The 72,089-nt window shown below is 42.5% G+C and overlaps 1 protein-coding gene across 3 annotated transcripts; it reads right to left on the bottom strand.

The window, feature by feature from the left end:
* Positions 1–21,023: 21,023 nt before the first annotated feature.
* On the bottom strand, positions 21,024–47,820 carry VEGFA (vascular endothelial growth factor A). 3 transcript variants are annotated; one of them, XM_032216349.1, is made up of 8 exons: positions 46,743–47,819; positions 40,562–40,613; positions 34,073–34,269; positions 32,185–32,261; positions 30,899–30,931; positions 28,058–28,129; positions 26,823–26,954; positions 21,024–24,639 (listed from the first exon to the last, which is right to left on the bottom strand). In XM_032216349.1, the coding sequence occupies exons 1-8, from the start codon at positions 46,806–46,808 to the stop codon at positions 24,618–24,620; spliced, it is 651 nt and encodes a 216-aa protein (XP_032072240.1). In that variant the 5' UTR covers positions 46,809–47,819; the 3' UTR covers positions 21,024–24,617. The 3 variants fall into 3 exon arrangements, with proteins under 3 accessions (XP_032072240.1, XP_032072241.1, XP_032072242.1); XM_032216350.1 differs by lacking the exon at positions 28,058–28,129; XM_032216351.1 differs by lacking the exons at positions 26,823–26,954; positions 28,058–28,129 and having other exon boundaries at positions 46,743–47,820.
* Positions 47,821–72,089: the final 24,269 nt, after the last annotated feature.

Below are 72,089 nucleotides of genomic sequence, written 5' to 3'. Positions count from 1 at the left end.
AGCTCAGATGCCTCCCATTTCCTTGATCCTTGCCTACATGTTTTTATACCTTGATTGGAGTTGATCAGTGGTAAATTAAATTGACTAGACATGATTTGGAAAGCCACATATCTACGTATAGAAGGCCTCACAGCTGACAATGCATACTGTAGCAGAGCAAAAACTATGAGGTCAGAGGAACTGCCTGCAGTGCTCAGAGACAGAAGTGCTGCAAGGCATAGATCTTAGGAAGACTACAATAAAAATTTATTGCACTAAAGGCTCCTAAGAGCACAGTGGCCTCCATAATTCTAAAACAGAAGACCACGACTCTTCCAAGAGCTAATTGCCTAGTCAAACTGAGCAGGACGGAATGGCAGAAAATTCCCCAATCCAGAGCTTGTTGCATCATACCCAAAAAGACTCGAGGCTGTAATTGATGCCAAAGATGCTTCAACAAAGTACTGAGTGAAAGGTCTGAACACTTATGCCAATGTGATATTTCAGTTTTTTCTTTCTAATAAATTTAAAGACATTCTAAAATTCTGTTTTGTCATTTGTCATTAATTCTGTTTTGTCATTTAAAATTCATTTTGTCATTATGGTGTACTGAGCATAGATCAATGAGAAGCAAGGAATTTCAACACCAGGCTGCAGCATAACAAAATTGACAAAAGTGAAGGGGGGGTCTGAATACTTTCTGAATGCACTGTACCTGGCAGGCCTTCAAATTGTGGCTGACCCATTATTCTCACTAGTAAAGCAGGAGAGGTTTTTTCTGATTGTTTGGCAGGTAGGTAAGGTTGATTTCCTTCACAATCTGCTTCTCCTGAAATCAGAGATTTGACAGAGAGTTTGCCCCATATTCTGGGATGGAGGGATGGAGAAGCACAGTGTTGACCCGCTGATGCCTGTCAACCCACCCCCAAAATAGCTGTTATGTGATGGAAGGATAAGCGCAGTTTGCAAAAACCCAGGTTTAAGAAGAGATTGGATAACCATGTTGTCTGAAATTGTATAGGGTTTCCTGCTTGAGCAGTAGGTAATTCTGTTATTCTGAAAAGACTGAAGTCTCCCACAGCCAAAGAGTGGCCAGATATTGAATGAGAAGGAACCTGCTTATGGCAACCTGAAGTAGCCAGTGGAAACTAATGATGACAAGCTCTATAAGCATCATCAAGTTTATCCTCCATAAAAGATTCTAGATCTTACCCATGGCAAACAGTTAAAACTGAGGAGTTGAAACTGCCTCAGCTGCGGCTGGCAATAGACAAAGGAAATGTCAGAACATTGAAACATAGTTAATGGGACATCTTTGGGTGGCAGTTAGAGAGCTTAATGGTGAGCCCAAAGGGAAAGCAGAAAGGAAGCTCTTTTAAATTGCTGGTTTTTACTTGATCGGCAGAATTGGAGAAAAGCCATAGGAAAGTCAGAAAGAGTCATATCAACATAACCTTGTTGATGTGCTTGAATGGTACAGAAGCTTTAAGAAAGGATCTGCGTTCTCCAAGAAGCAACAATAGCTCTTAGTTCTTAAAAGTAACAATCTTATTAATCAAAATGGCAAAGATTACATTTACCATGGACATAGTGCTTGATTCTGTCTCTAGAATTGGCAATGAGTCTCATCTAATTCTCATTAACATAGTATATACCTTAAAAAGACTGTTCTATTCCCACACCTCTCCTTTAAAAAAAAAATCACATTCCACTATTTTTTATCACAAGATCAGCTCAGTAGGTCTACCCAGTAGGTTCTGTCTATTCTGTTTCTATTTGATTTGTGTGAAGTCACATCAGCTTCTCTCTAACAACAATACAATTCCAAATACAGGTCATTTTTCATCCCTACTGATCTTAATTAGACACTGTACAATAGCCATAATTGAAAATGGACAGGAGTAAAGCCCAGAACAGTGATGTTTTTATGTAATGTTCAACAAAATTCTAAAATTATCTGAAAGGGTGAAGATTCAACCATTTAACATTTGCAATATCACCTATATTTGAAGTTCTTTCTGAAATTCTGCAATATGTCATGCAAAAATACAGAATGCACAAGATTTATTTAAGGAAAGATTTGGGCATCTTGATATCAAGGCTGTGGACTCACTGATTATTTCCTTCTTCTCTGGATTAAGCATCCCTTTATACATTTCATTTATACAACCCATATGCTGACTTTGTAAACTGCTTAGAGAGGGTTGCAAAGCACTGTAAAGCAGTATATAAGTCTAAGTGCTATTGCTATTATATGATGTTACCTCAAGTGTTTTCAGACTTTACGAGTATCATAACCCTCTAACCTAATAAATACATTTATATCTTTCCCCATTAATAAAACAATGCTTTCATCAAAGTTAAGATTGGGCAAGAAATACACATAGCACTTCCTAAAAAAGATATTTTTCATATATTTTTCTTAACTTTAAATTACTTAACTTGACTTAAACTTATCAACACTAATAGTAAATTAGAAGTAATAATAGATAGTAGATTAATAAACTTCATTAACATGTTCACTTCTATAGTTACAGCACTGCTATAAACTGAAGACTAATTTTGACAAATCGCTTGACCCACAAGTTCAGCTGTCTCTAACCTTGGTTTGAACTTTAGCCTCTGCTTTATTCGCAGAAATCTGTTGTGGCAATATTGACACACATGCAAAACTCAAGAGTTCCAGTCATTTCAATCACACTTCCGTGATGGCCATTATGTCTTCTTTTTTAACCACCAGCAATCTTCCCATGGACACTAATGAGTAGGCTTGCCCTGTGTAAAACTGAAGTGAGTGTCATCATTTCTCTTGGTTGGCCTGCATGACTTGGTTACCTTTTTTAAAATTGTCACTTTCCACTAGGTCAATTCCTTGGAGGCCACAACTCCTCAGTTTAAGAACTCCTCTGTCAACTGATGATCAACATGGTAAAAGTAAAATGAGCTCCAAGCCAGGCCAAGACCATCTATCTTTCCATATCCCCACTGCAAAGACAGAAATGCCATAACACTGGGAAAGATTCATGTTTGAACTGCAGAGCTATTGCCAATGAGAGGAGACAAATTAATGGCCTTGTTCAGTATAAGAAACATTTCTAGCTTTTTGCTCAGAAAATGGAATAGGCTTTTAACAAATCATATGAATTTTTCAAATTCCTGAAGTAGATGACGTTGCCCACCCTCCATCCCTACAATACTCAGTACATTCTTAAAATTGTATTGTGATTTGATGTTGGAATGGGACATTGGTGTAATGAAGTGCAGATGAAAGAATGGATAAGAATATTGTGGTAACTTGCAACCGCATGTGTAGTTATATAGTTACTTTTTCCTGTGCTGTGTGTGCAGATCACAATCACATCCTACATTAAATCTTTGCCATCAAGGTCAGAAGTCCTGCAAAAGGACTTGCCTTCATTTTTGTTGTCCCTCCGTGATTTTTTTAAATCCAGGAAAGCACTTAAGCTGATTCGTTGAAGTCAATTTAGGCTGATTTTATGGTATTCCTTTCTTTCTAGAGATCCATTTTAATGTATAATGTTTTGATTATATTTTGTTTTGCTTCTATGGTTGCTAATAAATATAAACCAACTTGAATGTCCATCACAGAATTTTGTAGTCTTTGATTATAGTTAAAATATAGGTATGGTAGTGTAGTTAGTGTAGCTAGTGTTAGTGTAGTTAAAATAACCGTTTGTCTGATTTCATACAACACACCACATTCTTATTAGTAGAGGGAAAGTCCTATGGTTATAGAACCAGGTGTGCTTGAATAAACTATATTATATTAAACTATATATGGCCTAATAAATTTCATGGTTCAGCAAACATGGTAAGACATGTGTGTTGGGTCCACATGCTGGATTACAAATTAGCCACCATATGGTAACCTAGCTTAGAGGTTTGTGTGTATCTCCCTATCATTTATTATCATCTTTATCAATCAAAATATTTTTGTCCAATCTGGAGACTTCAGATGAGTTGCCCAAATCCTCTAATTCCCAGACCAGTTATGACCACATACCACAACTCATCTTATTTGCTCTATGTGAGGTTTTGCTAATAGGAACCATGTAGACAAAGATCAATCATGTTCTTATTGAAGGAGTTCAATGCTGAGAGGCACATTCAGAGTAGGTAGTATAACATCAACCCAAGAAAACAGTACTTGCATTCAGAATCCAGGGAGCACAGAATATCTCAGGGGACCCCAGCAAACAACGATGCCGAAGTGACAGTACCATGCATTGATCATCATCGATCCACAGATATTTTGTGCTTGCATGTACAGGTCCTTGACTTAAAGAGTTCATTTAGTGACTGTTCAAAGTTACAACCACAGTGAAAAAGTGATTTATGACCATTTTTCACACTTACGACCATTGCTGCATCCCCATGGTCACATGATCAAAGTTCACATGCTTGGCAACTGGTTCATATTTATGATGGTTGTGATGCCATCTTTTGACAAGCAAAGTCAATGTGGAATCCAGATTCACTTAACTGTTGCTAACTTAACAACAGCAATGATTCACTTAACAACTATGGCAAGAAAAGTTGTAAAATGGGGCAAAACTCACTTAACAAATGTCTCACTTAGCAACATAATTTTGGACTAACTTGTGGTCATAAGTTGACCACAACTTATGTTGCAGTTTTTACATCATGATGTCACCACCCAAATTGGTAATGCATGGTTAAGAGAAGCAACAATATCTGGATATACAGGAAGAATAGGATAGGATAGGATAGGATAGGATAGGATAGGATAGGATAGGATAGGATAGGATAGGATAGGAGAGAAGAGAAGAGAAGACAACTTGTAGGCCTTCTAGTCCAACCCCCTGCTCAGGCAGAAAATCCTACACAATTTCAGATAAATGGTTGTCCAATCTTTTCTTAAATATTTCCAGTGTTGGAGAATTCACAACTTCTGGAGGCAAGTTGTTCCACTGATTAATTGTTCTAACTGACTGGAAATTTTTTCTTAGTTCTAGGTTGCTTCTCTCCTAGATCTGAGCAGCAGTGGATCTGAAAACAAAGATCAATAACTGCCATTACTGTCCTCAGGCTGACGCTTCTATACAGAAGTTCCAAGCATTCACCTGAGAGTGGATAAATGCTAATTATGGCAAAAGTCTAATCCAGAACAATCATTTACTCCTGACTAAACTGAGAAGAGTACACCAAGGTGTCCTTTCCAATAAATTTCTATATCTCTGGACAGTCTCATTTTCAATCTAATAGCAGTAAGGCTCCTCTGGACTTGGAAGCTATTTAGTTGTTTAAAGTCTCAGTCGAGAGAGGAGGTTCCATGGCTGTAGGAGTGGACTAAAACCCATGCTGATGTTGAACAGTTTGGGTTGAAGTATCTCTTAACTTCACCTTCTTTCTTTGACGAGTACTGATGTGAGACATCTTTATAGAACAGAAAGTCTTGCAGAGATGTAAAGATGTTTTTCCATGATACTGATCAACATCAATCTGGTAGAACTTAGATATCCCATTTCCTTCAAGATGAAGGATACTTAAAAGTGTCTAATAGTCATGTAACTTTGCCCTGAGCTGTGGTGGCACAGTGGTTAGAATGCAGTATTGCAGACTAAGTCACTGTTCACTGCCAGAAGTTCGAATTTGACTGACTCAAGTTGACTCAGCCTTCCATCCTTCCAAGAATAAGTAAAATGAGGACCCAGATTGATTTGGGGGCAATAGGCTGATATCTGTTAACCGCTTAGAGGGGGCTGTAAAGCACTATGAGCGGTATATAAGTCTAAGTGCTATTGCTATAAGACTAACTTTATATCTTACAAAGAGACAAGCGTAGTGAAGAGATAAATTGGATGCATAATATCTCGCATCTAGTAGAGTGAAAAAACAGATTACATATTCACAGAAGGAACGACAAAGCAAGGTGTGTATCAAACCAGCTGCAAAATGTGCCTCTGAATTTAGCCTTTGTTCTGCGCACTAGAGCGCTGTGTCCTAATATTATAAATACCAAGGCTGACAAGGGCTTTAGTAATAGTGTGAGAGGTGTTTATTGCTCAGCAACAGTTAGTAGCTCAAGGTTATTGATATTACATGCCAAGGTCTGAAGACTTTGTTGTTATGGAGTCAGTTCGCTCATTTATTACTTTGTTCATTTGTGAAGAGAATCAGATTTTCTTTTCTTTGGACTAAAGTGTGAAGACAGGTGCCAGTCACTGTTGCAAATCTATACAAGAAAGATCACCAGGTGGGTTCATAAACCATGTGACTCTCTTCATGGTGAATTTTGGAATGCTTGATTTAAAAAAATACTAACAAGGAGTGTTAAGGTGATTGCAACTACTGTATAGGGGATGCACAGTATAACACACCAAACTATACAGTAGCCAACCATGTTTTAATTGGGTTGTGCAAACTCAGGCCAGGTACCTAGGTAGTTTACAGCTGCTTGATGTAAATTCATAAAATTGATTAATTGAATAGAATACATGAGACATAATTTACAGTATAGGAAGGATCAGAAGTGAGGGGTTCGCATTGCCCTGTTCTCTTAGGTGTACAAGTAGCAATAGTTGGTTAGTCCATAAAGGATATGAACTGTGAGCCATATTCTCTCCTGCAGTGGGCAGGAAACAGGAAGCAAAATTGGGTGGAGTCAATATTAAAGTGGGCTGGCCAGAGTCACCTCATACTCTTCACATATATCCTTACCCAGCCTATTCTATCCATACCCTCATTTCTTTAGTTCTCTCTCCTATTTACCTTTGCTTTCTTTATGCCTCCTTTATTTAACCCATTGTTTCTCCAGGCTCTTATGAAAAATTTTAACAAGTCTCTACTGAGTGACAAAGGATCACCTTCCCAAATCCTTTGCCAGAAGAATTTGAAGTTCAGCAGACATGGAATTGTAGTTTCTTCATTAAGTAAACTAGCATTCCTTGTACAGGCTTCTTCAATGTACCACCTCCCACTCAAGACAGCCACTGTGCCTTAAGTGGGGCACTGCTCCTAAGGGGTTATCTACAGGAAGCAACAGAGCAAAATCCTGTAGGCTCTAACTTTCCTTTCCTTTGGACTGCCATGTTTTGGCCAATGAGCAGCTAGTTTTGTTGTTGTTAGTTGCGAAGTTGTGTATGACCCATCACGACCTCATGGACAATGTCCTCCAGGCCTATTCTTTTGGTTACTTTACATGGGGTTTTTCATGGCAAAGATATGGAGAGGGTTGCTATTTCCTTCTCCAGTGGATCACGGTTTGTCAGAGCTCTCTGCTATGACCTGTCTGTCTTGGTGGCCCTACTTGGCATAGCTCATAGCTTCATTGAGCTACGCAAGCCCCTTCGCCACGACAAGGCAGTAATCCATGAAGGGGATTTATTACAAGCCATGTATTATTAGTTATCTTACTGAAAGCACGTGTGCACCAGAGGGATCCTCTCCACCAATAATGGGAGTTAGGTGATTTCTACATGGTAATTTCTGTTTTGGCAGTTTACCCCAGAAATCTGACTTTCATGGAAGCTAGGAAGAATACAAGTAGTCCTTGACTCACAACATCCCATGGTCACATGATAAAAAATTCAAATGCTTAGCAACTGACTCATATTTATGATGGCTGCAGTGTCCCGGGGTCATGTTGATCTCCTTTTGCGACTTTCTGACAAGGAAAGTGTCAGGCCTGCAGTCATATTTCTTTTAGGATCTTTGGCCTGCCACACACTCTCTCTCTTTCTTTACTATGCTGCTTCATTAGTGGGGGAATTGGGAGGGGGATAGTAAGGAGTAGAATGTGTTGCTGTTAAATAAAACATTCCTTTCTAGAAGCCCAAGGTCATTCATTGTCTCCCACCTCTGCACCTGACCAGAACTAGATGGTGGAAATGCCAGCGTGGCAGAGGAAGATTGGACCATGTGATGGACTTGTGGGTATGGGGAAAAAGATCATGAACTTTCAACTGGGTGGAAACCCAGGAAGCTTTCAGATTTGGGTTTCCACAGGATGTACCAACATGTTGTCTTATTAAATTGGAACTTGATGAAAGTTATGTCTTGAACTCTGATTTAATTCTGGATGATATTTGGAACGCTGAGAGAATGTCAGTGAGGAAGCAAGTTCACTTAACACCATGTTACTAACCTAACAACTGCAGCGATTTGCTTAACATACATGGCAAGAAAGATATAAAATGGCGTAAAACCGACTTAATAAATGTTTCACTTAGCAACAGAAATTTTGGGGCTGAATTATGGTCGTAAGTTAGGACTGTCTCAATTGCAAGAATAATTGTGATTCAAACCGAAGTAGTAAAAATCTAAGTATCAGAAATAGGTTACGTATAATTTCTTTGTACCCATTATTACATTTTAAACCAAAATTTAGTCAAAAAGTCAGTCAATGATTACAGTGTACAGTATTTGTTTCACTAAAAAATACTGGCAACCTGGAGCATATTTATTTCTTGCTGAACAATTGACTAGAAACTGCTTATACATTCTTCTCTTATCTCCTTAACTGAAACAGGCAAAGATTGGCCTGTTTTTTAAAAAAAAATTAAAAAGTAAAGCCAAGAGTGATTAAAATCGGTCTCTATTGTAAATGTGTAGCCTAAAATATCCACACACCCTTCAAAGGAATCTCAGTTACCTTCTTTCTCTACTGGCATTCAAACCTATATTCCTTGTAGGGGCAAGAATTTATTTCTATTATTTATCACATTTGTAAAGCCGCCCATCTCGCATGAAAATGACTCTGGGTGGCATACATAATTTATGGTAAGATGGAAACATTGCTTTATCCATCCAGCAATGAGTCTTTTCTTTGGGGCCGATTGTGGTCAGAGCTGGATGGAATTGTAAGTGCATCTTAGTCATCTTTTCTGGAACCATATTTACCAAAAGGGTGGGGAATTCGTTTCAGTTACACCACAATCAGTAAATAAATTTCTCTTTCTGGAAGTGATAGACTTTCATCACATTTTCTTCTCTTGCTTCAGAGGAAGTCCTGCTTGCTCCACAGTGCCAGGTGTATATCTTGTTCTGCAATCTGCTCTCTGGCATTGAAATATCTTGCATCCAACCTGTTGTCACAATGCAATTTGCTAAAGTGCTGAATCCCAAGTTAGAGTTTTGTTCTAGTTTTGGTTCATAGGCAATTGCAAAAAGAAAAGAAAAGAAAAAAATCATCGGTGTCCTCAATTCTAAATACAGAAGAAATTTAAAATGGTGTCTCTGTGCTTAATTTTTTCTCCTTCCATCTATCCTTTTATTCTGTGTGTATTCATTATATACAGTTCCCCTTCCCTCTCCCATTTTATTTCCACTTGTAGGCATGTACATCATGTGTGAAAGTTATTTTACTTAGAGTAACTATAGGATGAGCAGAGAAGTCTCTGTTAAATTTCACAAGAAATAATTATTAGGAAGGTTGCATCAGTGACTTGAGCCCCTGCAGCCAAATGATTATAGAACCTGAATGCTTCCTCATTCTTCCACGATATAACTGATAATGTCCCAGTTTGGTTTTTTAAAAGGCAACGAAAAGGGTTTTATGTTATATAAAAGCCAAGGACCCAAAGAATTGTTTGTCCTCCTGCACTACCAACTAGACTAGTGTTTTTTGAACATGGCAATTTTAAGATGTGTGGATGAGCAACTACGCATGCGCTGGAAGATGGCTGCCGAGCTTTCTCGCTCCGGCTTGGGTTGCTGAAAACTTGCATGGGAGACGGTGGAATCCTGGTCCAGGAAGGTGGTTCCGGACGCGAAAGGAGTAAGAACTCCCCAGGATACCCGAGCCAGCAGTGGACTGAGGAGACTTGCCTCCCCAGAGCTGTTAGGCTCGGAAGACGCGGGCGACGCGGGGTGATTGAAAAAGACCGAAAAAAGACCGAAAAAGGCCTTGGGACTGGGCGGAGGCGGAGGCTGCCGGCACTTTAGATGCGGCTGGGGGAAGCTGCCGATATCGGTGTGGCCTTTCTGTGCGACTTGAAGACGCTTGAAGACGCTGCTACCGGGAGGAGCTCGGAGTTGAGCGCGGAGTTGAGCTAGGAAGAACTGGACAGTCGCAGGTGGCCTTCGGTGGTGTCGAACGCCCTCCCCCCTTCTTGCACGAACGGCAGCTCGATTGCCGGCACCATTGGACGCCTCCCCCCCCCTCCACACATGGGCAACGGTTTCGGAGTCTGTCGGCGTTGTCAGGCGCCCCCCCCCCTCACACAGACCACAGCCTCTCAGCGTGCTATAAGCTGGGACGACGGTGGCAGCTGCTTCAGACAACTGCAGCTTGAATTGGTGGGGGTGAGTGGGAGGTGGTGCTAGCGGATGGCCAGCGCTCTTCTCCATTGTGAGAGACTTAGATCAAGATGTGGGCTTATTAGACCAGCACCCCATTAAAGAGGGAGTGGTTGAACTGTTTACACCTATCGGACTGAGTTAAGTGGTTGGTCTTCGGCCACCTTAATTCTCCAGCCTCTTTCCTCCTTGCTTTTGGTGCACCCCTCCTCTCTGCTCGCTGTTGCGGGTGGCATATGTACAATGGCGGCATCTCTTGTGACCTTTTGGAAATTGCAATACCTTCTCTCTACGCCCACCCGGTTGCCCGGCCTGTGGGATCCTTTGAGGACCGTTTCGGACTACCATTACCATCCTACCATCAGATGGAAAATCTATAAGAGGGCACATTGGACCCTTGGACTTTGGACTTCCACTGCTATCCCACGGCTGGTATACAGCTACCTGAACTTCATTTTTAACGACTGCGTAATCTCTCTCTTTTCCTTCTTTTTCTTTTCTCTCTTTTTTTTCCTTCTTTTGTATGGGATATATATGAGATATGCGTGTGATTGAGTGAATGATCCCACTTTTACTGCCCAATATTGTTGTATTTTTTCTGTGTTTTAATCTCTACGTGGGGACTGCCTGGGTGAGTGAATGAGTATGTCTGATTCGGAGGACCTGCCGGGGAATGCGGGGAGCACTGGGGTGGTTGGGGGGACCAGAGACACGGGAGAGGGCCGGAGCATTATGGTCGTAACAGGGAGGGGCAGATATGGCGGGGACTTTAGGGCTGGCCATTACCGGGGAAGGAGGGTTCGCTACTTTACAGAGATCCCTCCTTCCGGCCCTATGAGTTCCACTCCGAGGCCAGATGGCGCGAGTAACCAGGACCTTGGTCTCAGGCTGCTGTCGCTAAATGCCAGGTCTGTGGTTCACAAGGCTCCTCTCGTCCGGGACTTAATTTTATATGAGAGGGCAGACCTGGCATGTATTACTGAAACCTGGCTGGGCCTGGAGGGAGGAGTCCCCCTCGTAGAGATGTGCCCAGAAGGATTTCAGGTGCTGCACCAGCTGAGAGCCCAGGGAAGGGGTGGGGGTGTGGCTATCATTATCCGGGAGTCGTTAGCACCTCATAGGATCCCTGCTCCTGAGCTTGTCGGGTGTGAGTCTCTGCTGGTAAAGTTGGACCTCAAGGGTCAAGTGGGCCTGCTGTTAACGTACCTGCCTCCCAACAGCGTTGCAGCATCCCTCCCCTCGCTCCTCGAGTCGGTAGCCGAGCTGGCAATTGAGTTCCCTAGACTTATGATCTTGGGGGACTTTAATTTGCCTTTGCTCGGTGAACACTCTGATGGGGCGCAGGAGTTCATGGCTTCCATGACGGCCATGGGCTTGATCCAGGTAATTCGGGGCCCAACCCACTCAGCGGGTCACATGCTCGACCTCGTATTTCTCTCGGAGCAGTGGACTTGTGATCTTGGTCTGAGGGGTAATGAGATCATACCCCTGTCATGGTCAGACCACTGCCTACTGAGGCTCGACTTTCGGAGACCAAACCCCCACTGTAGGGAGGAGGAACTGACCAGGTGGTTCCGCCCCAGGCGACTTATGGAGCCTCTGAGGTTCCAGACGGAGCTTGGGGTTATTCCTGATACTCTCGCCCACAGTCCGGTGGAGACTCTGGTTGCTGCCTGGCACTCGGCAGCATCGGAGACCCTTGACCGGATTGCGCCACTATGGCCCCTCCGAGGAGGCGGATCCCGGAGGCCTCCTTGGTTCACCGAGGAGCTCCAGGAGATGAAGTGCCGGAGGAGACGCCTAGAGCACCTATGGAGGTCCGATAAATCCGAATCGAACCGAGCAATCCTAACAACCAGCACCAAGGAGTACATCAGGGCACTTAGGGCAGCAAAAAGATCTCACATTGCCACCTTGGTTGCGTCCGCTGAGTCCCGCCCAGCCGCCCTGTTTAGGATAACCCGTTCCCTCCTAAATAGGAGGGATACGGGGGAACCCTTGCAGGGTAGAGCTGAGGATTATGCCCAATTCTTAGCAGACAAAATTGCTCGGTTTCGGTCGGATTTGGACTCCATCCCTGCAGTTCCAGCCGAGGCACAAGAGGATGAATTGGTAGACCACCTCTGGGTTGAGTTTCAGGATGTTGCCCCTGGGGATGTGGACAAGGCCATGAGAGCTGTGAGTGCCTCCACCTGTGTACTGGACCCGTGTCCCTCATGGCTGGTTGCTAACAGCAGTGAGGTGACACGAGGCTGGATCCAGGCGGTTGTTACCGCCTCTCTTCGGGAGGGGCACTTCCCCGCCGCACTTAAAGCGGCCGTGGTGAGACCCCTCCTGAAGAAGCCATCTTTGGATCCAGCTGTCCTTAACAACTACCGTCCAGTCTCCAACCTCCCATTTGTTGGGAAGGTTGTCGAGAAGGTGGTGGCCTTCCAGCTTCAGCGGTCCTTGGAGGAAGCAAACTATCTCGACCCCTTCCAGTCAGGCTTCAGACCCGGTTACAGCACAGAAACCGCTTTGGTCGCATTGACCGATGATCTTTGGAGAGCCAGAGATGGAGGCCATGCCTCCATCCTGGTTCTCCTCGACCTCTCGGCGGCTTTCGATACCATCGACCATGGTATCCTTCTGCGACGACTGCGGGAGGTGGGGGTAGGAGGCACTGTGTTACGGTGGTTCTCCTCCTACCTCTCGGACAGGTCGCAGTCGGTGTTGGTGGGGGGCAGAGATCGACCCCTAGGCCCCTAACATATGGGGTGCCGCAGGGTTCGGTCTTATCCCCCCTACTATTTAACATCTACATGAAACCGCTGGGTGAGATCATTCGGAGGCACGGGATAAGATACCATCAATACGCGGACGATACTCAATTGTATCTGTCCGCCCCGTGCCAACTCAATGAAGCGGTGGACGTGATGAACCGAGGTCTTGAGGCCGTTATGGACTGGATGAGGGTTAACAAGCTTGTACTCAACCCGGAGAAGACCGAGTGGCTGTTGTGCTTTCCTCCCAATAATTCGATCAGTGTTCCATCGCTCAGGCTGGGGGGTCAAACTTTATACCCCTCAGAGAGGGTTCGCAACTTGGGAGTCCTCCTGGACCCACAGCTGACTTCTGACCACCATTTGACGGCTGTGACCAGGGGGGCATTTGCCCAGGTTCGCCTGGTGCGCCAGTTGCGACCCTACCTGAACCGGGAGGCCCTCACAACAGTCACTCAGGCCCTTGTGACCTCTAGGCTGGAATACTGCAATGTGCTCTACATGGGGCTGCCCTTGAAGAACATCCGACGACTTCAGCTAGTCCAGAACGCAGCCGCGCAAGTGACATAACACCTATCCTCCGCGAGCTGCGCTGGCTACCTGTTGATCTCCGGGTGCGCTTCAAGGTGCTACTTATCACTCATAAAGCCCTTCATGGTAGTGGGTCTGCGTACTTGAGAGACCGCCTCCTGCCAATTACCTCCCTGCGACCAATTAGATCACATAGATTAGGCCTCCTCCGAGTTCCATCTGCCAGTCAGTGCCGACTGGCAACTACACGGAGGAGAGCCTTTTCAGTAGTAGCTCCGACCCTTTGGAACGATCTCCCCATGGAGATTCGTACCCTCACCACCGTCTAGACCTTCCGCACAGCTCTTAAGACCTGGCTAGCCCGTCAGGCCTGGGGACAAAGATAACTGTCCCCACCCGAATGATGAATGAATGTTGCTTACTATTTTACTTCTATGTATTGTTGTGTCTATTGTCTGTATACCCCCCCCCCTTATTTTATGTAAGCCGCCCTGAGTCCCCTCAGGGAAAAGGGCGGCCTATAAGCATTAATAAATACCAAATACCAAATTTAAGTTCCAGGATTTCCCAGCCAGCATTCCAGAAATTGAAGTCCACACTCTTAAACAAGCAGGCCTACATGTTTTTGATCTGAGTGCAAAACAGAGGAAGACAAGAGCAGTCAAGGGGGATTGTGCAGTTCCTGTTCTACTTTAGATCATCTATCAGGGTGGCCAAAGCATTTAAGGTCTGAATGGCTTAAAAAAATACAATTGGAAACTATCTCATCCAAGAGATACTGATTTTACACAACTATCACCCACTCAAGCACTTTGCCCAAGAAAATAATATTAGCAACCAGCCGTAGTTGTTGCAATTTTCTGAGCCTAGGGAGGAGTTTTACAGGAGTAGTCTTACAACCACCTCCTTTAAGATGTCTAGGGACACCTCTCTCTCTCTTATTTCTTATAAAAAGGCTATTTGTCATCTTCTGAATCTAGTTATCCCATCGTTGCCTCTTTTTTGTTTGGCAGGCTACATCATTTGAGATATTTATGCATATGAATCACTGAGTATATCCACAGATTGAAGCACTGGCCACAGTGAATATGAATGTTTCCATTTGTAAAATGCTCAATGACTGACAACTACCAGAAGTATATTGGGCCTTTCTGTACATCACCTGCTAGATCAAGTTGAAGATGTTTTGACTACATTGTCGCCAATGCTGGAAAATAATGTTGAGAAGAAAATGGGAGGTGTACAGGAAATAGAAAGGAAGATACAAAACTATGGCACTCGGCTCAACTGGGTGAAGGAGCTTCATCCAGACTAGAAATATTCCAAAGTTGCAGAGGGAACTTTGGACTAGAGTTCTGCAGGAATACCCCAAGTAACTCCAAGTAACATGGACAATGAAGAAAGATTTGCACTGTTTCTAGTACAAAGTAGTGCAATGTTTGTCCTCCAGTTTGAACCCAAAGCATACCTATTAGAACTGCAAGCTTGTATACTTACTGCACAGCCACGTTTGGTATAGTGCAGAGATGGCGAACCTTTTCGGCACCAAGTGCCCAAACTGGAATGTGCATGCCCATGGGGTGCTAGAAACCCAAAGACCAGCTGGCCAAACCAGAAGAGCAGCTGCGGATGGTGTGCGTGCCCACAGAGAGGCCTCTGTATGCTACCTCTGGCACACATGCCATAGGTTTACCATCATGGATATAGTGGTTAAGGCATCAAGTCTTGCCTTAGGCAAAAAGCCAGCTGGAGGACTTTGAGCAAATCATTCTGTCTCAGCCCTAAAAAGATGTCATAATTTGTAAGCCACTCAGGATGGCTTACAAATTATGACATCTTAAAGGGGAGATGGACAGCATAAAAAATAAATAAATAAATAAAAATAAATGGCAAATCACTTCCAAGAAACCTTGTCAAGAAAACTGCAGAGATTTGTCCAGGCAATTTTTAAGAATTGGATATGATTGAATAGAAGAAAAAAATATTTTTACTGGAGGGAAATAAAAACGAGTCAAAGTTTTGATCTTTTTACATGGCAACACCCCAAGGAAGGTGATAAATTTTTGAATAGGAAAGGTGAAGCTCCTCAGGAAGAGCAGAGAAAGGAAATGAATGCCAAAATTTACAAAGACAAGTGGAAAAAAGACACATGGGAAGCATGCAATCCAGGGAAGCAAAAGGATCAGGAGCAGAGGTGGGTTGCTGCCAGTTCAGCCCAGTTGGTTGAACCAGTAGTGGTGGTGGCAGGAGGCTCCGCCCACCCACCCAGATGCTTCTGCGCATGCGCAGAAGTGTTGCACGCGAGTGCATGCCACAAGCGAAATGGTAGTAAAACCGGTTAGCCACCCACCGCTGATCAGGAGGTAGGCTAGTGAAGCTCAGCAACTGATATAAGGCTTAATGGAATGAGAGAGAAGATACTCGGATCTCCTTGATTCAAGAAACTGAAAAGCCATTTTGAGAAAGAAAAGACATTTCCCTCATGAGAGGAATGTTGTGGCCTTTCCCTAATGAGAGGAACTGAGGCCACGTTTTCAGACCTGATATATACTATGGGAGATTTGTTTTCTCTTAGGTACACTTAATGAGAAGGAAAGGACTCACTAGAACCTAATGATGGGACGATTGAGGGCAAAAGAAGGGGATGACAGAGATTGAGGTGGCTAGATGGAGTAGGGGTGAGCTTAAATGGACTCCAGAGGATAGTAGAGGTAAAGGAAGGCTGGAGGTACGTTGTCCAGGGTGTCACGATGGTGTCGGGACATGACTTCGCAAACTAACAACAACACAAGGTACCCATATAAGATGTGACGGTACACTACCTTTTCAAACTCACCAGCTATTGTGACTTCCTATTGATTCATGTGGAAATGACTGACCTGCTGGAAAATATTTTAAACAAGTTGTTTGATTATGAGGCCATGAATAGAAAAATATAGAAAACTGAGAGTGCAAATTGTTTTAATCACTGAGAAGGATGGGCCTAAGAAGAGAGCCCATAATCCTGGAAATGAAGAACTGAGTATTTATGGTACCACAAAGACAGTTTAGAGTTCCTCTACTATGGACTGCACAAAGGACTCCTGACAAAAGATAGGTTACCTCACATGCCAACTGTTGGCAGGAACTTTCCCAATCTTATCAACTTCGTTAAACTTGAACCAAAGGGTGGAGGGGCAGGAAAAGCCAAGAATCAAATACACCATCAAGGACTGAAGCTGACAATGCATCAGATAAGGGAAAAACATGAGAATGGAAAGCAACATAGAGATTTCCAAGAAAGACCAATAGCAAAACCAAGCAGGGAGAATTTGAAATCTTAACAGTGGAAGGCAAATATAATGTTGCGGGCATAAATGAAAGTTTATTACACATTATTAGAAAACAGTCCTAGAGTCTATAACTTATTTAATAGGAGTAGCTTCAATATAAGGAAGGTTTGGACAGAAATTCATGAACTGAACATGGGAAGTTCAGTTGAAATATAAGAACAAAAGTAACAAGTGACATCACTGTAAAGGTTACAGGAGGCTGTCTGGAAAGGTAGAAAATATAGACAGAACAAATACATCCAAATCAGATTACCAAGCTTTTAAGGGTATATGCAAATAATGACATTGACAGATTTCAACTCTTCTAACACTATCTGGAAATCTAACTGCAGTCAGAGGTCTAACAAATTCCTGTCCTATGTTTCTGACAACTTCATTTGTCAGAAGGTATAAGAAATAACAATGGCACCTGCTGTCTTGTATTTCATTCTTACCCATAAAGAGGAATGTGCTGAAGAAGTAAACCTTGGGAAAAAGTTATTATATTGCACATGAGTTTATAATATCAAAATGAAGAGGAACAGAGAGGAGTCAGTCGTGTATTTAGAATTGGATGATTGGGTTTGGATGAAATTGGATGAGAGGTCACCAGATATTGGCTTGAAATCATATTTAGAATGACATAAAGAGAAAAAAATAAAGTGAAAAAGTAGGATTGAGACTATATTTCAGGAAAACAACGGTAGTGGACAATAGCTGCAGAAAGGACAGAGGGTGTTTACAATCACAAGGAGGAATTGAATTATTCAATATTTGTTTTCCTGTAAATCAAAAATTGTTTCACGATAGTAGTGGAAATCACCCTGAAATCAAATGCAGAATAGATCTGAGGGAAGGAGTGTTTAAAGTGGATGCTTCAAGGATGGGATCAGCATTGTAGTTCTCCTCTGTGGGCCAGCTGGGGCGGGGGGGGGGTGGACAGCAGGATGGATGCCTTTCGCTGCACCTTGCCAGTCACTACTACTATTACTACTACTACCACTATCACTACTACTACTACTACTACTACTACTACTACTACTACTACTGTTGAGACTTTGGAAAAAGTTCAAAGAAGAGAAACTAAGATGATCAAAGGCTTGGAGGACTAAACCATATGAAGAATGGCTGCAGGTTTGGTTGGCTAGTCTAAAGAAATAATTAGGGGTTACATGATAGCAGTAGGTCCAGTATTTGAGGGGCTGCCACAAAGAAGAGGGGGTCAAATTATTCTCCATAGCACCAGAGGACAGGACAAGAAACAATGGTTTGGAAACTAATCAAAGAGAGAAGCAATCAGGAATTAAGGAGAAACTTCCTAACAGGAGGACAATTAACCAGCGGAACAGCTTGCCTTCAGAAGTTGAGGGTGCTTCATCACTGGAGGTTTTTAAGAAGAGACTACAGTCACTTGTCTGAAATGGTATAGGTTCTCCTGCTTGAGCAGGGGCTGGCCTAGAAGACCTCCAATATCCTTTCCAGTTCTATTCTATTCTACTCTAAAAAGAGATATTGATATAAATACAAAAAGCAGGCTAATTAGAGCAATAATCTTCCCTATAATGATGTATGGGAGTGAGAGTTAGGCACTAAGAAGGGCTGAGAAGAATTGGTGTCTTTGAACTATGGGCTGGTGTAAATTATTGGGTATACCATGGACAACTAGGGTTTCTGTTGTTTCTATTCTGCTTCTTCAAAGTCCCATTTTCACTTCCATAAAATATCACAGGGAAAACCTCATCATCATTTCTGTTTTCTGCTAGAAAAAGCTATTTCAAACTCTGGTCATTAAATCTTAGTTTCAGAGTAACATGACAATTCAACATGCACAGAAACTTACCTGATTTGTGTCAGTGTTCACTTTAGTCATTGCAGGACTGATATTTCCAGTATTCTTGGTCAGCCTGATCAATAGTGAGAAATGCCAAGAACCATAATTCTGACTTTTAGTTTTTTATCAGTTTTTTTTTTACCAGATGCATTGTAGGTTGAGAGCTTTCAGATGAATACAGTCCCTCCACTGGGTTCATTTCTAAGTTTTAATTTGTTGAGGGCAAAACAGCTGAATGGGAGAATATGACATGTGACTGATAAGTTACTCCTGGAAAAACATGGCATTTGTCCCCGCATGATCAAGAAGACACCTTAGGATCAGATTGTAAGCACATGTACAAACATATGCATCACTTCCCAGAAGATATGCATCTATCTATCTAGCTATCTATCATCTATCTATCTATCTATCTATCTATCTATCTATCTATCTATCTATCTATCTATCATCTATCACCTCATTTTATATGCCATCCGTATTGCTATCCAAAGAGATGTTGAGATGTGGGTAGCTCGATATTCAACCTTTAGACCAGTGATGGCTAACCTTTCTGGACCAGTGCCCAAATCACGGTGTGGCACACACCCAACCCCCCCCAAATGCAATGCATGCACGCCCCTTGCACATGCACCACCCCCCACATGTGCATGCATCCCCACTGCAACAGGCCCCACTCCTGTGCATGTGCATGCAACCCCACCCCACATGTGCCCCCCTCCCCCCCATGCACGGGCAGAGGACCCAAAGACCAGCTGGCCATCGGGAAGCATGTGCGCATGCGCAGGGGAACTGAACTAGGATGACAGCTCACATGCCCACAGAGGCTGCTGCATGCCACCTCTGGCATGCGTGCCATAGGTTCACCATCACAGCCTTAGACTAATACTGACAGGGGGTGAGGGCACAACATATGTTTGCATCGTCTTGCAAAGCCACAGAAAAAGGTTCCCAATCATCATCCAGATAAAGAAATCCTATCTAGTAGAATTATTTGCCTATGACATGAAGCAATTGTCTTATGAAAGGACATGCACTTTTATTTACGCTGATGTCTGTTTCCTCTATGATTCAGCGTCATTCCTGTCTGGAAAGAATTCTATTCCTTTTGTGAAAATATTTTCCATCTGCAGCTTGGTGTGTATCTTATGGAAGGTCCAACATTGTACCAATGAATCTAGCTCCTGCCCTGAGAGGAGATGTTTGATTCCCTTAACATTCCAGCGCACGCGCACACGCACACACACACACACACACAAGCCAACTCTGCTCTACAGCACCTCAAACCTCCAAGTGCAGATTAGAAGCACAAATACAGGTATGGTACTGGAGATGCATTTCCAGAGTTAAACCAAAGACAAAGTTGCATGAAGTCCATCCGTTAATTTAGTTGTAGGGCTTTCTTTTGAATGCCCAATGAGTAGTATCAGCCTATTAAGCTGATACTACTCACACACATGAATGTACTCTACATAGAAAGCATGGTGTTATAACAAGTTACATCTATACAGTGCATTCTCTATATGATAAAGAAGGTTTTTTGGGGGGAGGGGTTGCCGAAAAACAACCTGTTTTCATCTTGCCTTAAGAACATCCTCCTTTGTGATATATATATGGATGGGTTCCTGAGCATGTTTGGGGATTTATTGTTCCACCCTACAGCCAATTAGCAAAACCAAGCATCAAACAGAAAAATAATATGCAAAGCGTAGAGGGAAAGAGGAAAAAAAAAAGAAAACAAGTGTGAATTAAATTCTTTATTACAAAAAAAGGAAAAAACAAAAAAAACATAGATGGCGTTTTTTTAAAGATATTTTTGTCTAAAAATAATATTTCTTATGGAATCTTGAGATTAGCCAGTGTGGCTAGTGATTTTTTTTTAGCCACAGTACAGAAAAACAGTAGCACCAATAAATAAAATGATAGTAAAATTTTCTATAATCTGGGGCAGAAGAAAAGTTTACATATATATAAAAATGTAGTGTCTTAATTAATCACACATATACATAAACATATATATATACACACACACACTTTACATATGTATAGCCAAATATACAGAGTATACATATATATATATATATGTAGATGTATATAACTTTGCTTAAGAAGGAATGTGTAGGGATGAGTGTTAAGTATTAATTAAATAACTGATCATGCTATTCACGTTCTCAACAATTGGGGAAGATTGGTTGAACACAGAAGAGTTTAAAATTTATACATAACAGTACAAAAAAAAGAGGTACGACTTATAAATAGTAAAATTAAATATCAAACAAAGAATACTGAAAAATACCTAGTTTAAATTATTATTACTTTTAATTTCTAATTTTAAAGGGATATTAAACAAGTATATAGAACGTCACCTCACACAGCATGAATATATACATTCAGTTATACGAGTGTGCACATGGGCACATGTATCCACACAGACACACACGCATACAAACTGAATGCACACCATATTTCTATCAGCTAGAGGGGGGTTGTATAGTGGTTAATAAACACTCTTCGAAGGCTGATTTAAGGCCAGTTTTTCCTTGCTTTTCTGTAAACAGACAAGCATTGGGCAGGATTCTGACATGGACCAAGTATAGTACAAAAAAGAAAATAACAACAATCAGAGACTGAGAAACAGGCACACACAGCAGTCCAATGAAGGCAATGAGATGCAACTTTCCAGGTACACAGAACAGTGCTCTACATTTGCAGACTCAGCTACGCAATCAATCTCCAACAATGGATTGATGAATGTTCTGACAATGACCAAACAGATGGCCAGATCCAATCAACATTACATGTCTTGGGGAAAGAGAGGGACTGGAAGGGGAAGGCGGGGACGTACAAGGGTAAGGTGGTAAGGAAAGGATTTGCTTGGATTCCGTCCCCTTCAAACATATACAGATAGTCATCCTCTTCAGAGTTGATTCACTCACTTCATAGCAACCAGAAACCTATGGAAGCATCACATACACCCCATGTAGCAATAGCCTTCTCATGGCAGCAATGCTGATCTGGATGGAATGCTGCCTGGTGACAGCCCAACAAAGTTCCATGCAGTAAGAAAAATGGGGAATCCTGTCCTTGCAGATTCAGTGATGTCCGACAGCCTCATTCTCCTAACGTATTTGATCTGGGACTGCAGAGTGTTTAACAAAGAACGGTACCCAGAGGCCGTCAACCAGCATCATTTTGCATTTCCCAGCAAAGCAAGCTGAAGCCATGTCCATCTTTGGACAAGTCAAATTGCTTCAGACATTCATAAGAGTGTATTGCTGCCTTTAAAAATCTGCCTTATCACCTTCTGTCCAAATACCTATTAAATGCCTGGTAACTGAGATGCTTTGGTGTTTCAAGTGTTTATATGCAAGGCACTGAAAATTGTAGCCCAAGAACAATTACTGATTGCTTAAACTGAATCTCAACGAATCAGATTGGCTGGTCCAAGTCCCATATTCTAAGGCAGTGTTTCTCCATCCTGACAACTTTAAAGAGGTGTGACTTCAACTGCCAGGATCTGCCATGGCTGAGGAATCCTGAGAGTTAAAAGTCCAGATATTTGAAGTTGCCAATTTGAGAAACATTGTTCAAAGGACGTCTTCAAACCAGAGTTAAATGGATCTTGTCAATTGCCTGGTATTAGAGCTTTGTCTACTGTCTCTGAAAGTTATGTATATACTGGCTTGGTTACAGTCAGTTTTTTTTAAAACTTGTTTTGGACCTATATGCAAAAAGAAAACAATTCACTCCTCCCTCTTTCATCAGATTTAAACTGGCTTAGATTTTGGTGATGAATCAAAATCCAAGCAGGTTAAAATGCTATTAACTCTGGGACTTAGATCAGACTCTGTGTGCACCTGAACCTAAAAATCTTTTTGCATAGAAAGCACTTAAGGCTATCAATTAGGTTCCAAAACTGCTATGGGAATAACCCAGCACCAAGCATTCAAAAAACTAGCAAAAAAAGCTTGAGATAGCCTTCCCCAATCTGCTACCTTCCAGAACAATTCCCACTTTTCTCAGCCCTATTTGCCTTGCTGATTCGGAATATTGGCTCTGAGTCTAACAGTTATGGAAGAGCTTGGATTGAGGGAGGCTAACCAAAAGCTTACATGGCTGGTCTATACAGGTCAATGGGGAAACTGGTAAAACAATCATAATTTGTAAGGTCTACAGTGGGCACTCCAAAAGAAAAGGTCAAAGTCAAGGTGAATTATCTAATTTGGGCATAGGTATGGCTTTAAGGACAGAGGGAAGCATGGTGGTTTTGTCTTCCTTCTACATCTGCTTCATAGCAGTGTTTTTTAGTTATTTCAGCTCCTGCAGTGAATAAATGGACAACACATTTAGAATCATCCCAAAATCACATTGCTCCTTTCATCCCCATATTTCCTGGAACTGAACTGTAGAATCTTCTTAAATAGGGAAGTCATGAAGGTTGTTTTAGAATGTCACACAAGGGCCCTCTTTAATTCAAAAGTTCTTCTGCCCACACTGGGAGCAGAATAACTCTGGAATTCAATGTAGAGTCCCACTGACCTTTCATACAAGTCATATCCGAATGGCTGGGACGAATTATTCAGATATTATTGATAATGGGGAGGATCTATGCTATTTTTTTTAGTGGTGGTAATAGGTCCTACAGCACAAGTCCAGCAAAGAATACTATGTCTTAATATATTGATGGTACAAGACTGAGAATAACAAATTTACAATGCTAAAGAGTAAGCTCTCACCAGCTTTTCCCTCGAAGGCCCAAAATGTAACAAGCCAATTTAAACTTATTAGGCACAAAAAAGAGAAGAAAAACCCTATACAGTTGTATGTACCCCCTCATTCACACACACTCACGCATCCTGCCTATTGCGCATATATACTTAAATTAATATCCCTTTCCAGAGATGTTCCAGAAGTATCTTCAGTGGCAGCTCTGTGCATGATGGTTGACAGTGCTGGTTCAACTGCCCGGCTCTCTGTAAGTCCCCCTTCTTTCCTCCGTCTCCTTCTGCCAATATGACATCCATTATTTAAGTAGCCAACAGGGATGGCAGGATTCCAGGGATGCCTCCTTGAGCTGACAAGTCCAAACTCAGCCGCTTCCCATCAGTAAGGCCAAAACACGTTATCTGTGGCAAAATGTTCCTGCAGCAAGTCAATACAAAATATACACTGACGACCCCATTGAAGCCAGTAGATTGTGAGCCAGACTCAGAAGAGATTTCCGAGAAGGAAGGGGAAGGGAATTTGATTGAACCATCAGTTCCAGCATTTAAGAGTTATTTCCTTGACCTTTGACCCACAGTATTCCAAGGTGCCATTTTGGGAATCCCCTGCCATCTCTTCTCGTACAAATGTTTCGCTCCCACACGGGAGTGGGGCAGGAGAGTGGGGAGAGGAAGTGAGACCAGCAGGCTTTAGAGGGTCAGGAAGAGTATGAAGAATATATTGAGCAGTATTGACTGGAGTCCAGTCGTGGTTTCTTTCTTATGTCCCAAATAGCCCACTTGTGTCCACAGCAGTTGAGTATATCCAGTGAAGACACCAATAATGTTAGCAATGTTTTAGAAATTCAGTATATATACATATACACATACATATTCATATACATATACATATACTTCATGTGTATTGGGAGTCCCAAGCATATATCACTCCACTCTCCCTGGCTCTATATCTTAGCAGCATGAGAAGGAAAGTTTTTTTTTTCTGTAAAACCAGTTCAAAACCAAAAGGTGAATCCTGCGCAGGTCGTCAGGGAATGTTCCTTCCAGAGTCCATCGTCCATACTCAAAAGTGCTGTGCGCTGCTGATCCTTCATTTTTAGTGTTCATTTGGATTAGTGTTTGTTTTCCGTTTCTGACCAGGTGAGATGTCAGGCTCCAGAACCAAGGCTGCGCCCGCACTCCCTTTCTTCTCTGCTGCTCACCGCCTCGGTTTTTCACATCTGTGGAGGAGAGGAAAGAAGGGAGGAGAGGTTACGTCACTGTATGCAGGATTCTCCTACATTAACATGGCATTAACAGGTGAGAAGGAGCCTCTTGGGTTAAAAGATTAGCGAACGTGTTTTGCCACAGAATAAATCAAAATCCTATACAGGGACCAACAGCAAAGAAAAAGAAAAGGCATTTACTCCAGTTTTCTCTCCGCAAACAATAATTCTATTAAGAATACTAGGTAAAGGAAAAAGGTTCCCCTCACACATATGTGCTAGTTGTTCCCGACTCTAGGGGGCAGTGTTCATCTCCGTTCAAAGCCAAAGAGCTCCATGGTCATGTGGCCGGCATGACTAAATGCCTAAGGTGCACAGAACACTGTTACCTTCCCACCAAAGGTGGTTCCTATTTTCTACTTGCATTTTTACATGCTTTCGAACTGCTTGTTCGTTGGCAAAAGCTGGGACAAGTAACAGCTCACTCCGTTACGCAGCGCTAGGGATTCGAACCGCCAAACTGCCAACCTTTCTGATTGACAAGCTCAGCGTCTTAGCCACTGAGCCATCGCGTCCCTATTAAGAATACTACTTCATCTCCAAAGTTGGTTTCTAAATCCTGGCATACCTCTCACTCATACCTGCACAGAAACAATCTACCTTGTTTCGCCACACTAAACTCTTCTGTTGTGTATTTTAAAGAGGTGCAGTCAAAGCAAACCGGGGTGCCCCGTGCCAGCAAAAAGGGAGAGAAAACAAGAGCTTAATTCCGCTGCTGGCAGAGGTGGAGATTAGTGCTTTAGCACAGCAGCAACCATAGCAGCTGTGTAGAAGTCAGGAAGTGAAGAATCAGCTGTGCCCTTTGAGGTCCAGATTTCCTCCCTGCAGTGAAGAGTTCATCTGGAGCAGCCGAGCAGCTGCCAAAACCAAAACAATCCAACCTATCCTCTGGCACGACTCAAGGGGCAACATGTATGCTGGCCTTGGTTCTACGCTGGGGCAATTTCTTAATTAGCCATTCCTCCCACCCACCCCCTTCTTCCCCTGGGACTAGCATGGCACTTACTATTTCAAACGTCTCATTGGTTAATTTGAGGGGAACTATAAAGGTCAAGGTTAGACAACTGTCTGGTTTCTCTCCAGGGGCTACTTCTGCACGGTGAACTGTAACTCAAGAAGAGCTGGCTCTCTTCTTGCTGCGGCACTAGGCATCCACACTCAGATTACAGACCTTCACATCTTTCCTCTACCCACGCAGCCATGTCTCAAGTCTCTTGCCCAGGCAGAGAACTCAGCTTCATGAGATATAATGTATAAGCCCAACGCCATCAGCCTGGCTCTAGGTGAGCGTTTCTGATGGAACAGGAAAGGTAGAACCTCATCCACTCTTTTCAGAGTCACAGCCAACGTGTTATGCCTTTTCAGAACCAGACTTAGGGATGGTGGGCTGAGATTTGCAGCCACAAAGCAGGTAACTCAGATGACAGCATGCCATCCGCATGACACCAGGTAGGTTATCCATCTGGGACAGAAAGATATCCTGGTTTTTACTTGGACCACTTGAGCTCTAGCCAGACACTTCATTCTTCTGAATACATAGAAATAATATAGTAGAGAAGGAAAGGGCTAATCACACACTCTTCTATAAAAACACACACATTCTAGAGTAAAAGAGAAGTGCAGGAAAGAATGCATGTCTGGATTTATGACTCAGTCCCAGGTAGATTTAATCAGATCTGCTACAGAGCTTAAAAAGACGGATTGGGACAAGTTATTTGCTTTGAGGGGCAGGGAAAGATTGGCGATCTTGTTAAACAGCCAGTTGCATTAAACAAGGATTTGCTTAAAGGTCTTTGAAGATTTCTCCTGGGCGCTAGCAATGTGGGAGGAGCCACCTTTTCTCTAAGAGATGTATTCTAGATTATCTATCATCCCCCTACTGACTGACAGTACAGTTCAACTCTGCCAGAACAAGGGAAATTTTAAACTTTAGGCAGATTACACCATCTCTTTCCCTCTTGCCCAACTGGCCAAGCAGAAGAAAAGGAGGACCCTAGACTCCTGGCACCAGTAGCCAGTAGAAGCTTATCCCTTTCTCTCTTTCTCTCTCTCTCTCTAGATGTGTGTTGAATGAATATGTCTGAGAGAGTAGTATGTGGGATTTGTTTTCTGTTTTCCATTTTCTTCAGGACACAAACCTGCAAGTGCGCTCGTTTAACTCAAGCTGCTTCGACTTGCAACGTGAGTCTGTGAATTTGCAGGAACATTTACAGGTCAAGGGATCTTGTTTGTACAAGTGCTTTCTCCTTTCTGAGCAAGGTTCACAGTGACTGCAAAAAGGCAAAAGGAAAGAGGTCTAAGCTACAGCGCTTTAGCGGGAAGAAATGTACACATGCAACACCCTACACATTGAAGCAACCCTCGCCCCCACCCCTTGCCCCCCCTTCCCAACACTGCACGCCTAGAGCACTGCTGGGAGAGGAGAGAAGACACCCCCAAAGGCATTCCAACACTTACTTGCAATAGCTTTTTAAAAGGCAGAAATGGGCTCTCTGCAACGGCCTAATCCACAAATCCTGCATTAGTCCAATTTGCAGTGGAAAGGAGAGCCTCCTTATTGTTAACTGAGGTCTCTGAGGCAATAGCCAAATAATAATAATAATAGTCAAGGGCAACTCTTTCTACAGAGAAGCCCCTGTCTTTAAAAAAGAGAGAGAGAAAACAGACTTCAGAACCCAGCTGCTCCTATTCAAGTTGTGTCGTTTTCCATACGGATTGAATCAAAACAGCAGCTCTTGAAATCCCTCACCCGCCATCACCCGACCACCTAAGAATTACTGGAAAGGCAGGATTTGGTGAATTGAGGTGTAGAAAAGGCAGAGAAAGAGTAAAGGCACCCAATTCTGGCAGAGAGAAAGAAAGAGAGAACACTCCCCAAATTTTCCCAGAATCCTCTAGCTCCCCTCTGGTAATGGTTAGTACTTGCCATCAGTCTCCATACACACACACACAGGCAAACATGCATGAAAGACAAGTATGAAGCTCTCGCTGCCACACCAACCAGGATTGTAAGTGACAGCCAAGAGGAAATTAAGGAAGTGGGTTGGGGGAAATCATGTAAGAGCGCTTTAGGGGGAAAGCAAGAGTGAAAATAAAGAGAAATTTGCCTATCCTTTTAGGTCACTGTGTCTTTCAAAGACCAGAATAATCCCAAGCAAGAAAAAACAAAAGGATCACAGCTTCTATGCGCTCCCCAATGTCCCCAAACATATAGTGCCACCACAAGAACAAGTGATTTTGGAGATGCGAGTGAAAATTGTTTGCTCCTTGATTGTTCAATTAGATGTAATGCAAGCAGGAGTTTTGATTTGAGGGGTGAATAGAAAGAAATGGGTAAAGGGCAGAGTCTAAAGCACATGATGCAAAAACGTACAAATTCTGTGGTTTATACCGGCCTCTCCTGCGCTTTCTTTTTTGACCCTTCCCCTTTCCTCGCTTTGATTTTCTGGAAGAAAAACAAAACAAGCAAGAGAGAGAGAGAGAGAGAGAGAGAGAAAGTGCACAGGGGGGGAGGAAAGACAAGGGAAAAGAGGGAGAAGCTACCATATGCACTTAGATAAAATATAAGAATCTAAACTGTGGAAGTCCTTGGAGTTGAGGCATTTCTGCTTTCTTGCTGTGAGTTGTTTTTGTTTTTTTTAAGATAGATGGGTGGCCATATAGATCTTTTAAATAAATTTGCTTCTTACACTTCACACAACTCTGTCAAAAGTTGAAACCTGATATGTCTTGCTTCAAATATGACCCGGCCTACAACTCTGCTCCTTCCCCAAGAAATTGAAATGCCTTATTTTGGCTCCAGTACGGGCCCAAAAAGTCACTTCACTGGTCCCCAGATAGAATGGGCTCTCTATCTTCAGTGAGGAAGAAAGGTGGTGAGCAGCACTTAACAATGCGCCAACAAGGCTCCGTTTGCACCCGCTTGTTTTATGGTTTTCATTTTGACATGTACAAGCTTTGCTCTCAGCAAATTATTTCTGAGACTTCCCACTGGAACCATAAGAAAGCATAATTAGGCTGTTCACCTACAGTGAAAGGTGGGGAGGTAATTCTCATTCTGTGAAAAAGGAGGTAAACTATTAATATTCAGTTCATCCTCAACTGCTCTGATCTTGCTTGGAACATAAGGTAATTATGGCCTGTCTGGACCCATTACTATAGGGGTTGTCACTAATAACCAAAATCTCTATGAGCTACTACATATAGGCTATAATATATTAACAGAGAATCTGGAGACCCCCTTCCCTGTTGCAAATGCTAGAGAAAGTAATGTATAGGTCTGGTTGTCCACCCTTTCATTAAAAATGGTGATCCTAAGACACCAACTCTATTTGACTGCCCAGTCTACCAGTTCATCTGATTTAATATTGTCTACACTATACACCAGAGTCTCTGGTAGGTTTTCAGGCAGGTGATTTTCTCAGCTCCGCCTGGAAAAACCTTGGGACCTTCTGCAAAGCTCATTCCTACCCACACATGTACTTTCTGATCATGTGTACAGGTCTAGAGCAGCAATCCCAGCCAAGGGGAAAATCAGGTGAAACTTAGTACCTACTGCTCCAGTAGTAAACTCTAGGAGAAATGCGCATGGAAAAATGCAATATTCTTGGGACAATACCTAATACAAAAAAAGTACTCCTTTCTTCCTAGAAACTTTAAACTTTGGAAGAAGGAGATGCTGTAATAAAGGAGGAAGTCCCTGAGGTTAATGGACAGGATGTGCCCTGGATCTTGTTCAAGCCTCTTGGTTGGCATCAGTTTTTCTCTCCTAACCACAAGCAAAGTAAGCATCACAAGAACACAGAACTACTAGCAGGGCAGAGGAAGCATGTTTACTTCAGGAAACTCTCACAAAGATTTACATTCATTTATGCCACATTCATCCAGAGGCACACCATGAAAAAGGCATCAAGCGTAAGAGGAATTTCAGCTTAACCCAAACCAGAGGGAACCCGATACCGATATGGAGATTTGCGAAGCAAAGTAAGCCACCTGAAGGAGTGGAAAGCTATAGTCCCAGAGGGAAGATTGTGGCCACGGTGCTCACTCTATCACAACACTCTTACATCTCTGAGTCACTCTGCCATTCAGCAGAATAACATGTGCACCAGAAGAGTAAGCCAAGCTAGCAGTATTTCCCTGGGCAATCCACTGATGGCTCCACAATGTGAATTCATGAGAATTCAATTAAGCTGGGACATGTATGAGAACAGCACAACTAACTAAAAATATACCCCCAACCCCCATTCTTTCTTTCTCTCTCTCTCTCTCTTTCTTCCCCAGCTTCCAAGCCAAATTGCAGACCATGAATGATCTTAGTATACCCCCACAGTGCATGCATGCATTTATTTGTAAGCTAGAAGTGGGGAAAGTATATCCATATTTGATTAGCCTGGCTAATGTATGGAGAAGAAATCTATTTTATCATTCAATAATACTACACAAATCTCAAGGTAGATGCCAGTTTAACATTACAAGATCGGCAACTTCCATTCCCACAACACAACTCATCTACAGTCACCACAATGCAGTGTTTCCAGATGCTTTGAACTACTATCTTATTGGCCCCAGATTGCAACACCAATAGCCTGGGATAGATATTCCAAAAGCACTATAGAAGGCACCATGCTGGTAAGTGCTGACGATAAAATGAATATAACTCCCTTTATTCCACCTTTCATGATTGATATGCAAAGTTAATTCACATCAGAACACTACCCACCGTTTGATTGGGCGTACGTGGCTTTTGGTTCATGAAAGGGTAAATTCCCTTGTTCTAAGTGAGATAGCAGAGCCCCCATGCACAGCCTTAATGTTAGGCATCTATGAAAGTTGCTGTTAACATCAGCAAGTTTTCATCAAAGCAGCAAAGAGAGGGGAGGGCAATGGTGTCCAAATGCATGTGGAAGGAAAGTTTCAGCTAGAATCCATTTGAAAAGGGATAAAAGCTTTCAGTTAACTCCATGCTGTTCCTGACATATATTTTTTATAAGTAAACTGTTTCAAAATGGTCTCAAGGCATAAGGGAACCACAGCTGTTAAAGCTACATGTGTGACTGTAGCTAAGAGGAATGGATTCAAGTTATAATACTTTAGATTATTTCTTTAAAAAAAATAACAGCAACAACCAGTTCTTATTTGTAGTGATCTGGGAAAGAAAGGAGGGAGATCACCAACACCAATTTAGGGGAGGGATATAATCCAGGTCACTTACTTTTCTTGTCTAACTCTGACTTCTTTCTTTTGTCTATAATGGAAGAAAAGAAGAGCAGGATTAGAAGAGAACCATCCACGCTTTTACCACCCCACTTTCAGCAGCAAACATAATAAAGGATGCTCTTTCTGCCTTCCAGCACTGCCTGCCTCAGCCTTCCAAATGTTCCAGACTACCAATTCCATTATCTTTGTCAACTAGCAACGTTATCTGGGGATAATGGCAGCACAAGCTTAAAACGCCATATGACCATCAGGTTGGTGAAGACTGGCCTTAATTATGACAGCCAAAGGCAGAAAAGGAAGCGCATTTCTTTCTGACCAAATTAAAACACCGTTCAGATGTTATGCCCAAATATATGCATTAAAAAGTCATACGTTATGTCCTTGCCACCAATATCCCCAGCTTGATTTCCCTTTGCCCAACATTGATTGAACAGCAAAACCTGAAGGGAAATTTTGTACACGTTGACATGAAAAGGAATGACGTCAGAGGTCTGTTTATACAGATCTATTTATTATTTTGTACAACTCAAGGCAAAAAATGTACAATATTTCTGCCTTCTATTTTTCCTACAATAAATCTGTACGGTGAGTTGCACTGCAGAGGTGACTGGCCCAAAGTTGCCAAACTCACTTTCATGCCTAAGGAGGATTAGAACTTGCAGGCTCTGGGATTTCTAGTCCAGGCACTTTAGCCACTACACCAAAGTAGCTCTCTTGATTGTGATCATGTCCTCATGATCGTGTAAACTTATATAACAAAGGTTGGGGGGGGGAATTAAGGGTTCAGAACACATAGGGACATAAGGCACGACCCAACCACCTGTTTACTCAGTTGGAGCAGAACAGCAATACAATGTTTCTCAACCAGTTGCTGGTTCTCAATTGCACCTACCCAAAGAATGTACCAAGCAGCCAGTGAAATTTCCATGACAGAGATTGAGAGCATGTAAGCACACAGATACAAACACATTTATTTTGCGACCTAGACGCAAACCCATAAGGAATGCTTCTCCTGCTCAAGCAATGTTGATGCAACTGAGGTTTCTTAAGAAGAAACGTTAAAGCCCTCCTGTTACTGAACAGTGGACTTATTACATCATCTGTCAATCAAGATAGATGAAATCAACAAGCCAATGGCTAGCAAGGAGAAACCCTTCCCAATACAAAACAGACCACAAGATTTTGGGTGGATAGGTACAGATACAGGTGGGCAGCTGGATACAATTGGTACAACGGCATGGTTCTTTTCCAAATTCAATCAGAAAATCTCTCCATCCTCACCTGCATTCACATTTACTATGCTGCTGGAAGCTCATCGGATGTATATGCTGACTCTGAAAGTGTTTGAGTTTCATGATCTAGAAGGAAAAATGCAGGCAGAAGGGAAAAAGAAAAAAGAGGAACAGTGAGTCACGTTTACAAATGGATAATGCTCAACAGCCATCTCACAAACAAATAAGCAAAATAATGCTAAAACAGAGGGGGCAAAATGAAGGCTATATGAGTTAGCAACTTTAAGCTGCTTTCTTATCCCCATGTTACCCTCTAAGCCAGTATTTCTTAAACTTGGCAACTTTAGGATATGTGGACTTCAACTACCAAAATTCCCCAGCCAGCAATGCTGGGAGTCAAAATCCATATATCTTAAAAGTGTGCACTGCTCTAAACTCATGGGACTCAGTTTTGAGCAGGACATTACAGGAAAATGCTCAAAAGCAATAAGAAATGCCAAATTCTGATATGAATGGCTAATGCCATGCCAAAAAAGTACAATATAGTCTTCGTTTAGCAATCACAATTGGGTTTAGCAAATAAGAGATATTAATCAAATCAGTCATTAGATGAAACCATGACTGTTTATGATCTTCAGTTTTCCTTTGCTTTCCAAACCTGCAAACCTGATTGGTTATAAAGTCACTTTTTAATAATACCTACAATCAATCACTAAATGAGGCAGTCACTCAACAAGAACTACTTCATAAATGGGCCTCACGCCCACAAGTTTAAAAGTTAAAAGATTTTTTTTTGGCTCTGATTTCCAAAACAGATTGCCTTACCAAGTGGTCTTGGCTACCACACACAGATCCTTTGATTATAGATTCTAAATCTGGATGTTATTTAAAAAGAATAAAGCAAGGCATATGTAGAATAACAGATCTGGGGCTAGTAACATGGCTATTTGGTTTATCAGGCTAACTGCCAAAGTATTTTAAAGCGTTTGGAAAGTGTAGCCAACACAACCTGAAACCTGGAATGTAGGTTATTACATAGGTATGTGATCTCTATATATCTCTGTGCATGCATGTGTATATAGTACAGTCAAAAAGCAGTCAGAATCTTCAGGGAGAATTATATTCAGGTTCAAAAGAATGCATACAAAACTCAGCACTTCACTTCACTAGCCTTTGAAGAACATAGGGGAGCATCATGGTAGCCACAACCGTGTTTATAGTTCCTGAAATAACAAAGGCCACCAGGGCAATTTCTTTTCTGTTCTATTTTAGTGGGTGGGGTGTTTTTGTTCTTAATTTTTGGCTGCACTTTCTCAGAAGGACTTCTGACCTACTCATATTGCCCAGGGACAACATGACTTAGTCACATTGCTCTGGTCACATTAAAAATAGGTAAAAGCTAGGTATGTCTAACCTATCAAAAAGAAGGATGGGGGAAGGACATGATATCTGTCTTTAGTATTTGAGGGGCTGTCACAAAGAAGAGAGGATTGATTTATTCTCTAAGGGCAGGAAGTAATGGGGTGAAAAGGAGAGATGCAACCTAGAAGGAAGGAGAAATTTCCTGACAGTGAAAACAATTGATCAGTGGAATACCTTGCCTCCTAGTGCTGTGAGTGCTCTATCACTAGAGCTAGACTAGACTGGGCAACCATTTGATTGAGATGGTATAAGGCTCCCGCCTTGAGCTGGGAGTTAAGACTAGAAGACCTCTGATGTCCCTTCCAGTCCTATAATTCTATGATTCATCTTTCTCCACATCAGGTACAAATGGTATTATTAGGAGCTGGGTGTGGTCCCAGACCACCAGTTGAGCCTTCCCAAAATTATAGAAACCATTCATAGTGGAATTTATTAAAGAAAGCAGGACAAAACTGCAGGCCAAAAGACTCCTCCTCATTGTTAAAGTTGCCTTGACAGTTAAACCATAGTCTCACCTCCATGGTGACATTGTAGATCTCTGTAGGCACACATTCTAGTGCTTCATCATTACAGCATCCTGCACATCTCATCAGGGGCACACAGGATGGTTTGAAGATGTATTCCACCTCATCAGGATACTCCTGGAAAATATCTACCATGGTCTCAATTGACCTGCAGGCACTACGCTCAAAGACCTTCATAAATGAGATAACTAGAAAACAAAAGGGAGGGAGAAAAGAAAAGGAGGGATTAGTTACACTTATTCTGTGAAGTCTAACATTAACGTTACAATGTAGTATAGACATAGACTTAAAGCACAAGGACCACTGACTCTGCCTCCTTCTACTGGATTCCTATCTAACAGGCTCACCAAAATACAGGCTCTCAGTAAATGCATTAGCCTACTTAAAAATGTACTCAAGGCCTAAGAAGGCAGACTATAGGGATTGTGGATGAGCAAGATATGATGAATCACGGACAAGTTTAGCATCTGTCTTGTCTGAATTTTAACCAGCTAGACACTGAATGCGTTTGCAAGATGAAAATAAAAGTGATTCATAAGGCCACAACTCTCACGGCATGGTGGCAGCTTGTTAGAGGAGCTTTACCTTGAAGTGAATGGAAAGGGAACCTGGTCATTTCAGAAACCCAGAGGCTCCAACACAGTGTCCCCCTCACATGTAAAGTAACACAGCTCCTAGTTGATGTTAGCCTAACAGATTCCCTCAAAGGCGCAGCTGTTGAACAGGACCAGATACCAATTTCTCAGGAAATTTTCTGCAGTGGGAATATCACATTTTCCGGGGCTCATCACACAGTGCCATGTAGCTGGAAAATATGCTTCTTCCTTTAACTTCTGGTCCTATGCTACTGCCAAGACTTTATGGAAAGTAGCCGAAGAAGAAGTAGAAACTCATTCTTGACTGTAGTGCACCATTTGTGTAGTTTTCAGCATAAAAATCAAGTAACTTAACGGGAGGGAAGGTCCCTCTCCCTTCTGTAAATCTACACCGTAACATTTCCTGACCTCCTCCAAAATGTTTTAATTTTAGTTTTACTCCAGCAGGGTAATACCCTTTATTTATGTTTCTAAACTACAAGGAACAAACAATCACCTCATTCCCCCCAAAGGCATTGCCACCATTCTGTGCTGTGCACTTTGGTTGGCTGGCAAACAATTTTCATAATTTCATATTTACCCAAAGGGCCTCATCATTTGCTTCAATCACTGTAGAATTTGATTCTGGAGTGGATTGAGGCTACAATCCAACTGAAACTAAAGTTCAAAAGAACTTCAGTGCCCCTTATTTATTCCAGATTATGGTATTTATTACCGTATTAAGTTTTAATGTCAGAAAGGTGTTTAGATTACCTTCTTCAATGAAACGAGGGAGGTTCTACCTGGGAAATTATGCATTTTATTCCAGCTCAGTCATCAACATTTAACTCAGCCTTTATCAGTTACCAGCCAGCATGGCTAATGGCTGGAAATTCTAGCTGTCATGTCCAAAGCATCTGAAAAGCCTACAGTTAGGGTTGAGAAAGTGTGATCCAAATATACAGGAAAAGGCACATGAAATTGGAATTCACCCCGCTCCAATTTTTTTTGTGCAACATAGGGAGAAAAAAAGAATGCAAGGTCCCCAGCCCTAACGAATTTATACATACACACAAACCCACAATTCTACCATGACCAGGCTAAAGCTAATGGTTCATTGCAAAAGAGAGGATAGGAGATAGAGAGGCATGGCTCAACGCAAGAGTACAAAATCCATCTTCCAAACCGAATATGAGATATTTTAAGTTTCTGCCTGCTCCTCCAACAGGAACATTAGAAGCAGCGAAGGGAGTTCTTACAGAAGCAGGAGATACTGTTTGACTTAAGTGCCTTCTTTTTTTTTCCTTCCTTCCAAGGCCTGCAGGGATAGCCCAGTGTGATAACAAGCACAAATTGCTTGCATCATGGAAAAAACAGAAACCAGTAAACGTTTTGAACAGTCCTGAACCTGTGACAAACCAGCATAAAGGTTGCTCCACTGAAGCGCAGGCATATGCTGGGGGGGGGGAGGGAGGGGGGAGGGAAAGGGAGAGAGGGAGAGAGAGGGAGGGAGAAGGGAAGGGAAGGGAAGAGAAGAGAAGAGAAGAGAAGAGAAGAGAAGAGAAGAGAAGAGAAGAGAAGAGAAGAGAAGAGAAGCTGCCTGGTGAGCTCAGGGCTCTTGATAATTGCGAAAGTTAATTCTTGGTCATGTGGGGCTGAGAGGGTGACCATCTGAGGAGGAGCCTGCCTGGGATTTCTACTGGCTGCCCAGCCTAAGTGCCTATTTAAAGAGACAGTTGCTCAGAGAGAGAAAATGTGTAGCGACAGGCGGTCTCCAGCTCAAAAGGAGCTCTTCCATCCACAGCAGCCTTATGTCCAAGCCCAAACTCTAGTATCAGCCTCTCGGGCCTTCTGGGATTAGTGTGGGCCAACTCTTCCTTGTTCCCTTTCAGGTTGACCTTAATCTTAACATGTAGCTATCTATAAACTGGAGAATTAAACAATTTCATGTCTGGAAAACTTGTCGGCACATAGCCAGACATGCAACCCCTTGCTGATTATTCACTTCTTTCTGAGCATTAAGAGCGCAAAAAACTTTGTCATAATAACACAGAGTTGAAAACATTATTAACTGCCTCCTCGTGCATCTGCATTCAGAAGGAAGCTAATAGACAGAGACTGAGCATCTCAAACAACTTGCCTCTCATGCCGTGAAACAAATTCAAGAAGTTTTCCCATGAACAGGTAGTCCTTGGCTTATGACCACAATTGAGCCCAATATTTCTGTCGTTAAGTAAATGTTGTCCCGTTTTACAACCTTTCTTGCCTCCATTGTTAAATGAGTCACTGTGGTTGATAAGTTAGTAGTAGCCCGGTTGTTAAGTGAATCTGGCTTCCCCATTGACTTTGCTTGCCAGGTCACAACAGGTGACCTTGCGACACAGCAAGTCATAAACATGAACCAGCTGCTAAGCATCTGAATTTTGGTCACATGATCATGGGGATGGTGCAAAGGTCGTAAGTGTAAAAAATGGTCATAAGTCACCTTTTTCAGAGCCGCTGTAACTTCAAATGTCATAAGTCGAAGACTTCCTGTAATGAAATCTTACAACCCACATACACTGCAGGGGATGTATCCCAAATAGGGTTCAGTACGAAAGTCATGGGATACCTCCTGTCTTTGCCTGAGCAGCTAATTCACCCTTTAACTTCATATAAATCTTTATTTATTAAATTTATATGCTGCCCATCTCACCAGGTCAGGTGACTCTAAAATCTTTCTGAAGATAACTAAATGGCTGTCCTAAATGATTTGGGATTTTTTTTTAAATGCAAAGTAGTATGTAACCTGTGGATCATCCAAAATCCACCTATAGTTGGCAGACATTTAGCACCTTCTACAGAGGGTGTTTTGTCGTTGTTTTTGCTTCATCACTTTCAAATATATAAATATGGGAAAGGAAGAATGAGAATGGGGAAATTATCAGCTTCTAAAAACTAATCAGCATCATCATGATATGAAAAGTGAATAAAGGAACCACCTTATTTCTGAGTTCTTTGCTTATTTCTCCTATGTAATTATGAACTACATGAAACTTAGGTTGACATCTCAGTGATAGCAAACCTAGAATGCCCCCAAGAATAATGAACTCCGTTGCTGGCACACTCCATTAAGGTAACAATTCTAGCAAAAAGCATTAACAAAAGAACCCTACAAAAGCAGATTCAATGCAGACACATCAACTGGGGTGGTGGTGGTGGTGGTAAGAAATCGCATTATTGCTTTTCATCCTTTCATGTTAATGATATTCAAGAGAAATGGTGCAAAATAATGAAGAGAGATGTGAGATTTAAAGAGAGACTAGTCACTGATAAGCAAGCAGAAAGAGGCAATTACTGGGTTGCTGGTCTTCTCATTTGCAGTTTAATGTGTAATAATGTGAAGTCTTAAATAATCAAACTCTTTAAAGCAGGGGTGTCCAAAGTTGAGAACTTTAAGACTTGTGGACTTCAAGTCCCAGAATTCCCCAGCCAGCCATGCTGGGAATTGAAGTCCACAAGTCTTAAAGTTCCCAACTTTGGACACCACTGCTTTAAAGCTTCACTATGAGTTCACTATGAGTTACTCTACAGTTCTACAGAAACCCTTTATTATCTCGTTGTGCAAAGTTACTGCCGCAACTGTTTTGCAGTTGCTTGCTAATCACATCTCTTAATATCCAATTATGTCAATCAGATCAGGGCTCCGTAAGAGCGCCTGGTTTTATCTGGCTACCGGTTGACTAGGTGACATAACACCTAACCTTTAAGCAGAAGGAAAAAATGTAATTACGATAACCTGCAAAACCCTCGCTGGCCTTTTCCGAAACGCAACATTCCACAGAGTTCGTATCAGTCCCTGAGCTCAAAGAAATCCAAACAACCCCTTTGTGACAAGAGTAGCACCACAAAATACAAGCCAGTGTTTGAATGTCATTCATGCATTTGCAGCTCGAGATAAAAGGGCCCAAGCCGTTTTAAAGACCAACCCAAACAATACAGTGGTTTTTCTCACATACACAGAAAAAGGAACAACCATGTGTTCATTTTCAGGGGGGGAGAAAAAAATGTTAAAACCAGAACAGCCATCAGATTACAATATAAGGGTGTGCTCTTACAAAGTTATGCTCCCCTTAGACTCTGACAATACTCCTCCAAGTTCACCAGGCCAAAAACCTGATTGCAATTGAAACTAACCTTGGCAAGAGAAAAGGCTGCCCCCTGCTGCTGTCTGACTCTAACAACAGCAGCAAGTGCCACACCCTGAATGCCCCAAACTAAAGGGATTCCACAGCAGAATTTCACACTATGGAAAACAAGTGGTTTGCCACAAATCTCAAAGTTAGGTGACCATCTATTGCCTAAAGCTTCAAAGGCTTTGAGGATTGATACTAAGTTTAAACCAGTGCTCCCTGCCCTCTTATCAGTAGTTTAGAAACTGCCATTATTCCCTGAATCCTTCTCAATTTCTTTGCTTGTAGCAGGTCCGATTTCTACATCTCCTCCTTTCCTTCCTTCCTGCCACATATTTTGCAAAGTACTGTATAAGAGTTGACGGTTACTGAATATTTTCACAAACTGTCTTTGCTGAGGAATTTATGAGAAAGTCTAATAAGCATTTGGCTAAAAGACAAATTGCATTTAGACCCACACTGCCAAAATCAGAGTATCCTGGCTCCAGATGTAACAGAACTTTTTGTAGCAACCTGATAGCTTCCCAACTGCAGCTTCCATAATCCCCATCCGGTGTGAGTAAACATTTCCACAGATGCAGATCCAGGAGCCTGGCTGGAGGTGGCTGGTCTAAAACTTTAGAAGCACAATGGAGCTTCCATTCTCTTCCATTTTTGACACATTCAAATACAATATCCAACTATACAGCAAGTGCAGTTGGTTGTAATGGCCTATTTGCAAAAATGCTCCCAGGCTCAACCTTAAGGTGCAGGTGATTCTTCTAAACACACCAACAGCAAATGCTGTGCAGAAGAAATCACCATTCCTTACGGTAGGGCATATTCCCATGTAGGCATGCAGCATTGTGGTTTTAAAAAAGATTAATCAATTTTTTCATAACTGTTTCTGGAAAAGTATCTGTTTGGTTGACCAATGCCATGTTCCTTGCAAACTAAATCACTGATAGTTCGATAACTTTTGTGTGTGTCTGAGCAAAACAACATGGGTCAAAGGTCTGCCAGCAAAAAGATGAGAGACAAGAAATTTTCAAAGTGACTTCACTTTGAATATTATGGTAAATTCTTCCAACTATTATTCCCAGAATTGCTGAGATGCCTGATCTTAGTTTTTAAGTAAGGTTTTAAAAAGACTAAAATGCCAACATTCCAGTCCAATATATTCTCCCTGACAACCTTCTTCAGTTGGATATTCTCCATGTAGAGGTTGAACTCCTGCCATTCACAGCCTGTGTGATCTGCAGCTGTACTCTAACACATCTGGGTTGATAAGGTAGTTCTTTGAAGTTTAATAAAAACATGGTGTTATCTCATTTCTCCTTTAAAGCAAAATGCTGTTGTGCATAACTGCAGCTGCTTGATAAAAAAAAATCCTGGGAAATCTTGAAACCAAAGATGTCAAATCTGGCAACTAAGAATCCCCCCCACTGTCTTCATTTAAACGTTTTCAGTGTAGTCATGCTGGAAATCTTTAGTCGACTTCACTCGTTAGTGATGTCACTTCCATTGTTTCTGTCCACAGAATTACCACCTTCATTCCACACCCCCACATATATTCATTTTCCAAATGTTAGCAACGTAAGCAAGGATTCCCTTCCCAGCAGTCCAGCTAATGGAATGATGCCAGTTCATCTCCTCCTCCTCAAACCATCAACACTTTCAGCTTCTTGAAAGGACCCTTAGTATGTACTCATAAAAGAAGAGAGGGAGGGGAGAGAGGGAGAGAGAGCACTTACCTTCACCTTGTTGCCTGTCTCCATCCCCCTGGGCAGGAGCAGCCTGCAACACCTGCAAAACCAACAGAGAACTAATCAGAACACAAATCCGGTGCCCTCACCCGACAAACCCTGAAGCTCTTTTTCGATCAGGTTTGCAGGTTTCAGTAATAAAGATCAGAACCTGTTGCACTTTGCAGAAGACAAAAGCAAACCAAAAATGGCACATGGCAATTATATTCTAACAACCAAATCCAAAAAGAAAATGCACCTGAATTGTGAACCAAAACATTTGTTGGAAATATGGAACTTAATGGAGACTTTCTGCTTCTGTTTCTATAGTGGTGGTCTACAAAATATACTGTACATGGGCAGATTCCATGTCCATCTGCTTTTAAAAGGGTTGCATACAATGCCAGCATTCCCACTTTGATTCCATACACTTGGAGTGCCAAGTTGGCAAACTACAGCTTACCTGTTGTCTAAAAGATGAAATAATCATTGACTTTTGAAATTGCATTTTAGCTGGCTTACTACACTTAAGTTACTTTTATGATTCAGTGCTAATGGAGCTATTTTAGAGGGGGAAATACTACAGAAAGGTATCACAGACCTTTCAGGGCCTAAAAGGGAGATAAAAATATAGAGAGACATTGGGGAAATACAGGTTTTGCCCTAGCAAAACACTGAGTTGTCATTTTCTAAGTATGTAAGAAAAGTAGATTTAAGCTATTATCATACTCTAGACAAGGAAGATTCCTTGGGGTACAAATGTGAGAAACCAAGATCTCTATTCAGTAAGAAGCTACGCAGCTATATATCTGTTTTCTGTACTTGGGACAAAAAGAACTCAAAAAAGTTTTCTCAGACGGCACTCCGGATTTCCTAGGCAGCAGAATGATCTGCTTTGAGGCATTTATTATTATTAAGATCAAAATCTACAACACTGACATTCAGATTCCTTGTCGTGTCATTTTTAGAAGGTCACCAACGTTGTTTTCTCTTTTACCAGTCTCCTCCCCTGTTCAGGTTTGTGTTGTAGATTTCAGATCTCTGGGGTACTTAGCCAAGGTCATTAGCCCAGTTTCAGCAGAGGGGAAGAACCAGGAGGCCCTCCCACTTTGCAAATTATGGGGATCCGAATCAGCCAGTGGGTTTCAAGAGCAATGCAACTGGATCACTAGGCTGTCAGCAAAAGGTAACAGAGGCTAAGAATGCAATGCTGCATGTCTAATTGTTGCACTGTCTACACAGGTCCCTTCTAAACTGCTATCTTCTACCTGACTACATTTCCAAGAACTCCCAGCCCACATGGCCAATGACTAGGAACTCCTGGAATTGGGGGAGGATTGATCTACGGGATGGCCCAACAGATAGAATCACTTGGATCTGCAAAGAAGGGTGTCTGGCAGCACACAGGTGACCATGTTCCTTTTTAAGCTGACAAGGTTTTTCTATCTCTGGGTGAAGGTCACAGCAACTTTACAAACAAGGTGGGGGAAGACGAAGCTTAATCACCAAGGCCTTCATGGGCCAGCAAGCTGCTACAATCCGTTCCGAGCACAGCCTCCGTTGCGTCTGAAGACGCTTCAGACAGGCAGCTCTCCTCTGGTGAGGTGGCAAGTTGCCACAGCTCCTTGTCAAGGCAGGTGTCCGCCCATTTCTCTAGCATCGCGTCGAGCACGTAGTCTTTATGAGCCAGCAGGCCGTGGCAGGCTGTCCTGGGATTCCTCCATCTGCAGGATGGGACTGTGGCAAACATGCTGCCCGCAAGTGCCCTGACTGAGCAGCCAAGCATGCAGCCCTGCCATAACGTGGTCAGGGCTTTGAGGAAGGAGACACCTCTGGCGTTAATTCTTCAAAGCCCTGCTTGACCCAGCTGCAGCATCAGCTAGAAACTTGTTCCATACTTCTGACCTAAAGTTGCCCCTTGCTGCTGCTTCACCTATTTCAAAACAGCCTTCTCCTTCTCTCTCTCAAAGGAGGGGTTGGGGGGTGTCTGTGAAGATCATTTAGGAAAGAGACCTGAAAAATCACTAGAAGAGATTTCAGATAGCAAATAGGGACTTGGTATCATCTGTATCCATCTTCCTCCTCCCCACTTCACCCCCCCTCTCTTTCAAACTACCTATCAAGACTGCACTACTATTTCCTGATTAGCAGAAACTGGAAGCAGTGTATTCACCAATCAGACAAAGAAAAGGAACCCCATTAGCCATCCCGTATGATCTATTCACACCATTGCTCATGCCATTTGCCTTTGAATCTAGGAGCTATTTATACAGCAGAGTCACCTTGAATCCATTTGAGAAATATGAAGGTTCTTCTCTGCTCCTATGCTGATGAATTACATGTTCTCTGGCCAATGCTGCTGACAGGCTACTTTTAACCCAAGTATCAGGGCTTTAAATTAAGAGTCTAAATGTTCTCCCTTTCCATCGAAGGAAGGACAAAACAAACTTTTTTTTCTCAAGGAACAAGTGCCCTTTTTGAAGGTCACATCACTTGTACCCATCTCTTTTCCCTGGCCTGAGGTTTTACTCATTGTTCCCCCCCCCCAGACACTTAATTGTCTCATGTTTTCAGCAGCACAGACAATGGGAGAAATATCTCCTTTAATGCTTGAGCAACAGCAAGTTGGCAGGGAGCTGGCAATTCTATTCTTACATCCTACTCATTCCTATATGAAGCAAGGAAAAGGTTAACTCAATAAATTGCTTCTACACTCACACTCACACACACACACTTCCTATTCTTTAACATCAAAACCATTCTTTCTCTAGCTTTCTCCTCCCCCTCCCCCTAATCTCAGCAGCCTCATTAAAAGAGCTTTGTAACTGTTTTGGATTGGAGCAAACAATCCAGCCACTTTGGGAGGGCCCCTGGGACCAGAGTTAAAAACCCATGCCATCTTAGGTGTTGGGGGTTGGGAGGGAAGTCTCCTCTAGTTTTTTTTTTAGTTTTTTTTGCCTAAAATGCTGCATTTCCCTCCCCCCTCCTTCCCCTGCTATGCACTCAAAGGAGAAAGAAAGTGCAATGGCCCAATAAGGAAGGGATTGCTGACATAGCCCAAAGAAAAGGGAAAACCAATCCAGAAAATGACTAGGATACACAGAAGAGGACCTGCAACACCCACTTTGTATCAGGAAGAGATACGACTGGGAGAGTTTTCCACCTTTGGCTGCGTAGTTAAAAGGTGACCCACTGCCTTCCCTCAGAAACAGCAGCTGGGTGGTAAGCAGGAGCCCCAATGTGGCCTGAGCAAAAGGCTGATGGCTGTGAGATCATTAGCAGTCTGGTCACACGCTCTTGTTTCCACCCTTACTGTTTGATCTTTGCTCAGTCCCACCAGAAAGATGTCTTGAGAGAGAGCCCCAGGACTTGCTCACTGCAACAAACTTGGAATCACCCACCGATTACATCAGGTAATAATAAAAAGGGATATAACTATTGCCAATGTAGCAAAACAAAAAGGCAGGCAGATTTCAATTTGGATCTTCAGTCTTTTCATCCATGGGTCTTCTCACCACTAACACATGCTTCACTCCAAGAGTAACACTTTCAGAAGTGATTAATCACTGGAGGGGGGGGGGACACGACACTGCACCATTATTACAGCCAACAGATGAACTGTAAGAGGAAACCAATGCCCTGCATTTCCTTCACCTGACTTATGAGCTCACAACTTACATTAAGCTACACTGTGGTTTGTTTGGCTTTGACGGATTGCTTTTTTGAATCCAGCCATTATGGTGTGTTAACCATAATGGTTAACACACCATAATGGCACCATGGATTAAAACTTCACATAATATATCAAACAATTTAACTACGACTTTATTTAATAAGTCAGGGCTGGATATTTTATTTATTTATCAAATTTATACAGCTGCCCATTTCACCAAAAGAAACTCCGGGCAGTGAACAGCAATCCAATAAAGCAGTAACATAAATAAAACAATTAGTTCCTAATAGTATTACATAATAATTAATAAAAGCATTAAAGCTATGAAATCAGTTTATATTATATATTAATAAAAGCATTAATAGTCCCTAATAACTTATATTATAAATGCCATCTCCCTTTCAGTAAAAGATTACACTTGCCTTCCACACTCCCTTAAAGGGCCATATTGCATAGAATAACTTAATTCTCGTCTCACCTATAGTTTTTTCCTTCCACATTTTCAATGTAGATTAAGCAGTTTCAAAACTACTGGGCCCTCTCAGATTAACCCATTCACAAGTTTTTTCTCCCAAAGAACATCTCCTGTCCTGAACAGATGAATGTGGTGCTATCACTTGCATTTATTGTCTTCTCCCCAGAGATTCATACTTCATATACTGTATCTGCTTTGGGTTGGTAATATATAAGACTATGGCACCTAGCAATGTACCTAAGAGATTGACAGGTTTTAAGAGTTGAAGATAATCTCTCTCTTTAAATGGGGATAGGGGAATCATATATATTTCTGGTCATTCCACATATTCTCCCTCTGTGTACTTTTTTATTTTCTATTTTTACTTGTCTTCACAGTAGTTCATGCATAAATCAGTTTTCTTAATCTAGTGGCATCCAAGCACGCTAGATGAAATCTCCTATCACTGGGCAGATTGTTTAGGATGACAGAATCTGTAAAACCAGGCTGGGTAGGCTTGGTAAACTGTGTAACCTGAGAATCATTTTCAAAAGCAAGCAAGGCCCTCTCAGATTAACCCATTCACAAGTTTTTTTTCTCCCAAAGAACATCTCCTGTCCTGAACAGATGGATGTGCTGCTGTCACTTGCATGAAAGCTGGACTTAAAACCGCTTGGAACGCTGGTGACATCTAACCAGACTGATCTGAAATGGCAGGTTATCTTACATCTGTGGCTGGGGAAAAAGTTATAACTATTTCTACACTCTTGTTTAACATGACGCCACCAGGTGACTTATTGGCTAGAGATGAGAAGACTTTTGGACCAAGATTTCTGAAAAGTGGCAAAGGCCTGCACGCCTGCATTTGAAGTGAGGGTTTTAAGACTTCACTTCTCTCCCCTAAAAACCACCATGGAAAATTAACCGGCATCCCCTTTCTTTCTTGTGAATCAACTACCTAACAGCAAACAGGAGCTAAACCCAAGCAAATGCCACAACCATCCTAACTTACTTAATTCCTTTAAGGAGCAAGTCAAAAGCTCCTGCTAGTGGGGTCTTTGGGTAATGGCCTTTACCGTACTTTTTATAATAAGGAAACTAATAAAGATGAGAGGAGTTTAGAAGTGAGGGGGGGCGTGGGGGGTATAGAGAAGGAACTCTTATTTATGGAAACTCAGCGGGGTCGTTCCGTCTGAAAATCAATCTGGAAGAACCACAGAATTCATTTGGCGGTCTTTGATCTCTGTTTGCTTTTGCCAGGCAGGAATTTTGAACTCCGGTCAGTAAACCTGCCTAACTAACTAAAGCAAACAAGCCAAAAACACCGCTTTTGCAATGTCAGGAGGAGCAAGGGGGGGAGGGAGGGAGAGCAGCGTGCGTGCCGCTTGCTGCTGCTACAAGAAGTCAGCCTATATGCTCCGATCAATGACGATGCAGAGACGTGCCTCCTCCGTAGGGCGTCCTTCAAAAAAAAAAAAAAAAACCAGGTTTCCAAACTACCCAGCTCTCCAGACAGGAAGAGAAAGGAAACCTACTCGGAACGGTTCTCACTGGGCTAAGGCAACGTGCAAGAAGGGAGCCAGACCTGCCGGGGTGGGCAACAGCTTCTGGTCTACTTCTCCTTTTCTCAGCCCTGCGATCGCACGCGCAGGCCCCACGCGGGTGGTGCGGTCACAGCTTTCAAACGCCATAACGCAAAGGCTTTGCTCGCTCGCCCTCGGTTCCCCCACCCAAAAAAAGAGGGAGGTGGGTGGCCGGTCTTTTGTCGGCCGCCCCGAAGAGCGCCGAGCCGAGATAGCCGCGTTGCCCCCTCACAAGGTCAACCAAGCGCGCGCGGGCTGAGCTCGGGGACAACCCGGCCGCGGGTCTGTCTGGCGCCTTGCGGACCCGCTCTCTCCTTCGACGCGTGTGGGCTCCTTTTGGGCCCCGCGATCCCCTGGCGCTCGTCACGCACGTTCAAGCGTAACATGCGGCGAACAGGCCATGCGGAGGAAGAGGAGGAGGAAGGCTTCCCCGCCGCCCCAGATCCTCCCGCCCGCCCCCTTTTCTTTTTCTCTTTTTACCTTGGCGTTGTGGAAATAAAGCAGCGCCGCCAACCCCCAATGGATCCAAGTGAGCAGAAAGTTCATGATTCCAGGAGCGAGGGGAGGATCGGCTCGGTCGAGTTGTCTAAGCCCTTCTCCTTTGCTCGGCGGTCGCTCTGATCAAGCTGAGGGGTTGAAGGGGGGGAGGGGGTAGAATTTAGACTCTGGTTTCACCCGTCCATAAGCTCCGCTCTCCCGAGGCCCCAGAGACGCAGTTTGCCCTCGCTTTTGCCGTGCGCTCGCTTGCTCAAGGTCTTCGGCTCGGCTTGGTTCCGATCCGCCGGTTCCGCTTCTCCCGAACAATTCCCTCCTGGCAGCACGGCGAATAGTAACCGATTTTCCTCTTCCCCTCTCTTCCACGCACACTCTATCCCTCGGTGGCAAAAGCACCTCACGCGAGCGGCTCGCTCTCACCACCAACACAAGCACCGGGGAGGAGGAGAAAAGAAAAAAGGAAAAAAAGAAACCGAGACGAAGAAGAAAAGTTTGCCAAAACTTTTAGTGCATTTTTCCCCCCGTTTCCAAGGTCTCGGATCTTACAGCTGTTATGGCTCGCTGCTTCCCAGCTGAAGTTGGATGGTTTGGGCTTGTTTGAACAGCAAGCTTTTTAGGAAGAACTCTTCATTCAGCCCGGTTCGATTTGGGCCCTTTCTTCTTGGCTTTAAAAAAAAAAACGGGGGAAAATTCTTCACACACCCCTTTTTTTTTCTTTCACCAAAGAGGGCAAAATCCAAGTTCTTTAAGCGACGAGATTTCTCGGCAGATGAAGGGAAAGGGGAATAAATAAAGGGCGAATAAAGAATGAATCGCAGATCCTTAGAGCGCAAGGAAGACGGAAGGGAGAGAAGGAAGAACTCTGGATCTCGCTTCCCTGCCCGATCTCGCTTGCTTTTTTTTTTAAACCGAGAGAGCGTCTTCACTTTTATGTCAATGAACGTCTCCGGTCTCGCTCGCTCGCTCGCTCTCGCGCTCTCTCTCTCCCCCGAATGTTAGGCGGAGTAGTAGAAGTCCAGCCTGCTCCGGGTAGCGCTGTCTCTCGTTCTCTTAAGCTATGGCACTCACAGCTTTTCAGGGTTCGTAGTCCCTCCTCCGCCTCCTCCCTCCCTCCCTCGTCACTCCTCCTACCTATAACTCTCAATTAAAACATCCCCCCGCACCCCACCCCCTCACACACAGAAGGTTCCGTAGGTTTATCGTGGTGAGAATAAGACCGGAACGTATTTTCGTCTCTATCCTCTCTTCCTCCGGAGAAACGAATGGGCAGCAAATTGAGGGGGTGGGGGGGAGGATCTTTGGGGTGGTGTATTCCCTTTGAACCGTCTTTGAGCCTGACCATATAATTTCAGTGCAGAAATCTGTAAAAATGGATCGGATCGATCACAGATGGCTTCCTGACACGACTAAGAGTCGAGCACTCCCCGCCTCCCACCCGAATTAATGATACTTACTCTACAAAAACGAGTAATGGAGAAGGAAAGGGAATGGAAGTTAATTACTTTTAGATACCTGGGGGTTTTTTTTCCTGAAAAACTCCCAAGTGGCATGAATGGGCGCCCTCCCCTAATGTTATCCCTATAAAATATCCCCTATCCTTACAGACGCCTGAAACGGGTTGATTGAGAGTGGCTAGCCCAAACTTATCCTGAGGTCCAAAGCAAACTTGAACTTGGTTATCCCAGTCCAAGACTAGCATTTCGACAACCACACCACACTGAATTCTGATGGGCCTTCTCGGTGTTTCTTTTTTCTGATTTTACAACTGAATGGGGGGGGCTTCACCCCTCCCTCACTTTTGGCATCAGAAAAGACCTAAATGGCTCAAGGGAGCTGAGTAGGACTATGTTGTTGCATCATCACAAAGATCACCTTAATTCTGAGAAGGACACAAATAAAACTCTTATTCTAATTTGTGGATACAAATAAATCTCCTTATATATTTTGGGCAAATGTGACAATCACCATTTCCTCTCCCCCCCCCTACTAGATTCTCCTTTGGTCACCTTTGGTTTTGCAAAGCCATAAGCAATTTTTCAGTCCTGGGGAAAATGATTTTATTCTGTTTGCCAAAATTGTTATTTTATATTCTGCAAATAAATAACTTTCACACGTTCCAGCTTCATCCAAAGAAAATTAGTACTTGGGGAAAATGGGGAGGGGAGGGGGCAAGATTGCTGGTGTATGTGAGGAAAATATCATTAGAAAGCAGTCTGCATTTGACCATGGAAGGAAAAAAAAAGGACAGAGCTCTCTTACTATGGTTGTAGCACAACCTGGTGGTAGCAATTTGAAATTTGAGAAAGTATCCAGTTCTTCCTCAGCAGGTAGGACAAAGTGGAGGGAAAGGAACTACGCTAATTCCCCCCCCCCACTGCTCCAGTCAAGAAGAATTTCCATGTAAGAAAAAAAAAGTGAAATTCACATGCAGTTGGCAGTACGAACATCCACCTATGTCACGGCACTAAAATGCCATCGCACAAGCCCCAGGATCTTATACAGCATGGGTGTCAAACTCACCGCGTCACATTGCTATCACGTAATGTGACATTTTTTTCCCTTTGCGGAGCTGGGGTGAGCGTCGCCTACACATGACGCACCCAGGCCGCGGGCCACCAGTTTGACACCCCTGTGTAGAGTCACCCAATCATTATCCTGCAGACATAGAAGAAGACTAGGAACAGGGTTATATTGCTAGCTGCTTGTAGTGAGTGATGCTACAAAGTTACTGGGAACACTCCTGATCTATATTAGGTTTGGAAAATAACCGATTAATTGATGACTTAACAGTTACTATAATGCTTCATGTATGTCATCCCCACCCTTCCATGACAAGAATGTATAATTTGCTGGCAGTCTGGATGGAGATCAAGCATCTGCATTCAAGGTCTACATGTGGCTTCCAGTTGGACATCTTAGCTAGGTATTTTATAGTTTTATTTGCCCACCTGTAGATTCCCTTGGTCATCTCCTGGCTTGTTACTCTGGTAGTGTTAAGTGATGCATGAAGAAAGGGAGGCTCTTCACCACCACTCTGGCATGCCTGGTATAACAGTTGCAAACCAACACTGGTCAGATGCCAAGTGGAAAGCTTGCATCTTTCCTTGAATCTATGTCTGTCTCTCCCTTAGCTCAGCTGGACTTGACTTTTTTCTTCAACATAGTTTAGCATCTCAAGCAGAAAGGATTCCTGTTTCCCATGCAAGGGCGTTTGCCTTGTATTTGAGACAAATATGGTGTAGTGTTAGGTGTCAAACAAGAGAGTGTGACTTGTTATGAGCACAATTAATAGGCACATTCCTTTGTTATGTAAATGGAAGCTAAGGGCAGCCAGAACTGCCTCAAGCATGGAGTGAAGAGAAACACTTTAAATGCAGGGCTTGTGCTATGCCACCTGTAATCCCTTTATAAAAAAAAAATTAAAAGAACGGGAATTTCACAAACTAGCCCAGTCTTATAAGATCTGTCTTGTCATATAAACTCTTGTGTCCTTTTAACTGTTCTCAAAGTTTTGTCGATGTTTTTCATATGATTTTCTTTTAATCCTTTCAACAATAACAAAAAGAGCGTTCCCAAAGTTACCTATCCATGACCTGAAAAAAGGACACTGGCACTTTATATAACTATAAACTCCCTTCTGTTATTCTCTGATGTTGCTGTTCACATTTCAGGTAAACCTGCAGTTCACATCAGCAGAAACGTCCCTTGAAGTATAAACTGCAACTTCGGAAGAAACGTCCACCTGAATTGCAGTAGAAAGGGGACAAATGTAATTTCTTCCTCCCACCCCCACTGTCACCATGCTAAGGAATTCTAGCTCATTTGCTATGCAGCCCTGCTGTTAACACGGCCTTCCCATACTCTGGCTTCCAGATGTGTCAGCTTTCAGCTTCTATATTTCTAGCAAACCTTCTCCCTACTACTGACTTTGAAGTGCCATCTAGGCATTCTTGAGACAAAACAAAACTATTCCAGTTTTGTTTGCTATAGCCACTGCTGGGCTGTACCCTGTCCCTATTGACTTTAAGTAAGTTTCTTGAGTTCTTTCCAAGGCAACAAAGCCTAGTAGACTTTGTACATCTTGAAGAAGACAGTTTTATAATAAAGGGGGGGGATTCAACTTTTAACACCCAAGGATGACTTAAGCCAGTGTCAATAATAAGTTGCAGGTGAGATGAAGGTAATGTTATGGAACTACAGCAGAAAGAAGGTTGTTGCCAGGGCACGTTGCTACGCTTAAGTACAAGCGATGAAAGGTCTTTGGTAGCATTTAGTTTAACTTCCATACACGTTGTAAACAGTGGCTGTTCCTTTTCAACATTGCTTTGCCAACACTCCCTCTGGTGTGATAGAAGTAGAAATACACTCAGCAATTCTTGCCTTTACAGGCAGCATCAAGTGAGAGGCTTTAGATGTAATCCTATGGAAAATTAGGAATGAAGCCCACTGAATTTGATGTGTTTAACTTTTGAATAAATATGCAGAGGACTGAAGACATAACACCAACGTTAGCTGTGAAATTTACACATCATGTTGTCTGTCTTTGCACACCATCTTATGCATTGCTAAGATTACTATTCTGCCTAATATTTTTTTAGTAGCCATCCTGTTCAGGCATTCTAGAAATTAGCCAAGCTCGTTTTTAAATCGAAAATGCACTTTGTGAGAGAGAGGAGGAGGAGAAGGAAGGGAGGGAATGGATTAAGAGAGGGAGTGATAGGGTTAGGGTTAGATAGAGGGGGGGGAAGTAGGTGTAGAGGGGTATGAGAGAAGGAAGAATGAAAGTTGGAGGGGGATGAAAGAGGGTGTATGGTGGGCTAAGGCGTTATATTGGGTTTGTATTGTAGGGGGCATTTTCTATAAAAGTGAGGGCTGTGTTTATTACCCAATGTTATATGCCTCGGTTGCACAGTAAACATGTGATTGTATAGAATGAAATGGAAATAAAAAAGATTTGTACTCAGAAAAAAGAAAAGAAAATGCACTTGTGCTTTTAGCGTTTAGTATGTAGGACAGAAGTGAAATATTATTTAAATATTATGTTTGACAATAGCTTTGGGTTTGCTGCTTCTTACACCAGAGGATAACAGCTACTTTTAATTCCTTAAGGGTGGAGGGAGGATTAATCAGCACCAGTGCTTTGTGGAGGTCCTGAAATAGAAGTTGCAAATCAGGGGGGCTGGGAAGGAGCTTGTGAAATTTCTTTACACAAGTGCCCTCTCCATATTCTGGACTACAAATCCTATCATCTCTACCCAGCCCTGGACCAGAAAATGTGCTATGCCAGGCAAGGCAGCATTGCTTTTCCCCAAATGTACTTAAAATATTCCTCTTCAATTTTCCACCAGTTTGTATTTTTTAATGACTGGAAAAAATATCTATTTTTTTTTCAGCCATCAACTCATAAAAGCCCAGCTTCATCTTTATTAATATTCAGGAAGCACAAAGTAAAATAAGTTTTAAGGACAAATAAATCTTGAGATAGTTAAAAGGATTCAAAACTGAGAGCCTCTTGTTACTCCATATAAGTTGCAGCCTTTATTCCTCCCAGCACTGACAGCCAGTGAGTTAATAGTTGATAAGGTATGCATTAAATTTGAACTCCTAATCCTGAGTTTAATCAGACAGATTTAGAATTGTCTATTGTGGAAAAAAAAATCCTACAAATCTCACTGAAATAAACTGGATATCCCTGGCCAAGTGACTCAGAGTGTCATACATATTTAAAAATGATTCCATTTCCCTTTAATTCTGTATTTAACTCTTGGAAACAGAGTCACAGGAACCTCTCCAGACCATGTCTAGTAGCTCCAATATAGTTCAAACCAGGAATTGAATTAGTAGTTATTACCTTAACCCAGAAGTTCCCTTTTTCAGGACAGTCATTTCTTACACAAAATCACAGGGATGTAAATGGAATGTATCAAAGATACAGTATTTTTTTATTTTTACTGGGTTTTTTTTTTAAGGCCGACAAGAATCCAAACAAGACCAGGGTTAGAATGTGCTGTGTCCTTTTGACCTCAATATTTTGTAACCCAAATCTGCTAGATCTAGGAGTGTGAGGGCCTACAGTAACAGAAGTAGTAGCTGCAGGACTCAAACGTTCTTGGAATAGCATCGCTTGTGATATGCTTGAACCATTTCTGTCTGATGGCATCTGCTGAACCCACCTATCCCAGGCTCATATATGAAGCTCCATGAGGCTCCCACAACTTGATGCAAACCCTTCTTCTCTGTCTCTCAACTAATAGCAGCATACAAAATGGACAGCACACATTCCAGGCCCGTGATAGCGAAGCTATGGAACATGTGCCACAGGTGGCGCACACAGCCCTCTCCGTGGGCACGCGAGCTGTCACCCCACATGTTCCCCACTGCGCATGAGTGTGCCTCCCACTGGGCAGCTGGTTTTCGAGTCTTTGCCATGGTTGTATGGGGGCAGAGCATCCAGGGGCTGTCATATGCTCATTGCATTATGGATGCACATGCGCACGCTTTCGGCACGCAATGGCAAAAAGTTTAGCCATCACTGTCCCAGGCGCACATAGGAGTTTGCTTACACCATGACTCCGAGATTCTCTCATACTTGTTGCTGAAAACCCCAAAAACTTCTTGAGAAGTTTAGTCTCTCTGCCTGAAGGATTGGACTGGGGAAGGGCTGGTCCGATGACTTTAGTTATTTAGTTATTAGTTTTACAGTAGCTACACTATTATGGGTCTGTTACATTACAGTATAAAAATGAGAAACACCGCAAATTGTTCACAAGAAAGATAGGTTAGTTCTTTAAAAACTTTAATGCCTTCCCAATATCTTTCATCTTAAAGCTCCTCTCCCTTTCCTTCTTCTCTCTCCCTTAGATCTCCTTAATCATGGGGTTCTTGGGAATACAAATCAACACAAACATGTCTTACCAGGGGTGCCAAAGTAGCGGCCCATGGGCCAGATGCGTCACCCGTAGGCTACGTCCATCCCATCTCACGAACAGCGGAAATGTCATGTACCATCATGTGACGACAATGTGATGCCACAAGTTTGACACCTGTGCTTAAAGCGTTTCATTAAATGCAAAAACTGTAATTTCTATTGAGTGAATGTGACTGCAATCCTTTGGTTCCGTATTTTTAAAACAACTAAGCAATTATTTCACACCTGATAGGGTTCTACTTGAACAAATGTAGCAACCAATAGTCAGGTTACCCGAGATCTCATTCTGCCCTCTTAAGTGACGCCAGAATGCTGCTGTCCCTCCTGTTCTGGGCTTTCTTTATTTGGCTCCTACCGAGTATTCATGCAAAATACCAAGGGTGCTGATCCACCTTGTCCTGCAAACCCAATTATTTGAAAGACCTAATGATGGCTCATGAGCCTATGCATTTGATCTAGCTACTAGACCAGGATGAGCTCGTCCTCCCCCATACAAGAAGGACCACGTTACACCTGAGAAACTTTTCCCACTTGGCTCTGTTCCTCCAAATTCCCAAATTACACTTGAACCCAGTTTCCCAAAAGTTTATATAAGTATTTAAAAAATCTTATTTTTCTTCGCCACCCCACCCCACTCTCGTAAAGCCTTCAACTTTTTTTTAACCTATTTACTATATTAATGCATAGATGTTGACCTTGAATCTATAAGCTCTGTATTTTGCACTATGATTTTATAAATGAATGTGATGTGTTATAATAGTTATTCATCCATCTCATTGCTATAGCTCGGGTTGGCTAAGAATACAAAAGCCAACATAGAAAACCCAACAACAAAATTGGAAAAGAAGAGCTTTGAGCTCATTAAAACCATGGGATGAGCAGACACAATCAAAGTTAGGCAGTTCTTTAAAAAGCCTGGTCCTGAGCCAGGTAGGCTTTTACAGGTGAGAATCAGCCCACCTTGAATTGCACCTGGAAAGCTACTGGGAACCTGTGCAGTTCACTGAGCAGTAGTGATTTTATTCCACATTTGCAATGTACTTAATTTATAGAAGCATGATGTATAAATGTGCTACCACTAGACAACGTTCACAAGTTCTACGGAGTACACACACGTGAGCTTCCAGTTCCAACCAAAAATTGAACCAGTTAGGAAAAAAGGTACATACTTGTTAAAAGTAGGCAAAAAAAATGAATATGTTTTTTTATTTATAGATAGCTCTTCAGAAACAAGCTCAGCCATCCTGATTTTGGTATCAGTTTCTTACCCTTTGAAGACCATATTTTCACTGTTTCTATTTGTTCTCTACAACTATTATACATATTAGCATCACTTGGATATGTGGGGAGTGGGGAGGAGAGGAGAGCGCTGGACAAACAAAGAATATTAGTCAGCTTCCTCACTTGCCATCTAGTCAGGCTACCAACATGCACCGACAACTACCATGTTTTCCCAAAAATAAGACATGGTCTTATTTTCTTTTGATCCCCGAAATAAGCACTTGGCCTTATTTTTAGGAAGGTCTTATTATTTTTGAGGTGTGGAAGGTGGTGAGCGTGGTCACCTTATGGCTGCTGCTCTGCTGCAATGTTTTCAGGAAGGGCTTATTTTTGGGGAACAGCTTATTTTAGCGCATATGCTCAAAAGCCCGCTTGGTCTTATTATCCAGGGAGGTCTTATTTTCAGGGAAACGGGGTATTCAGCCATATTTCTATGTTGCTGCTTTCATCTCATTCTCAACCTGTATGTGAGGAAGGCTTAAGCGATTCTGGTTTCCCCCCTTCAGCAACATTTTTTTTTAAAGCTGATGTACTTTTGTCAGCTCTTTAGTCGCACTGCTATCCATAGATCTGGGGACAGTTCTATAATACTTCAGACTGTTGCAGGAACTTGGATTCTGAGCATGATGATCTATCACCATATTTTTCCCCCTATTTGAAGCTTGCCAGGCAGCAGATCTGTGGACTGGTAGAATTTCATGGTCCAGCAGGAGAACCATCTCTGTGAAATTCAGACTTGGAGAGAATTAGCACTCCACATTTTATTGCACAGGTCCTCTGGCCATTGTTTTGACTGTAGCTATAGCAGATTTTAAAATGGTAAAAACCCTATCAAAACAAACTCATTGAGCAGCCAATCTGCAGCTGGGGGGTAGTGGGGGTTGTAGGGGAGCCTCCTTTACTGTGAGTCTCTACTAGCTGCCGATCAGCTGTTGGGTGAACTTGTTTTGCATCTCAAACAGTTGATTGGCAGCTTGGGAACTATGTGGTAGAGCAGACAATGGCATTAAAACCACTTTTTCAATTAGCTACCGCTTAGAGTTTAATTGGCAGAAATCTCAGCAACAACAATTCATAGCCGTTTTATTGCTGTATAATATATTTAGAACATATGTGCTAATCATTTTGAATTGGCATTTGGAGAGAGGGAGATGGGGGACAGACCATAAATCAATTTACATTTGGAAAAGTGCTTTGAGAGACTGATCCTACAATACCTCAGGTCCTGTCTTCCACCAAATTTTGATCAACACCAGTTTGCTTATAAAAGCAACAGGTCGACAGGCGACACCATCACCACTGCTCTACATATTGCACTGAGCCACCTTGAGAAATCTGGGAATTTGTGTCAGAATGCTTTTTATAGACTATAGCTCGGCCTTTAACACCATCTTACCAGGAATTCTCATTGAAAAGTTGACTGACCTGAATTTCCCTCCCTTCACTTGTCAATGGATCAAAGACTTCCTGACGGATCATCCACAAACAGTAAGGGTTGGGTCCTTTACATCTTCCATGCTGAAGCTCAGTACAGGCTCCCTTCAGGGCTGTGGGCTCAGCCCATACCTGTACTCGCTGTATACATATGACTGCATATCCTCTGATCCATCCAACATCATAATAAAGTTTGCAGACGACACAACGGTGCTGGGTTTCATAACCGGAGAGGACAAATCAGCATACAGGAAAGAAGTCCAGAATGTATCCGCATGGTGTTCAAGAAACAACTTACATCTAAATACTAGTAAGACAAAGGAGATGGTGCTAGATTTCCGGAAGCACAGAGAGGTACCTGCCCCACTGTATATTGAGGGGGGTTGTGTGGAGAGGGTTTCCTCTTTTAAATTCTTGGGAGTACTTATTAGTCAAGATCTCACCTAGAAAAACAACACGTCTCTGGTGATTGGAAAGGCCCAACAGAGACTTCATTTCCCTAGAGTCCTGCGAAAAAAATCAGGTGGAACAATGGCTGATGACCTCTATCTATCAGTCCACCATAGAAAGTGTCCTCATATATTGTATTACAGTATGGTATGCTGGTTTAACAGCTACGGACAGGAAGGCACTACAGAGAGTGATCAATTTGGCACAAGAAACCATTGGTTGCCCTCTGACACCATTGGATGACATCGCCAGATCTCGTTGCTTTAGCAGAGTAAGGAAGATACTCAGAGATTATTCACACCCTGGCCAGTGTCTCTTTGCACTTCTACCATTGGGCAGAAGACATCAAAGTATAGCCAGCCGAACAAACAGGTTTAAAGATAGTTTCTATCATTGGGCTGTGAGACTTTTAAATACAACCACAATCACTCCATGCACACGCTAGGTTTTTTTCTTTGTCTTTCTTTTTTCATTTCTGTTATAATTTTGCACCAGTGACCAATTTCATTACATTTAAGTACAATGACAATAAAGATTATACTTATACTTACTTAATTAAATTTATGAGACTGGTTAGTGGCAAGATGCCAGGCTACTGCATCTTTCTTAGGGCAATAGTCTGATTCAGTCCACTTGGAAAAAAAGAACTACATTTCTATACTGTGGCCATACTTCCAAGTCTCCCATGCTGCTGCTTGACTGTTCCTTAAATCAAGTCCAGAAATTCCATCCGGATTTCAGAGAATTGGCAATAGGGCTGGGTTGGTGTACAGTCTGAATTAGGGCCATGGCTAAATCAGGTTGATCATTTGTCTGTTTCTTGCCCTTCCTATCTACGTTGGGAAATCAAGGCTGGCTGGCTGGCTCCCATGTTTTTTTTTTCTTTTAGGGATTGTTCCCTCTTCACTAATCCTCAGGTCTTTTCTTTGTTGTCCCAGATGTTTACAGTCATAGGTGCCTTCCCACAGTAGCAATAGCAATAGAACTTAGACTTATACACCGCTTCACAATGCTTTACATCCCTCTCTAAGTGGTTTACAGAGTCAGCATATTGCCCCCAACAAACTGGGTCCTCATTTTACCCACCTCGGAAGGATGGAAGGCTGAGTCAACCTTGAGCCGTTGAGACTCAAACTACCAGCAGCCAGCAGTCAGCAGAAGTAGCCTGCAGTACTGCATTCTAACCACTGTACCACCACATACTTCCTATGACAGTAGTGTAGGTCCTTTCCCCCCACCCCATCCCCTTTTATGGTATCATTACTGCCCTGCTACTATGATTGGGCATATAAGAATGCTAAAAATCACCTCCATGCAGCAATGCCATCTGATGGGAGCTGGGAATGATGCCTTGACCACTACAACACCTCTCCTCTAGAGCACCATTTTATATGAGATTCATCTGGCCCCCATCCTGATTGTGTTCAAAAGAACCTTAAAAATCTGGCTGGGCTCCCAAGTTTGGTTTAGAGGAAAGACTAGCTGCTAGGGATTTTGCTATTTACAGTGGTTTTATATGTTGGTTCTTCTAGTTATTGGGCGGGGGGGGGGGGGTTTCTTAGTATTTTATTCTTGTTTTTATTGTATGCTGCTGAGAATTGCAATAGAATTGGGTGACCTCACACATTTAATAAAAAAATTAATAAAAATACTAGAATTGCTGCTGTGTTGCTATAATAATCAAAGCAATCTGTTCTTCCAATTAAAAGACACAATTGTAACATCAGTAGCTTTCTTTGAAAAGGCAGTTTCTGCACAGGATGGCTTTTAGCCTGTTCATCTCATAGCTTCTCCTAATAGCATTTTTTCAATTCTTCTCTTGGAACCACTTCCAACCTATAGCAAAAAATGGCCAGCCAGATATTTCATATTGACACTGGGCTGGTAGAAGCAAAATTATCAGAATCTGCAGTGTGTTTCCTTCAGTAGCTCTGTACAAATAGCAATAGCACTTGGACTCATAATGCTTTATAACCCTCTCTAAGCGATTTACAGAGTCAGCATATTGCCCCACACAATCTGGATCCTCAGTTTACCCACCTCGGAAGAATGGAAGGCTGAGTCAACCTTGAGCCGGTGAGATTTGAACTGCCAAACTGCAGCTAGCAGTCAACTAAAGTAGCCTGCAGTACTGCACTCTAACTACTGTGCCACCTTGGCTCTATATGATTGTCAAGAAATGTTGCAATGCCTCGTTTAGAAAATAATGGAGGAAAGTACTGAGTAATTGTAGCACTTTCTTTCCTTCATGAGGCAACATCTTGTTTTCAGACCTTATTTTTCTGAGAAGACAGTGATCTTATGCACACTATACTCATTGTTTTCAGACAAATACACTCCATATAGTTTTACTTCGCTCTAACAGCATTGCCTCTTGTCAGCTGCTTGAGGAGAAGTCTTCCTCAAAATTGTTCAGTGAGCCATAATTTATATTAGAGAATGGGATGAAGGGCTGATCTAATCCTGAAGACAATTAGGGACCAAATGAATTTTGAAATATATGAGCTGTGGAATGGGTGGGAACAATTACTCTTCTCCTAACCACGCATGTTCAGAAGCCTGTGTACCAGTAGTGGGATCCGGATCCTGTTGCAACTGGTACACTGCGACAAGGCTGGGTATCCTCAACAAACATGTGCGTGCAGCACACGCCACCACCCAGTGACACTCAGCTGTTTGGCGGAGGTCACGCAGGTGCCACAAACTGTGCGTGCGTAGACAATTGGCCCATTTGCCTTAAAAACAGTAAGGAACGCGGATGGATGGATGGGCCAAATGGCCCACCATTCTGGTATGGTAGCCGCTGCTCCTAGCTACCACCAGTAGGCCCGTACCGGGCTGTACGTCCCAGAATCCACCACTGCTGTGTACCTACTTGCTCCATTTAACTTTTATGCTGAACCAGTTTGGATGGGCTATTAGACAAGCAGATAAGCTTTTTTGGATGCTGACTGCAATTATCAGCTACAACCAATATGACTATGATAACTAATCTAGATAACTATCTATAATATCATCTATCTACAGTGTGTGCCTGCCTGCCTGCCCGCCCGCCCATCCATCCACCCACCCACCTACCTACCTACCTACCTACCTACCTACCTACCTACCTACCCACCTACCTACCTAACATGGAGTTCATTCATTGGCTTTATTTGCATTTAGACTCATTTGCATTGTTTGGAGTTAAGCATTATTTGAATTAGCCTCTGCAAAGCTTGAACAAAATACTCAGTTCAAGTGTTCACCCATCCCTTTCTTTGTCCAATGTAACTAGGAGAGGGCTCTGGTTCTTGTTCTGGTTCTTGATTTGCTATTCAAGTGAAACTATGGTTTAAAGTAGAAGCTAAGCAAGCTACTTAAACATTTCAAGATAGGTAATTGTCCTTTTGGACAAAGAGCAGCAGAGATTAAAGTTGCATATAATAGCAAATCAGGAATCCTGGAAAGTGAAATGGAAGATAAGCAGAGTTCTTTTCCTGGTTTCACTACCTGGAATAGTGCTGCCTGGAAGCATGGCAATTATTTTGACAGAGCAGCAGCAACATCTGAAATTACCTATATCTCTAAATCTTGTAAACCTTTAGCCATAACGTAACTTATTTCAGAGGAAAAAGTGGTAGAATTAACCTAGCCAAAGGACTAGACGGCTTTTTCTCTTTTCCTAGGAGACTACATAATACAAGGGGGTTAAGCTTTGGAGTTGAAGGCTCCACCTAAAACACGGCATCACATAGCATTTTGCGATTTTTTTCCCTTTGCGGAGCTGGGGTGGGTGTGGCATGTGTGTGACACATCCATCCTGCGGGCCGCTAGTTTGATACCCCTGACCTAAAGCACCATTCCTACTTTTAAACTTCATAAGACCCAACTCTATGCAGATGTAGGTGAGCTGTCCCAAAGGTGCTTTTTCAAAAGGCAACTGGACTTTCTTTGTTTTTCCTTGAAGATGTTTGGCTTCTGATCCCCAAAACTTCTTCAGTTCTCACCAGCACCTTTGGGGCAGCCATGACCTTGATGATTGAGAATGTCCATAGACACATAGGTGAACTAATAAACTCGGGGGTGACGAGGAACTGGCTTAAATATCTGCTGCTGGTTTTTTTTTCATCTCAATCTTTTTCTTTGTTCATGTAGTCTCATTCAAGTGCAGAAGGGACAAAACCAGAGGTGGGTTCCTCCCAGTACGGTACGGTACGCTAGAAGAGGTAGTGAAAATCTGGCAGACCAGACCGGACCAGTAGTGATGGCAGCCTGGCCAAGCCCCCGTACAGGCAAAAGAAAGAATATCCCGCCTTCTTGGAACTGCACTGCGCTGGGGAGTTATCCTGCATGGACGCACCTGACAGCAGCAGTGGCAACAGCAGTGGCAGAGTACACCCTGCCTTCTGGGGCCTGTTCCCCTATCCAAATCAGCAGAGAAATCAGGCTTCAGCAAAAGGGGGAAAAAGCCATTTGAAATTAGCCCTCTCTGCTGCTCTGCTAAAAAGGTGGGAACCGCGGCCAGGGGATAATAGGAAGACTAACCATATTCGGTTAACCCCCAGAGCGGGAAGAGGCTGAATTGGGGGCTCTGTGAGTTGTTTGTAGGACATGGATGGCTGTGATCATAGGATTTTTTGGGCGTCAGTTTTAGTTCATATAATATATCTACAAATATAACTGGAAGGGATATGTGTGTGAGAGAGAGGGAGGGTGGAGAGAGTGAGAGAGAAAGAAAGAGGAAGAGAGAAAGAAAGAGAAAGGAAGGGAGAGAGAGAGGGAGAAAAAAGAAAGAGAAAGAAAGAAAGAAGGAAGGAAGGAAAGAAAAGGGAGAAAGAAAGAGAAGGAAAGAAAGAAAGAAGAAAGGAAGGAAAGAAAAGGGAGAAAGAAAGAGAAAGAAAGAAAGAAAGAAAATTTATGACCACAATTGAGCCCAAAATTTTGGTTACTAAGCAAGAACATGTTAAGTGAATTTCACCACATTTTACAAGTTGGCCACACCCACCCGGTCACATAACCACCAAGCCACACCCACAGAATAGGTAGTAAAAAATTGAAACTCATCCCTGTTTAGAAGGAATAAGAAAACTCATAGCACTGGTAAGATAGTACCGTGTTTCCCCGAAAATACAACATGTCCTCATAATACAGCCATGCCACATTTTTCTGGTGGGCAAAAATATAACAACCCCCCCCTGGCATATAAGCCCCCTGGACAACCCCCCACCTCCAGACAGGCAGAGCGCTGCTCAACAACCAAGCAGTATCCCAAAGGTGCCAAGCCGTGGGAACCTGGGGGGAGGCAAAGGTGATCACGTTGCTTGGTGCCTTCGGGATACCGCTAGGTTGGTGAGCAGCACTGTGCCCAGCTGAAGAGGGGGGTTGCTGCTCTCTTGCGAGCGGGCTCCCAAAGAGCCGGCACAGCCTCAGGGGTGAATGGCTGTGTTGTGCTGTCGTAGCAGCACAACACAATAGCCATGAAGTGACCATGCTCATGAGCAGCCACCTGGCAAACCCCCTTTGCATCCGGGCACAGTGCCATTCACTGACCTAGGGGTATCACCAAGCCGCTTGAGTGCCTGTTTGCCACCGCCCGGCTCCCGCGACTTGGCGCCTTCCAAATGCCAGTGAATGGCACTCTGCATGGCTGGAGAGAGGGGTTGCACGAGCAGCTGTTCACTCACCCACCTCCCAATGCATGGCTAAGTTCTCATTATGGAGCCAGGGCACCTCCACCACCACCGCTGCCATCCCAGGCTGGCTTTTTCCAGAGCTTCCAACCCAAGTCTTTCAGCAGTGGCCACTTTGGGCACACACTCTATGGTTGTACACTCTGCAGGCAGCTGGCCCATAACCATAGAGTGTGTGCCCAGAGCAGCCACTGCCAAAAGACTTGGGTTGGAAGTCATGAAAAAAGCCAGGCTGGGATGGTGGCGGCGGAGGTGCCCTGGCTCCGTAATGAGAGCTGGGCCATGCATCATGAGGCTGGGAGGCGGGTGAGCATGAGCGGAACAGCCGCTCGTGCAACCCCCCTCTCCAACTGTGCAGATCACCATTTATTGGCATTTGGAAGGCACCAAGCCGTGGGAGCCAAGGCACTCACGTGACTTGGCGATATCCCTAGTTCTGTGAATGGTGCTGTACCCGGCTGCAAAGGGGGTTTGCCGGGTGGCTGCTCGTGAGCGTTGTTGCTTCATAGCTGTTGTGTTGCGCTGCTGTGACAGCGCAACGCATCCATTCCCCCATGAGGCTGTGCCCGGCTCTTTGAGAGCCCACTCACAAGAGAGCAGCTGCCCCAAAACAATAAACCATCCCCCCATAATAAAGCCCAAGCCATATTTTGTAGGTAAAAAGAAAATAAGACCCTGTCGTATTTTCGGGGAAACACCGGTAGCAGGATTAGAACTTGTTTATCATCAGTTAACCTTTGAACTTCTGAAGTATAATTCCCTGTAATTTATTTTATTAGTCTATATCTAGATGATTAACTATTCTAGAGAGTAATTTAGCATTTTCTTAGCATTTCCAGGACAGTGAAAAGGAAAAATAAAGATACTTCCTTCCAAATTTCTAGTTGACTCTCCCAAGAGATGTCAGATAGCATGGGAGATCAGCTAGAGTCTTGTACAGTTTGTGACAAGTAATGTACAACTGACTTTCCAACAAAGCTTCTATCACTTTCAACAGTGATGAAAAAAGTAACTTTGCAACTAATCCTTACTTTTACGACTTTCACTTTACAAGTCTATAAAGCAAAGGAAAAGACTGTCTGAAGATGAAGGCCTGAGTTCCATAAAGGTGGAGTGGGTAAGAGTTAAATGTGACTTTTTTAAAAAAAATATAGCTTGTGAATGAAGCAGAAGGAGGTCTCCTTCCTAGAGTTTTTTGTTTTGCTTTGGTTTTTTGCATGTAGAGGATCTTTTTTTTAAATCAACCAAGTGTTGATCCATTGGTTTTGACAGGAATTAATCAATCGGCTTGTCACCAAGCTTGATGTTGTAGACTGGGAGAGAGAATGAAGAACTACAGTCATCCAGCCAGCTTTCGTTCCTAAAGTGGGATTAGAACTAAGGGATTTTTTTCTAACCTAGTGGTGCAGTGGTGGGATTCAATTTTTTTTACTACCAGTTCTGTGGGTGTGGTTTGGTGGGCGTGACTTGGTGGGTGTGGCAGGGGAAGGTTACTACAAAATCACCATTCTCTTCCGATCATCTGGGACTCGGGAGGCAGAGAATAGATAGGGGTGGGGCCAGTCAGAGGTGGTATTTACCGGTTCTGGTCAGAACCTGCTCAATACCACCTCTGAATTAGTGAAGCTGTAACACATTTAGGTTTTTTGAACAGATTAGATTAGATTCGATGGTCATGGGAGAGGGGGATTCGGACCCTCCAATAGAAGCTGTAACTCTTAAATGTATAGCTAGTTTTGTCATGCTACCACCATTTTTCCACTAAGCTTGTTTCCCTTCCTTTTTTTTTTTTACAATCACCCTACTCAAATGTAGTAATTCTTATCTTTCTCTTTCCTCAAGAAATTCTTTTTGTTTTCAGCATTAACATCCTTGCCCACCAGTGACCCCAACCCATCTACTCCTTCTTGTGGTGAGAATTTATAAGTTGGTGGTGGTTTGTTCTCCAACTTTGATGTTTAATTTCTGAATGCTTCCTCACCAGGCTAGATAATATAATCAGTAGAAATCAGCTGAAATATTCTGTTTCAGTTCTCTCCTGCTTTTATAGGTCTTACGTGGTCAGTTGGTCACCTTACATAGTCACACCATGTGAGTCATGTGGTGAGGTCACCCTGGCTGGTCATATGACCGAATTTATAAGGCATGATTTCCCCCTCCCAAAAATGGGCCTGTGGAGTTCTAATTACCCACCCACCAAATAAACTTGAAGTACTTCCAGCCCATTAAGCTCCAACTTTCTGAATGGTAGCTAAGAGAAAGATCACTGATCACCTCACTAGGATTTATTAGTAAATCCAGCAGAAGTAGTTGGATTTAAAAGAAAGGCAATCAGAGGGAAGAAACAAACAAGCCAAAAGCATTTAAATGAATACACAAATTAAGCCACGGCTTTAAATAGCATGTAAGGGAAAGGCAAGTGGTCTTTAGAAATTTTACAAATTACATACAGGATGGAGGATGAAAATGAATATACTAGATCCATCCAAACTTTTTCCCCTTTCTTCCTTTGTAGTCAGGTACAAACAGGTTCAGATAGAAATCCTACAGTGGAAGTTGCCAATGGAGATTTCTCCTGCTTTTTTACACCATACAAAGTGCCATCTTCCTGGAAGATGGGAGGAAATAATGCTACCCTAGTAATTCTGCTCTCTCGTATGTTGTGATAAATAATTTTTAAATACTTAAATGAATCTAATGCTTGCAAAAGCTACTGTGGATACAAAGAGACTGCAATGTGTGGCAGATGCAATTTCTTCTTTGTCATATCTTCTATATGTTAAGGTAGCTTCCTTTAGTACTGCCTTGTTTAGCAGCCACCCATAGTTATGGCAATGATGAAAAAATAACTTATTATATAGTTATTATCAGTATAGTTGGTTAAACAGTCCTCTAGATGTTTAGACTGTTACTAGTATTGTGATAATTATTACTACTATATTTTTATTCTACCTTTTTTTTAATCTACAGCCCAGGGTGGAAAAGATACACATTCTTCTTCCCTTTCCTTCCTTCCTTCCTTCCTTCCTTCCTTCCTTCCTTCCTTCCTTCCTTCCTTCCTTCCTTCCAGACAAGAAGTGTATTGGGCTGAGAGAGAGGCTGGCCCAAAGTCACTCAGACAGCTTTACCATCAGCTATTTCTGGATATTTTTTTTAATATCCTCAATCACAAATCAAGAACAGCATGCTAAAAAGTATATATAAATAGTAAATATAAACAATAGAAATCTAATGCATTGCAGGCACCACTGAATTTAACTAAGGGTCACTGGAACAAGCCAATTTTAACTGATTTTTAGAATGGCTGTGGAGTAGGAGCTGTCTCTGTTTTCAGGGATTCCCCCCACCCTTTGAAAAGTTTAGGAATATTTATGTTCTATTTTATAAACTCAAAAGTTTCATATTATATTTTAATTCCAGAAATGACAGAATATAGCAATATTTGAAAGTAGTGTGCTCATAATAGCTAGACATGTCTACAAGATTTAAATAGCCACAGAAATATTAATAGCTCAACCAAAGAATTCCATATTAATACATGTTTCCTGTAATTAAATAATCTACATAATGCCTAAATAGGTATTGAAATAATGCAGAAATAATTACAGTATCCCACATTAAACGTAATCTCAGCAGGAAGTTACAAAACCCCCACTAGAACATTCTTTAGGCTTCTTAAATAGCAATAACTACTCACAGTTGGAGCAAACAACATTCTACCATTCTAAGGCGCCAGAAGTGAAGCAAATAGAAAGTTTGGGTTTTATTTTATTTCAGCACATACACAGACACAACTCTACCATAACCCTACCTGAATGGAAAGAAATCTTTGTAGCTGATTTCATAAGATCGTTTGATTTGGGCTATTGTCAATGTCATCGTGTGAATTTGAATACTGTGGTTGTTGACTATAGTATATAATAAAGGCAAGCAATCTATTTGTGGACAGGCAAGCCTGCGCCTTTTACAAATTCACCTTTTCAACATCCAGAGTGTGTGAAACATGGTAGTGAACAATGGAGAAGACTGGGACAGAAATTTCATATCTTTTTTTTCTGATTTGTTGAACATCTACATTGTGTTTTTTTTTTTAAGTATTTCCTGGAAATCCTAAGTCGCTCAGCCTCGTTTTTTTTTTTTACCTACAATGCTTGATGCTTTAAAATCATGGGGTTCAGACATCATGGCAAGAAGATAACATTATTTGATTAAAGCTGCCAGATCTGGACTGCTGGACTGTGGAAGACTCTAAAATGTAATTAATCCAGAAGTTAAAGACTGTTCAGGTCTTGCTTCTGCCATTTCGTGGTCTTCTGAAGTATTGCAGGCAAGCTCTGGATAGATCTGATTTGACACATTCCACTGTGATTTTCAAACCATGGTTTGTGTCAATAAAATCATAACATTTAAATCCATAATATTTAATATAATCACAAGGAACAAAATCTGTTTTAAGTACATTAAATTTGTATCTCAGAGCTCTGCTTTCATACTGTTTAATGTTAATGAATCTATTGCTTGAGATACTCTAGAAGGTTTGACTATAAAATAAACACATATTCATTCATTAGAAACTTCACCACTGACAAGTGAATGAGCCTTTGAGATTAAGGCCCATTTAATCTTAGTATGGTGCAGATGAAGGGGACAGTTCATGCTCAGTTATTTCTTAGCTTGGTGCTATTTTCTTTTCGTTGGCTGATCCACTGATAGGGATGAGCAGCAGTATGAAGTTAGAGTCAACTATAACTTTTGCTAATTTAAGAAGAACCCAACTCAACACCAGTTAGAATAAAATACTGGCTAAGACACCAACAATTGAATCTTTGAGAATCCTATTTAGGTTTCATACATTGAATATTGTTTGTATATATCTGTAATTCATAGGAGCTCTGTTCCAGGATAAAGCTGCAGATTTAACCATAAATAACGAAAACCTGAGTCTATGGGTATGGGGAATTTAGGTCTAGAACCTGTCATTATCCTCTTCCTCTCGCAATCACATCTATCTTTTTCTTCTCATTAAAGGTTATCTGCACAATGTACCTGTATTTGCTGCTCATTCTCCTTTCTCTCTTACCATAAATACCTCTATTTGCAAGTCCATTTGCAAGCTTCTACATGGCTTCCTTGTAGCAGCTGGCCTTCTATAGCCAGAACTGTTAGACCCACTGGGCATTAGTACTGCCAACATACAGTTTGTGGCCCTCTCTGATCACTGGGAGTAGTCTTTGGGCAGCATTAGTATCCAACTGCATGATAATGAGGTCCCTCCACTGAGATCAAGGAAGAGCCATGCAAGTGGAGAAGCCAGTGTGATCCCTGTGGGTTAAAATGGGGTGACTTTATCCATCACCAGCTGAGGAACACTCTGAAAAGAAAGGTTAGCTACTGAGAGGAAGTCACATAAAGCAGGGGTGGGCTTCAAAAATGCCCGGTTGCTGGGTGGGCGTGGCCATGGTGGGAGTGTCCCAGTCGGTCTCCTGCACCATGGTGGGGGGGGGGTATTTTCCTCAAGCCTCTGGGAGGGCAAAAACAGCCTTGCCTGGGCTCCGGAGGCTCCCTGGAGGCCAGAAATGGGCCATTAATGACCTTCCTGAGTCTCCGAGACGCCCGTTTTTCGCCCTCCCCAAGCCTTCTTGCAGGCCCTGCACTTACCTGGCATCCAAAACAGGCCATGTGGAGACTCCTGGGAGGTGAGAAAAAGGGAGGAGTGGGAGGGGCCAGCCAGGAGTGGGATTTGGGCATTGAACCCCACATAATCCTTGCTAGAGGATCGCCTAAACCTGGGCAAACCTGGAGCAGCTCACCCCTGGCATAAAGCCTCTAGACCAAGCTAGCCCAGTGCGATTGGCTGAGAATCAGGGGTGAAATTCAGCAGGTTCTGACAGGTTCTGGAGAACAGGTAGCGGAAATTTTGAGTAGTTTAGAGAACCGGCAAATATCACCTAGGATGGCCCCAGAGTGGGGTGAGAATGGAGATTTTGCAGTATCCCTGCCATGCCACCAAGTCACACCTACAAAACCGTAGTAAAAAAAATTGAATTTCATCACTGCTGCGAATGAATTAGAAACAACAGCAAATTCAAGCACGTTATGTAGACAGCCCAAGTCTTAAAAAGCCTGTCCACTTCTCAATTTATGACAACTTTCCTGTATGCTACCTCTAAGCGTCACATGGAGTTGAAGCTATGCTAAATGTATTTGACATCACTTGTTGAACACACAGTCATTTAAATAATGTGGTATGTGTATCTTGGAAAAGAAAAACTGCATTTATAAAGAACAATTGCTGGTTGTCTGTTCTATCCCTCTGGCCCCCAGCCCATCTTTTTCTGGACTTTTATATAATTATTCCAAGCAATTGCTCATAGGCACAAAAGTAGTCTTAAAGCTTAGGTCTTCTCTATATAGCTCTGTTTCTTCAGTCTTCCCTGCCATATTAAAAAAAAAGGAAATAAGAAAATAAATAGTCATTATAAAAACTAATCTTATCTGATTACTGTCCTGTACTTCAAAAAAAAAGACTTCACGCACCACTGAGCGTAACTGTATTCTCTTGTGTTTGCATTCTCTGTGCTTCAGGCTTTCATTCCCCAAAGGATTCAAGCATATCACACTAAATGCTAGATGAGATGGAAGACAAGACTAGCAGGATAGAAGTAAATTTTCTGCTCAGGACAGCCAATCTGTGAAATCTACTCAAATTCCAGAAGATAAGGATCATTAATAATTTTCTCCTCCGAGTGTTTGGCCCTGGCCTCTTCAGCAACCCTTTGTTCCCAGGAAGATAGCTGCTGCAAGTTGTGAATTAAAAGAAAATGTTTGGCATCATCTAGAAGGGGAGAATCCTGTGAGACCATTCCTGTCAAACCCATACTATTTGAAGGAAAAACAGAAAACAAAGAAGCTATCTCTTGATATAGTTCAGATAAATATGGGGGGGGGGGGGGGGAATCATTCATCTCATGAAATATCAAGGTCTGAAATTTCTGTTACGAGTGACATAGTTCGCCCAACACAACCATAAAGACACCGACGTGTCTATAAAGACCCTTCCCAATGTCTCCAGTAGACACCTTGTAGTAGTTTTATGTAGCGTGACAAAATAGTATGTCCTTCTTCATGTCAGATTTTCTTACTGACAATTCTCACTGAGGGTAAGTTGCTAATGGTCCTGAGCTTTTTCCTAATCCATATGTTCAGGCACACAAGAGACCCAAACAGCAGGGAGAAGAAATTAACATTTCCCCCAAATGTATGTGAGACTGACTCATGGTTTTCAGAGTGGATTTAGATATCAGATAGGAGGAGTTGGCTACTTGAAAGTCCAAAAGATTTATTCAAACAGGAATAACCGAGGAAAGGAATAGGGGAGCGCCTCAGTTTCTCTGGATTTTCAGCATCAATTCATGAGAATCACCAGGCTAGTATACTGATCAAAATGATTTCTTTTGTATACATTGCACAGCTAGTGCTACTGTGAGCCAGGTCTTAACTTTCCCTGCAAAAAGGATCCTTTGTAGCTGTTAGATAATCCTGGGGTCTGTGAACAGATTCTGTTTTTCAGGCTTTAAAGGAAAAAAAAACCTAAGAAAGCATCTGGATATACTCCAAAAGCTGTAACAACACTACTGTACATTTTAACAGATTAAAAGAGTTGGAAGGGACCTTGCAGGTCATCTAGTCCAACCTCCTGCCCAAGCAGAATACCCTACATCTGCTTCTACCTAGGATTGAACTCACAACCTCCTGATTGTGAGGGGAGGTTGCGTTATGTATATATAGGGAGAGAAATAATGAAAATTTCATAAAATGGTATAAAATGTTGCATGATGAGATGAAAAAGTATCCCTCTAGAAAACAAACCATCTGCTAGTCCAATTATGGAAGATATGGGACAAATATTTATTCAATGGCGCCTATTAAAATTGCAAGGCTTATATCATAAAATAGTCTCTATTACATATATAGTTGCACTCATGATCTTCTATCACCGTCATGGCAAATCTATGGCATGTGTGCCAGAGGTGGCACACAGAGCGCTCTCTGTGGACATGTGCGCCATCACCAGCCGCTCTTTAGAAGCATTGGAAACCCGAAGACCAGCTGGCCAGTGTGCATGAGCTCCAGCGCGCAAGGACCAGCTGCCCGGTCTTTGCCATGTGCACCGGCCAGCTGGTTTTTGGGTTTCTGGTGCTCTGGCATGCATGCATGGGCACACACACATTCCAGTTTGGGCACTCAGTGCCAAAAAGGTTCACCATCACTGTTCTATCACAATGTCACCATTGCTCTTGGGAAATCTACTGTGGAGAAAACTCTGATCTACTGTATGTATATCTATCTATCTATCTATCTATCTATCTATCTATCTATCTATCTATCTATCTATCCAGATTCTTCCCTGGTCCCTTGTACTAAGTCTTCCATCCTCTCGGTTGGATCTTAAGGGCAGTTTTGGCTTTTCTTGCCCCAAAGTATAGAATGCAGAGGTGAGAAAGCACATTATTTCAAGCATTGGTTTTTGTGTTTCCCCATTGGCCAGCAGTCATGAGGATATTTGTGAGGGCAATTCTATTGTGCGGTGGTCCAAGGGCTTGGAGGGCAAAAATGATGAGGAAGCAGAAGTGTCCATTTTAAAGGGATAAGAGAGAAATGCATGGGGGGGGGAGTCAATGTTTATGGTAAGGACTCACTGGTATCAGGAGTCATCTGCCTCTCATTACCAGTTGTAGAGAAGCATAAATGGAATGGCAATACCATGCTTGTATCTGCAGATTTTCCAAAGGAGCTTGATTAGCCACTGTTGGGAAAAGATATGGAACTAGATAGATCAATCTTTTGATCCATCAACATTTTTATTATGTTATTTTGTCAAGTTCTCAAGTGTTTCCAGTCTCAATATAGATTTGCAACTTTGTCCCTTTTAGTAATGGTTGAGCAAGGAAGGATTAAAATACGGTTGTTTTAGGGGTTTAGGGGTTGTCTTCAGTTTCTGATAGATGTGACTCTGCTTTATTATGCGTGGTTTTGTCCCCTTTACAACTCTGAGTACGTTAAGCCCCTTCAATATTGCAAAAGTGAATTTGGGCTGGTCACTTTTATCAGAAATTTACTCTTCCGAGCTTTTGGACTCATGCTGGAGCCTATATTCAGGAAGTTCCTCTCTACTGAAATATGTGATTTGGACTGTTCTGTGAGTGGTGCTTATGTGGTGCCTTCCTATTGGCTGATTGGTGTGTTGATGGCTGGTGATTGGCTGTCATTTCCTTGTGCTGTCAAGCCCTTGGCTCCTAAGTATTAGATAAGCTGGTGGTAATTCAGCACTCTTGTTAACTGACAAGGGGCCCGTTTTCCCAGGCTTCAATCATTTCCCTGGCTATAAACATGACTCACAAAATAGCCCAAAGCATGTATTCCAGTAGAGAAATTCCATGAATTGGGCTCCAGCATGAGTCTGAAAGCTTGGAAGAGTCCCGGTGACAGACCCAAATTTGATCTTGCATCATTATCCTGGGACATGTATATTTGCCTTCATTCATGACCTTCAATATTTTCTAGACA

This window comes from Thamnophis elegans, chromosome 4 (genome assembly GCF_009769535.1).
Source record: "Thamnophis elegans isolate rThaEle1 chromosome 4, rThaEle1.pri, whole genome shotgun sequence".
NCBI classification, from domain to species: Eukaryota; Metazoa; Chordata; class Lepidosauria; order Squamata; family Colubridae; genus Thamnophis; species Thamnophis elegans.
This window is presented reverse-complemented; position numbering and strand designations above follow the sequence as displayed.

Coding starts and splice junctions, on each gene's coding strand:
- VEGFA (XM_032216349.1), bottom strand. CDS start 46,808: ATGAACTTTCTGCTCACTTGGATCCATTGGGGGTTGGCGGCGCTGCTT. Junction 34,270..40,561: donor AGACAGGCAACAAGGTGAAG/GTAAGTGCTCTC, acceptor TTTGTTTTCTAG/TTATCTCATTTATGAAGGTC. Junction 24,640..26,822: donor TTAAACGAGCGCACTTGCAG/GTTTGTGTCCTG, acceptor TCTCCTCCACAG/ATGTGAAAAACCGAGGCGGT.